Raw genomic sequence first — 72,089 nt, 5'->3', positions numbered from 1 at the left:
TTCTACTAAGTTCGAAAAATTCGATATATTAATAATTATAGGAAAGAGAATTATTTAACTCTACCTGTACTTTTAAGTTTGATACCAGTAATCATTTGTTCTCTTTGCAGTATTTAAACTGTTAAAAATAACCCTAAAACACCACATTCTGTTAAGTTGAAAAATGATAACGAGATGAGAAAAACAAGCGTTGAGGTTCCTCCTGGTTTTGTTAAGCGGTCGACCACACTTTTTGAATATATCTTCTCCATTGTTAAAGCAAAACCGGTCAAGGCTTTTCTTGCATATTGATCAAAAGCTTGGCAAAACGCCACCAGTAAAGAGGTACTGAGCATGCTGCAATCTTCATTTAGGAAGTATTTACATGCGAAGTCAACCCCCTCCCTCTATATATATACACTAAATTTATTTCATTTATTACACATTTCTCTTCTATACTCAATCTTCCATTTCCCCGAGCCTAATATACCTCCGTTGTCGGCATCTCTACGCGGCATCTTTCTAGCCATTGACAACAGTTTTTTGTTCGATCCAAGTTTTCTTTTTAATTATTCTTTTGCTTTATTTGCTGAGGAAGAAAAGGCTACAGAATCGGGTTCGGTTTCTTTATGAGCAAGGTAAAAATAAAGACTAGAGACTTTTATGCTCTGTTTTATTTTTTTCATATCAAATATGAATATAAGACATTGCTTTGAATTTATTTCGATCGATATTATAATCGTACAACATATATATTCGATTTAAGAGCGGAAAATATTATATATATATATATATATATAAACGCCTAAGTTGTGTTTATCTAGGGAACTGAGTTTTCACAAGTTTTAAAATTTTTCCTCTTTTTGTACTTGAATTTCTTCGGGATATCTTAAGTTTTAGTCTTAAAATTAATGAAAAGCATATGGGACTGCGTGGGGTGTGCCAAAAATGCAGGGGTAGCCCTTTTCTACGCCATTAAAACTGGCTTGTCTTAAGTACGACTATGAGACAAAGAGATGTAGTGAAAGTAACGCTTTACATTCAACAATATATTGTTAATCAACTTCATTAATCTGAACGTTTATCCCCATGTGACCTTTGCCGCATTTCTCACGGGGTACTTCAGCTTTCCTTTTTTTGTTTATATAACTTTCCATTGATATATATACAATGGCACATGATCCATTACTCTACCTCAACCACCTTCTTTAACACCCTCGCTTTCTCTCTTCCATTTTCATATCTTCAAACTTAAATTATTCAAAGCATTTGTGTTTACGACACCCGCATCGATGGATTATTGATATACGAGGATATCGATTTTGTTTTGGTGAGTTTCAAGCTTAATGCTAAGTTAATGTTTGAACATTGGTTTGACTGATATATATTTCCCTTTATTTATCCTGATTTTTGTAGGTATAATTTTCTTGATATCTGAATTTAGGAAATGAGATTTTTTCCGAAATCCAAATAGCAGAAGTGGGGATTTCTTGGAAGGAATGCTTGGTGATTATGTTGGAGGAAAGCCTAAGGTAAAGGCTACTAAAAATGGCTATACTTGGCTTGTGACAGCTCTCACTTGCCTACAACTCGCCTTTGCAGTTTATGCAACAATCCTTTTGTATTACATGAGTCCATCGGTAGATTTAGCAACCAAACTTGAGTTTACTTGGGCGACAAGAATCGCGAGGAACATGAAACAGTTGATAATCCCGCCACATGTTCATGGTCGCTTCCAAGAGGCTGCTTCTTTCATCACAGCTGAAACCATCCCTCCAATCACCCCATCACAAGTTTGTGAGTATGAGAACCACTTCAAGAGGAAAACACTTTGTTCCCAGCTTGATTCTTTGCTTCAACAGTCGCTTCCGTTCCATCAAGTTTGGGTGCTTTCATTCGGGAGTCCAAATGGGCACTCTCTAAAGAGAATCATAGAGAGCTACAATGACTCGAGGATCAACTTCATTAGCTCAAGCTATGATTTCAAGTACTGTGGCAGGTTTTTAAATGGCCTTACAAACAGAATCTGATCTTGTGTATATTGTTGATGATGACATGATTCCGGGAAAGAAAATGTTACAAATTTTATCTCATGTAGCAGGAACTAAGAAGTATAAGAACTCTGTTTTGGGCAGCATCGGAAGGATCTTGCCTTTCAGACAGAAGGACTTTACATTCCCGAGCTATAGGAAGTTCCGATCAAAGGAGGTGGGGCTTTACTTACCTGATCCTGCCTATGATATAACAGTCCAAAAAATCGTGCAGGTGGATTTCCTTTCTAGTTCATGGTTTGTATCTGCTGAGCTTGTCAAGGCACTTTTCATTGAGACACCATTCACATTCATGACCGGTAAAGATCTTCATCTTAGGTACGTTTACCATGACTGAAACTTTTACAAAATTTTCATGGCACCCAAAAATTATAAAAAAAAAATGAAGTTGGTGTAGTGATGATCCAATAGACTATTTTTTATCACTTACTTCGATTTGGTACAAAAATGGAATATATTTTCATGGTTTGGTCACCTGTTGAATAATATATGTCATTGCTAAGTATGATTTAATTATACAATTAGAAAACTATTTATACCCGAGTAATCTCTACATATTTGATGAACTGTGTTAGAATAAGAGGGCTCAATGTTGATTGTTGAAAGTTGACTCACCAAGCATTTAAAGAACTAATTTTATATTTAATTCTATGAAAGAATCTTCTTAACTCATGCTATAATTTATTGGTACTAAAATGTTCAACTTTTTTTTCTGAATATTACAATCTCTTTAGAGGAAAATGATGGATATTTTATACATTAGTTCATGTTAAGGGTGGATACTCTGTATCCTGTTTCCACTACTGATAATTCCTGCATTATTTATTTCTGTGGATTTATACTTTATATGCTTTTTAATCTTATGTAAAACACTGTTATAAGCATTTGATTGCCTTTTTTGTTCTAAAGTTGTAGTAGTTTCCAAGGTTATTAACTTTTTTTTACAAACTTGTACAACTATCAACTTCAGAAGTATAGAAATGCATGCTCATTTGTTCTTCCAGTTGACCCGACCGACAAAGAAACATGGGGTGATAGTGAACAGAGGCTTGCTTATGTCTCGGAGACCACTGTGATCTTTAAGGACAAAGTTCAAGTTAGAGATGAACAATGGTGGAGGGCACTAACTTATGGTTATGTGACTCAGTGGGCTACAATGTACCCTCAAAAGATCGATGCTATCTTCTATGCTCACAGTGTTGATGAGGTCAAGGCACTTGCACCGCTGCTCGAAAAGTTCAGATCTTCTGTCGGAAAGAAGCCTTATATTGTAGTGTCCGGAGGTAATTTCTGCCCTTGTAAAGATGCTGCAATAGCTCTAAACTGGCCAAAGTCGGTCTGCAAAGAGCGAAGATTTAAGATTTTTGATTTGCAAATAGGGCCACTTTCAGGAACATCAAACTCTGAGGTCCCAGTCCTGCAAGCAGTATACTATAGTTTTAAAGGATTGATCAAAATTCATAACCCCAGTGTGATTATCACAGTGACAGACATTGATCCCAATGTGCAAAAGGCTTTGAAGATGGCATCCGAGACGAATGCACATGGAACTGCACTCGTACTTTTACCGAGGCCTTCTGACTCCAAAGTTCTATGGATGGCTGATCTAAGATCAACATCATTGCAAAGTAAGAATGCTAAATATGTTCCTAGAAGATTCTTGATAATAAAAAACTATTTCATTTTCTTTTATGAAGAGCAATAATCTAAATGATCATTTTGTATTGCAGATTGGAACCAGATGCGGATCTCAATCAATATAATTACTCAAAACCGTGCACCTTCCTTAACGAGGCTTCTTAAATCTCTGAGTGATGCATACTACATTGGAGATGAGATACCTATCAGCTTCAATATGGACAGTAAAGTCGATGAGGCAACTATTAAACTTGTAGATTCATTTCAATGGCCTCATGGCCCTAAAACCCTTAGAAGGAGAATCATTCAAGGAGGGCTTATTCGAGCAGTTAGCGAGAGTTGGTATCCAACAACGAATGACGATTACGGTCTACTACTTGAGGACGATATCGAAGTCTCTCCTTACTACTTACTATGGATTAAATATGCTCTCTTAGCCTACCACTATGACCCTCAAGTATCCTTTCCTGAGCTCTCGTCGATCTCTCTTTACACTTCTCGATTAGTTGAAGTTGTGAAAGAGAGGCCGAGATGGAACGCAACCGAGTTCTTCAAGTAGATTCACCCGAATACACCTTACCTTCACCAGCTACCTTGTAGTTGGGGTGCAGTATTCTTCCCCAAGCATTGGAGAGAATTCTATGTCTACATGAACATGAGATTCACCGAAGATGCCAAAGCGAATTCGGTTCAAATCCCGAAGTCGATGACAAATGGATGGCAAGCTTCATGGAAGAAGTTCCTCATTGGCATGATGTACCTTAGAGGATACATTAGCCTCTATCCCAACTTTCCGAACCAAGCGAGCTTTTCAACCAACCATATGGAACCAGGGGCTCATATCAGTGCAAAGGACAACGTTGTTCGGCACGATAAAGCCGATTTCAAAGTCCCGTTGCTGGTGGGAGATTTCAGAACCATGTTGCCTAATACGAAGTTACCTCCGGCCTCCAAACTGCCATCACTTAACCTTTTCAACCAACCTGTATCGCTCAAAGGGCTCAAGGCAGCTGGTGCTAAGTTAGGTCAAGATGTATTGCGGTGCAACAACGCTACAAAGATTGTGACAGTTGACCATATAACGGGTCTGCCACTGCAATGCTCGAAATTCATATGATTAGAATGTTTGTTATTTGTTATTCTTTATTTCTTTATCTAAAAGGAAAACTTACCCAAATGTAATATTTTTGTTGATATGAAAATCAATAGAAACCATAAAAGGGAGAGAAACAAAGGTTTTACCATGGTTTCTATTAACCCAGAACTGGCTCTGCTGTAAATTTTAATTAATTGGCTTCAAAGAATTAAATCAAATCGGCATTTCTTTCTATAAAATGCATAACTAGAACAACCAACTATTGTAACTCATTTGAGGATTGCTTAAAAATCAAGATTTTGGGGATAGATGGTGTCAGTTAAGAGTAAACAATATTCATATTTATTTGTTTTTTAAGTACATCAAACGTTAGAGAATAAAATTAAAATAATTCGTATCATTCGAATTCTAAAAATTATAAATTAATTATTAATCTTTTAGAATTATTATAAAATATCACCATAACATTATAAAAATAACAAAATTTGATAAATCTCGTTACCATTTTGTAACAATTTAATATTTTTATTGATCGTCTTATAACATCACAATAATTATTTTATATAATTTAAAAATTTTGAACTTTTAAAATTTGAATGATTAAAAAATCATAATATAATTTAATATTTTATATATTTATGAAATTTGATTGATCAACTAAATCCCACGCAAATGCAAGCTTCCCTGATAAGGCCATCGAGGTTGGTGGCAAATCGAGCAAATTTCATGGCTTGAAGTAAACATTACATTAGTATTGGATAGCCCCTAAAGTTTGTAATATTTTTTTTAAAAAAAAGTTGGACTTTCTTAAAATACAAAGTATCAAAATTTAATCAAGCAGTAAATTTGGCTTTGTTACTATTAACCTAATCCACTATATAAGAATTGCTTACCTGATAAATATGTAGAAAATTTAGGAAAAAGAAAACAAAATACCCAACCAATGAACCAAAACGCGACGTTGAAGAAATGTCAGATGTTCTAAAAAAACCATTGCTTAAAGTGTTAACTGATTAAATTATAATTAAATATAACTACACAACAAAACAAATAAATTGGAACAAACAAAAGTCCAGGTTTCTCAAAATTTTCAATTATATAAAATATATTAGACGCTCAAGTAATGAAGTAATTATTTTGATTTTTTAATAATTTTTAAAATTTTAATAATAATAATAAAATATTTAATTATAATTTAATAACATTTTTAGATAAATTATGTATTTAATCATCTAATTTTCATTTTAGTTCTGTTTTAGCCACATAACTATTTTTTAGTTACAAAGTGACGTATATTTAGAATTTTCCTAATCAATTAATAATGAACGTGCACACACGCTACAGACATAACTGCTTAAACTTAAAACTTTTAGGAATAACAACGTTCTCTTTTATCTCATTACATTATCTCCTTTTAAGTACAACTTATGGACATAACTTTTAAGGCTTAATACAAAAATTGTCTAAATTCTATCTTAAGTTAATTTTAGGTGTCTAAAAGAACTTTTTGCCAAAAATAAGTGTCTAATGTTTTTTCTGTTACACTTTTAGGTGTATGGTTCGTCACAACCGTTGAATTTGATTGTTATCTGACACATATCAAACATATAAAATTTTTAAAAAATTATTTTAAAATTTAAAAAAATTAAATTATAATGTATTTAAAAAAAACTTAAATCTCTTTTAAAAAACTCAAAACCCTTAATTATAAACTCATTTTCAATCGTCGTCGGCCATCTCCGATCACCGTCTGTACTGTTGAAAGGCATCTAATTACCGATGCTCAATCATTGATCGATCATCATCCTTGTCATTACTCCAAATCTCAAAATACCTAAATCCCTAGATTTCTAACCTTAGATTTAATGAGTATTGGGGACGAAAGAGAATAAGGCAGTGGGGGAAGAAATTTGAATAAAAAAAAGGGAAATAAGAAGGAGGATGAGGGAGAGGAGATGTAACATCCTCAATACCGGGTTAGTGATTTAAGTGTAAGATTTTTAATTCAATGACCAAACTAAATAAATTGAAAAGTGAAGGAATTAATTGAAAGATGTTGGTGTAGGATTGATTAATAAGTGAAGAATAAGTAAGAGGGTAAAAGGGTCATTGAGCAAATAAAATAATAAAATAATAATTTGTGGGAATTATAATACCCATGTGAATGAATTGAAGAGATAAGTTCCAGATTACTCATCCCCCTTTTCTCTTCATCTTCTTCCTTTTCAACGTGAAACCCAAGCTCAAGGTAAGAATCCGAACCTTGGTCGTTTCTTTGATTTTTAGCTTGGAAATTGAAGTTTGGATGTTATATAAGCTAAAGGAAAGCTTATATGACATTAAAACAACAAGATAAATGTTTTAGAGATAGATTTGAAAAATGGGTTTATAGATGAAATTTTGATATGGATGAGTTTTTAAAGTTTGAATAAGATTTTTGACTTGTCAAAAGGTTAATTAAGGAATATAGAGTGTTAGAATTGATTAATAACATGTTTTGAATTTGGGTATGATTATTGATTTTAAGAATTTGAATGAAGTATTGGAAATAATAAAGTGTTGAAATGATAGAAGTTAGCTAAAATGGTTGTAGCTAAGTTTGGTAGTATGAAAGAAATTGTGTATGAGAAAATTGAGTAAGAATGGAGGATTTTCGGATTTGAACAGTAAATTTACAGATTATGCAGAGGGAACCGATACTTCCATGGGGGGGGGAATCGATTCCCCCTAAAGGAAAAGTTGAAATTTGGTTCATTAAATTTGTTTAAGCTGTTAGAGGTTAATTGCAAGGTTTAGGATTTTGATAATTGTCTCGAAAATTATGTTCATGTAGATATCGAGCCTAAACGAGTTCCGAAAACAAGGGACAAGTAAGATTGATCGAGGGAAAGGCAAAGAGATTTAGATGAGTGCATATGCATATCATGATTATAGAAATACATTCAGGTCTAGACTTGTGATAAGTCTAGATTTTATATCTTGATACATGAATAATAATATGACTTCTAAGTGTACATTACTATTATCATATGTTATGTGTGTTATATGCATTGTTTTACCTGATTTATGTATTATATGAAAATGTGAGAACAATTATGCAACATGGAGTTATATGATTACATGAAAAGATGATATGAGCTATGTGATAAAGGTAAGAAGTTACATGTCTACGCGATATAAACTACGTGAAATGTAAAAGCCCATGTTATGTAGATGAGAACTATAGGTATAGTTGGCATGCCAAGAGTAGAGGGTCTACGCGGTCTTTCGGGACAAAATTCTACGTGGTCTTTCGGGACGTATATATATTCTTTGGAGCATGTATGATGTCTTTTGAGACATTTACTTGATCCTTGGTATATGTATATGATTCTTAAGGAATTTCTATGTGGTCCTTAGGGACATATTATATGGCACTACGGTGCAATTCTACGTGGCACTTCGGTGCAAATTTATATGAGCTGTGGTGACAGCATAGTGCACAACCTCACAGTACTCACATACCTCGGGTTCTCAGTATTGTATCATGGGCTATTGAATCTATTGAACTTACGGAATTTATTATATGAATTTATGATGATTAAATTGAGAAGATTATTGGTAAGGTACATTGTTATGTAGCTTACATTGATTGCATAGATATTTTTGTTACGTTTCATTTTATTATAGCAACATTGTTATATTTCATTGTTATTATTATTATGCCTCACTAAGTCTATGACTTAGCGTGTAAGCGATTTACACTTACGTACGAAGAACCAAGATTAGCAGAAATAGAAGTGGCAAAAACAAAAACACTGTTAGAAGATCAAAATTAGAAGTAATTACTAAAGTATGTATTTTGATTGTGTATAATATGTTGGTATGTAAGAAATATAATAAGTTGTTAGTATTAACGCTCTGATCAACTTTTCTAATATTTTGAACATATTTATGTAAATGTAAATGTATAGTAATGAATGGTTAAATTTTTACTAGTTTTATGTACGTTTTACGGCAGTACTGTAGCAGTACTGTAGTAGGGGAATCGATTCCCTGTAGTAAGGTACCGATTCCCTATTTGCATTCAGGAAAATTTGTGTAATCGGTACTATAGCATGTTACTGTAGCAGTTACTGTTCACGGTACTGTAGCAGATTGTTGTTCATACGTATTTTAATGTACACAAATACGTGTTTGCCTAAAATTTTATAATAAACATAATTCAATAATTTATTATAGTATTTTCTTAAAATAAGTTCAAATGTTTTGTTATTTTGTAAGGAAAAATGTTTTAAAAAGGCAATGTGACATCTCGGACTCTTATTCGGATCGGGTACGGGTTGGGGGGTGTTACATTTAATGGCATCAGAGCTAAGGTTTAGTCGATTCTCGGCATAAACCGGAGTCTAGAGTGTCGTATAATATATACATGCCAACAAATAGTGAAAACTTCTGATATGATGGAATAGTAAGTATGTTGCTTTGCTAATTGAATTATATGGTTGTATTTTTATAGATGTCCGGACAAGGTAGTTCTAAGAATGAAGCGGGAGATGATAGACCCGCTGAAAGTAGTAATTCACCTGCCCTGACCAGGCATAGTGAAGAACAGGCACCTTCTAGAGTGCCTGTAGCTGATCAAGATGTGTTCTTTAGAACATTAGATGCAGTATTGACGCGTGTTAAAAACATTTTTGATATTTCGATATAACAAATTAATTTAAATGAATTTTAAGATTTTACAAATGATTTTACAAATTTATATTCGATTCAATTAACCGAATATCAAATTATTACTCCAAGTTTTTCAAGATCAATTTTAATCCTTACTAAATGTGTAAAATTGTGATTTGTACTTAAACTATTTTTGAAACAATTTTCACAAAGTATTTTGAACCAAAAACAAGCCTTAAATCAATTATTCAAAGGCATGCACCGATGCATCAGTCCATGCATCGATGAATTAATTGAACATCAAATGCATTCCATGCACCGATGCACTCTCCATGCATCGATGCACTCTGAATATTTTCAAAACATCGAATGCATTTGATGCATCGATGCACAAGCCATGCATCGATGCACCAGGCTATTTTTCAAACATCGAATGCATTTCATGCATCGATGCACACTTGGTGCACCGATGCATCAAGTGTTCCAACGGTCAAAATATTTGAATTTTACACGAATGCACCGATGCATCCTTGATCATGCATCGATGCATGAGATGCTCCACCTAGAAAAATTAATTGCTTTCACACTTAAATGGCTATATGATCTTCACTAATCATCCCCAACGTTCAGAAGTGATTCAAGGTGTATTTAAACAAGTTCTGAAGCCCTTGATCAACAAGAAATCATAGAGAAACAAGAGAGAAAGCATCAAACACCAAGTTTGTGCAAATCAAGCCAATTTTCCTTTCAATATTCATTTTGCTTTCAAGAACACCATTTGTGCTCATTTGTAATTATCTTTGAGTGTTCTTTTCTTGTTCTAGAATTGTGCAAACATCTTACCTTGTGAGGTTTTCCTTGTAAGTTTGCAAATTTGTAATCTTCTCTTTGGGAAAAGAGTGTTCTCAAGAATTGGGGTATATTCTTGAGGGTATTGTAAGGTTATCTCTTTGGCCTCAAAAGAAAGAACAAATTAGTGAATTTGTTGGAAAATCCTTAGTGTGGATACCTAAGGTAGTGGACGTAGACTTTGATTGAGAAAGTCGAACCACTCTAAATCGATGTGCAAATATTTTCAATTTTCTGCAAAAGCTTCCACCGAATTTTTAATTGCCAATTCACCCCCCTCTTGGCTAATTCCGCCGATCGATTAACTCAACAATTGGTATCAGAGCCTCACTCATTTGAAGGTTTAATCACCTCTTGAGTCGATTCGGGAAGAGTTACATCGATTACAAAGTCATCAATGGCCTCCACTTCAAATTACGACTCCGGTCTCGATTCGATGCCCGTCAACAAGCCTCCTTTCTTCAATGGGGATAATTATGCCTATTGGAATAATAGAATGATGTACTTCATTCAAGCAAGTGACATGAGAGCATGGAATGCCGTAGAAGAAGGATACATCAAGCCTCTCACTCATCCAAGGTTGTGGAGTAAAGGAGACACAAGAATATTCCAACTCAACTCCAAAGCCATCCATATTATTTTCTGTGCTCTTGGACCAGATGAATACGGAAGAGTTTCATCGTGTACAACCGCCAAATAAATATGGGATAAGCTTCAAGTCACACATGAAGGTACAGATGAGGTAAAGAAATCAAAAATTAGTATTCTAACGCATAGCTATGAGAATTTCAGGATGAAACCAAATGAAGACATCAAAGCTATGACGGATAGATTTTCAACGATTGTCAATGGTCTTAAATCGTATGGAGAGATCATCTTAAATGAAAAGCTTGTGAGGAAGTTAGTCTACTCCCTCCCAAAATCATGGCAATCAAAGAAGACGGCAATCATCGAGTCTAAGGACCTATCGTCCTTAACTCTTGAAGAACTTATCGGTTCACTCCTCACTCATGAGATGATGCTTGAAGATGAGGTGGACCTTGATAAAGTTGAAGAGACACCAAAGGAGAAGAAGAAGAAAAAAAAACATTGGAGTTGCTCTCAAATCCACAAAAGATGAGAGTGATTCTAATAATGATGATGATGACGAGGAAATGGCATTATTTGCCAAACGGTTCAGAAAAATGATGAGACCTTACCGAGGAAGAAAATTCAAACGAAACGAAGGCCTCAAAAATAAACCAAAAGAGAAGGACCCAATCATTTGCTATGAATGCAAAAAGCCGGGGCATGTCAAATATGATTGCCCACAATTGAAGAAAAATGGTCAATCAAATAATAAGCACAAGGATCATGTGGCTACATGGAGCGATGAAGAAAGTTCCGATGAAGAGGAACAAGAAGCAGCAAACTTGTGCTTGATGGCATTCGAGGAAGATTCTAAGGTAACCTCTAACTCATCCGATTTTGATGATTTATCTTATGATGAGTTATTTGAGGAATACAATGAGTTGGCTTCGGATTATGAGAAACTGTTTTTAAAATATAAAAATGATGTTTCAAAATTGAAAAATGAAAACAAACTCATATCCAAAACCAACAATGATCTTGAAAGTAAAATCAAAGATTTGCAAATCAAACTAGAAGAATTTGAAAAGAAAAATTTAGATTTGCAAAATTTACTTTCAAAGGTCAATGATGATCATCAAAAGAAAATTGATGATCTTAAAACTTCTTTTGATAAAGTTGGTACAAAGCATTTTGAAAAAGGAGAAAATTCAAAATCCAACTTTGTTAGAAAAAGTTTTAAAAACTACAATCATAGAGGTCCCCAAAGAACCTCAAATAGAAAAATCATTAGAAGCATGTGGGTTCTTAAAGAACTCATTACTACTAAAGATAAAGATATCCTACACAAATGGATACCTAAGGGGACTAGGATTTTGGAAACTAATGAATATGGACCCAAAAGAATTTGGGTACCAAAAATCAAAAATTAATCTATGTTTGTAGGGAAAGAAACATTGCTACAAGGAACGGGAAACAAATTCAAACTCATGGTACCTTGATAGTGGATGCTCGAGACACATGACCGGGGACAAAAGCCGGTTCATAGAGCTTAACGCCAAAAATGGAGGAGAAGTGACTTTTGGAGATAATTCAAAAGGTCATATTGAAGGTATTGGTACTATAGGTAATACCTCTTCCATACAAATTAAAAATGTTTTGTATGTGAATGGATTAAAGCATAATCTTTTGAGTATTAGTCAATTGTGTGATAAAGGATTCAATGTCTTATTTGAAATTAATGGTTGTAAAGTCATTGACATTGCATCTAATCAGATTATGCTTGTTGGTCATAGAATAGAAAACATTTACATGGTGCATTTAGATTCTATTGATATGACTAATTTATGCCTAGTTGCTAAGGATGAGCATGATAGTTGGTTATGGCATAGGAGACTAGGTCATGCTAGTATGAGTGTTTTGCAGCGGTTAATTCAAGGAGACTTAGTAAGAGGGTTGCCTAAGCTTAAATTTGATAATGATAAAATATGTGAGTGCTAAAGGAAAACAAAAACGAGTTTCTTTTAAATCTATTAATGATGTATCAACTAGTAGAGTATTACAATTGATCTATTTAGATCTTTTTGGGCCAACTAGAACTACTAGCTTAGGTGGAAAACAATATGCATTTGTCTTGGTAGATGGCTATTCTAGATACACTTGGGTTCTATTCTTAAGTACTAAAGATGAAGCATTAGAAAATATCATCACAATTTCAAAAATAATCCAAAATGAAAAAGGTTACTCTATCACTAGTGTTAGAAGTGATCATGGAACTGAATTTGAAAATCTTGGATTTATTGAGTTTTTTAATTCTAATGGTATTAGCCACAATTTTTCAGCACCTAGAACCCCTCAACAAAATGGAGTTGTTGAGAGGAAAAATCGAACTTTAGAAGAAATGGCTAGAACCATGCTTTGTGAAAATAATTTGCCAAAATATTTTTGGGCGGAAGCCACAAATACTGCTTGTTATATTATAAATCGAATAATGATTAGGCCAATTTTAAAGAAAACTCCATATGAAATTCTCAAAAAAAAAAGCCTAACATTAGCTATTTTCATCCTTTTGGATGTAAATGTTTTGTTTTAAACAATGGTAAAGAAAACCTTGGCAAATTTGATGCTAAAAGTGATGAAGGAATTTTTCTGGGTTATTCCTTAAATTCTAAAGCTTATCATGTATTTAATAAAAGAACTTTAGTTGTAGAAGAGTCTATACATGTTTTTTCGATGATAATCTCCTTCCGAGGAAGGATTCTTGTGTTAATGATGATGTAGGTATTGTACAAACAAATGACGTTAGACATGATGTTGGAGAATCATCATCAAAGGAAGAAACAAAGGATGAGGAAACTCATGATCCCCTCGAGAATCCAACCATTGAAGAAAGGGAAATATCTTTTCCAAGAGAGTACAACTATGTCAAGGATGGTGAAATTATAGGTGATCCATCAAAAGGGGTAACTACTCGATCTTCTCTTAGAAATATCTGTAATTATGTTGCATTTATTTCATGCATAGAGCTTAAGAACATCAAAGAAGCATTAAAAGATGAACATTGGATTATGACTATGCAAGAAGAATTAAATCAATTTGAGAGAAGTAAAGTATGGACATTAGTTGAAAGGCCTAGTAATAAATCTACTGTAGGTACTAAATGGGTTTTTGAAATAAACTTGATGAAAGTGTAATATAGTGAGGAACAAGGCTAGACTTGTTGCTCAAGGCTATACTCAAGAAGAAGGCATAAACTATGATGAAACATACGCTCCCGTAGCTAGGATGGAAGCAATTAGAATGTTATTAGCATTTGCATGTTTCAATGAATTTAAATTATATCAAATGGATGTTAAAAGTGCATTTTTAAATGGTTTTATAAAGGAAGAAGTGTACGTGGAACAACCTCCAGGTTTTGAAGATTCAAATTTTCCGAATCATGTTTTAAAATTGACAAAAGCTCTTTATGGTTTAAAACAAGCTCCTAGAGCTTGGTGTGAAAGATTGTCAAATTTTTTAATTGAAAAAGGTTTTTCAAAAGGAAAGGTTGACACTACATTGTTTTTAAAGAGAAAAGGTAAAGATTTATTAGTAGTTCAAATTTATGTTGATGATATAATATTTGGTTCTACTAATGATGTTCTTTGCCAAGAATTTTCTAAGCTAATGCAAAGTGAGTTCGAGATGAGCATGATGGGGGAGCTATCATATTTCTTGGGACTCCAAATCAAGCAAAGGAAAGATGGCATCTTCATTAATCAAGCTAAGTATGTCAAAGATATGCTCAAGAAATTTGGATTGGAAAATGGGAAGCCTTATGCCACTCCAATGAGCTCTTCTACAAAGCTTGACTTAGATGAAGGAGGTAAATGTGTGGATGTTAAATTATATAGATCCATGATTGCCTCATTGCTTTATCTAACCGCAAGTAGACCGGATATTATGTTTAGTGTTTGCTTGTGTGCTAGGTTTCAATCATGTCCTAAGGAATCACATTTACTAGCTGTTAAGAGAATCTTTAGATACCTTAAGGACACTCCTAGTTTAGGACTTTGGTATCCTAGAGACTCTAGCTTTAGCTTGCATGCCTTTTCTGATGAGGATTATGGAGGATGCAAATTAGATAGGAAAAGCACCTCCGGTACTTGCCAATTCCTTGGAAATATGTTGATTTCTTGGTTTTCAAAGAAACAAAATTGTGTTGCATTATCTACCACTGAAGCGGAATACATTTCAGCCGGTAGTTGTTATGCACAAGTTTTATGGATGAAACAACAACTTTTTGATTATGGAATTGAAGTAGGTACCATTCCTATCAAGTGTGACAATACTAGTGCTATTTGTCTCACTAAAAATCCCATCCAACACTCTAGAACTAAGCACATTGAAATAATACATCACTTCATTAGAGACCATGTCACTAAGGAAGATGTAGTTCTAGAATATGTTGATACTTTGCATCAATTAGCGGATATCTTTACAAAACCCTTAGACAATGAAAGGTTTTGGACACTTAGAAGAGAATTAGGTTTAACTGACCTATCTTCACTTAGTGTTTAAAATAATTTAGCACTTTTAATAAACACTGAAAAATGCTTATAATAATAATTTTTGATTGTATTCTTGCTATTAGTTAGGGGGAGTTTATGATTCTTAGTGAAAATTAATTTTATGTTCAAATAATGTTTAAAGATTAATTTAATTGATTGAACATAATTAATTTGTGATATATGAGTTGTCAATACCATTAGAGCCAAATTATTTAGCATTTTAAGTGTTTAAAACGGATTTTTGACATTTTTGTGCTTTATGCACTAATACATTTAACAATGCATCGATGCATCCCTTTGAATGTGTATCGATGCATGAGGCCATGCACCGATGCATCCGTCAGGTTTTAAGTCAAAAACCCTGGTTCTTCTTCATTTTCTCAAAACCTAAAACACTAAACACACGGCCGTTCGTCCCCCTCTCCCTCAAATCTCTATTTTTTGCTCAAAATCTTCGGGAAATCATCGGATTCTTCAAGATTTTTATCCTATAAACCTGCTACAATCATTAAATCGCTCAAAACATCTCCACATTCCCCTCAATCCGAATTTTTCAAGGTAATTTTTCAAAAACTCTATTTTATTAATTTTTGAACTTAGGACTCGTTTAGATTAGTTATAGTTTGAAATAATTATCGGGCATTGGTTATATGATGATTCTAAACTAGTTTCTACAACGAATTTCATCAAAAACACATAATTTTTCAAAATTAAAATTTCGAATTTAAAAAAAAATAAAAAAATTAAGTGATAGTTTTGATTTAATTGTGTTGTTTTCATGAAAACTATACATATTATGATATTATTTTAAAATAGTTTTCAAAACTTTGCCCATTAGGATTATGTTAGAGAACCTTGAATTATTGAGGACTCATTTGAGTTTTGGGATTAATTGTTGTGCATACACGTGTTTTAAAATTGCAGGTGATATTCCTTTTCCGATTTTCCTTACCATGACTAATCCTAAACGCCCTAGGACATCCTCTAGTCGGTCTCACCAAAACCGTCCTCCTGTTCCTCAACATCCTCCTCCCGATCCTCCGATGGAGTAGACTTACTTGCCATGCTTTCTTGTTCTTAAAAATTGATTTTGATTTTTGTGCTTTGTTTGGTACTTTGAACTTGATTAGTTGTTGGATGTTTGTTTGAGGATGCTTGAACTTATTATATATATTTGGTTTGACATTTTAACGCTTTCTGTTTATTAATTTTGCATCATTAGAAATTTATGACCAAATTATGCCATTTCACATTTTATTATGAATATTGTTTATGAAAACTAATGGCTAATCTCTCTTTTGATTGTGATCTTAGCAGCTTATTATTAATAAATCAATTGGTTAACGTTTTATAGAGTCTTTTTGATTTAACAAAAAGGGGGAGAAAATTTAAGATGTGCTATAGTAAGGGGGAGTAAGTTTTTCAAATCGATTTCAAAAATAATTTCTTAAACAAATCTTAAAATTACTCAAATGTTTTGTTATATCAAAAAGGGGGAGATTGTTAAAAACATTTTTGATATTTTGATATAACAAATTAAGTTAAATGAATTTTAATATTTTACAAATGATTTTACAAATTTATATTCGATTCAATTAACCGAATATCAAATTATTACTCCAAGTTTTTCAAGATCAATTTTAATCCTTACTAAATGTGTAAAATTGTAATTTGTACTTAAACTATTTTTGAAACAATTTTCACAAAGTATTTTGAACCAAAAACAAGCCTTAAATCAATTATTCAAAGGCATGCACCGATGCATCAGTCCATGCATCGATGCATCGATGAATTAATTGAACATCAAATGCATTCCATGCACCGATGCACTCTCCATGCATCGATGCACTCTAAATATTTTTAAAACATCGAATGCATTTGATGCATCGATGCACCAGGCTATTTTTCAAACATCGAATGCATTTCATGCATCGATGCACACTTGGTGCACCGATGCATCAAGTGTTCCAACGGTCAAAATATTTGAATTTTACACGAATGCACCGATGCATCCTTGATCATGCATCGATGCATGAGACGCTCCACCTAGAAAAATTAATTGCTTTCACACTTAAATGGCTATATGATCTTCACTAATCATCCCCAACGTTCAGAAGTGATTCAAGGTGTATTTAAATAAGTTCTGAAGCCCTTGATCAATAAGAAATCATAGAGAAACAAGAGAGAAAGCATCAAACACCAAGTTTGTGCAAATCAAGCCAATTTTCCTTTCAATATTCATTTTGCTTTCAAGAACACCATTTGTGCTCATTTGTAATTATCTTTGAGTGTTCTTTTCTTGTTCTAGAATTGTGCAAACATCTTACCTTGTGAGGTTTTCCTTGTAAGTTTGCAAATTTGTAATCTTCTCTTTGGGAAAAGAGTGTTCTCAAGAATTGGGGTATATTCTTGAGGGTATTGTAAGATTATCTCGTTGGCCTCAAAAGAAAGAACAAATTAGTGAATTTGTTGGAAAATCCTTAGTGTGGATAGCTAAGGTAGTGGACGTAGACTTTGATTGAGAAAGTCGAACCACTCTAAATCGCTGTGCATATCTTTTCAATTTTCTGCAAAAGCTTCCACCAAATTTTTAATTGCCAATTCACCCCCTCTTGGCTAATTCTGTCGATCGATTAACTCAACAACGCGTTTCTAACCTCCTGCTCCATCAACTCCCAGAGTAAATATAGCAAAGGAGTTGAGAGGATTAGGAGCTCCCGAATTTAAGGGAGAATCCGAGGAAGGTCCGGTTGCACGGATCTTTGGCTGAATGATTTGAAAATCATGTTAGATGGTCTTCACTGTTCTGAAGTAGAGAAGCTGGATGGAGTTGTGTCATTACTAAGGGGTCAAGCGAGGATATGGTGAATGAACGTCACCATGAGGATGTCAAGTGACCAGTTGACGTGGTCTCTGTTCTTGGAGGAATTTAAACACAAGTATATTGGAGATCAATTCATTAGACAAATGAAGTAGGAATTTATGAATTTGAAGCAGATGAATCGCTCTGTATACGAATATGAATGTGAATTTAATAAGCTGAGTCGGTTTGCTTCAGAGCTTGTGGCTACAGAAAAAGATGCTTGTGAATGGTTTGTAGAGGGCTTGCGCCCTAGATTGAAAGAGATGTTGATAGTACTGAACTTGTCCTCATTCCAAGAGGTGATTAATCATGCTAAAGCTCTTGAAAGAGCTCAAAATGAGAGATTTGGGGACTCAAAAGTTTAAACATCTAAGAGGATAGGTGCTTTTTCAAGCACATCACTACCAAAAAGAGGAAGAGATTCAAGATTCTGACCTCAAGCTAGATCAGAATCAATTGCATCTTCTGCTAGAGGAGCAAGTCAGATGAGAGCTCGACAGACACAATCAGTGGGATCTGGTATTGGGAGATCCACTCCAGGTCAAGCAAGACAGTGTCAGCATTGTGGGAAAAATCATTTTGGAACATGTCGAATGGCTTCTGGAGTCTGTTTTCGATGCGGTGAAGCCGGACATTTCATTCGGGATTGCCCATTAATGGTTGGTGAGTCTACACCACCTGAAAGAAATGTTTCTGCCTCACAAAAGGACGAGGAAGAGGTAGATGAAGGAATCAATCTGAATCCTCTACACAACCTGAAATTCGCTCCACTGCACGAGTATACAATTTAGAAACAAGTGACGACCGTGGTGATCCCGATATTATAGCAGGTACTTTTCTAGCTGTATGATAAATTAGTATTGGTGTTGATTGATCCGGGTTCTAATTATTCTTATATTACCAGTAAATTAGTAAAGAAATTGAGAATTCCATTAGAGGCTACGAGTAATGAGGTGATAGTAACTAACCCTTTAGGGCATAGTGCTTGGGTAAACAAGGTTTGTAAGGGGTGTCCTCTAAATATTCAGGGAATTAAATTTTCTGCTAATCTGATGGAACTACCTTTTGAGGAATTCGAAGTGATTCTGGGAATGGATTGGTTGTTTCGTTATTATGGGAATATTGATTGTAGATTGAAAAAGGTAAACCTGAAGAGTCCAGAAGGGATAGAAGTAAATGTGATTAGTGAAAGAACTAATCCTTTAACAAATTTAATATCAGTAATGGTAGCAAAGAAGTTGATGCTACAAGGATGTCAAGGTTTTCTTGCAAATGTAGTAGATACAAGAGTTAAAAAGAAAGGGTTAGATGAGGTTCTGATAGTCGAAGAATTTCCTGATGTGTTCCTTGCTGAGTTACCAGGATTACCTCCAGATAGAGAGGTAGAGTTTCAAATTGAAGTTATGCCGGGAACAACTCCTATTGCAATGGCACCTTATCGTATAGCTCCGAAAGAATTGCAAGAATTAAAGAAGCAATTGCAAGAGTTGCTAGAAAATATATTTATTAGACCAAGTGTCTCACCATGGGGAGCTTCGGTTTTGTTTGTCAAAAAGAAAGATGGTTCAATGCGTCTTTGCATTGATTATTGGCAACTCAATAAAGTGACCATCAAGAATAAGTATCCCCTTCCCCGAATTGATGATTTATTTGATCAGTTAAAGGGAGCTTCAGTGTTCTCGAAAATTGATTTACGTTCTGGTTATCATCAATTAAAGATTTAAGACGAGGATATTCCAAAGACGACATTTAGAACGAGATATGGTCACTATGAGTTTATCGTGATGCCATTTGGAGTTACGAATGCACCAGCTGCTTTCATGGACCTCATGAACAGGATTTTTCAGCCCTTTTGGATCAGTTTATTGTTGTCTTTATTGATGACATATTAGTGTACTCGAAATCACAAGAAGAGCATGACACACATCTGAGGATCGTTTTGCAAATTCTAAGAGAAAAGAAGCTTTATGCCAAACTCTCCAAATGTGAATTCTGGTTGAAGGAAGTGACTTTCCTTGGACATGTGATTTCTGCAGAAGGAATTCGAGTAGATCCCCAAAAGATTAAAGCTATTTTAGAATGGGAAGTTCTAAAGAATGTGTCAGAAGTCCGGAGTTTTCTGGGGTTAGTTGGTTATTATCGAAGATTCGTTAAAAACTTTTCGATAATAGCATTACCCCTAACCAAGTTATTGAGGAAAGAGGTAAAATTTGCTTGGACTCAAGAATGTCATAAAGGTTTTAAAAGACTAAAGAAGATTTTGACAGAAGCTTCTGCATTGGTTCAACCTGAATCCGGTAAGAATTTTGTGGTATATAGTAACGCATCCCATAATGGGTTGGGATGTGTATTGATGCAAGATGGCAAGGTGGTAGCATATGCATCGAGGTAATTAAAACCTCACGAAAAGAATTATCCAACGCACGATCTGGAGATGGTTGCAGTAGTGTTCGCTCTTAAAATTTGGCGTCACTACTTGTATGGTGAAAAATGTTATTTATATACAGATCACAAGAGTCTAAAGTACTTTATGACTCAGAAATAGTTAAATTTAAGACAGAGAAGATGGGTGGAATTTCTCAAGGATTATGATGTTGTGATTGATTTTCATCTGGGAAAAGCAAATGTGGTAGCGGATGTCTTAAGCCGAAAGAAGTTTGCAGCCTTAAGAGCTATGGATGCTAGACTATCATTAAGTGAAGATATGTTATCTGTCCCGAATTGACTCTCAAGCCATCATGGCTAGATCGAATTAAAGAATTGCAAGCTAGGGATGAAAAGTGTTCAAAGAAGCTACAACAAATAAGGAATGGAGAGTGTACAGATTATGAGATGAAAGCTTATGGGAACCTATATTATCAAGGGAGGCTAATAATTCCAAATGATGATGAGTTAAAGAATGATCTATTAATGGAAGCTCATTGTAGTCCATTAACGATGCACCCAGAAGGAAACAAAATGTATATGGACCTCAAGAGTCGATATTGGTGGTCTGGAATGAAGAAAGACATTACATAATTTGTATCTAAGTGTTTGAGTTGTCAACAAGTCAAAGCCGAGCATCAAGTTCCGTCAGGATTATTGCACCGCTTTCTATTCCACAATGGAAGTGGGAAAATGTGACAATGGATTTTATTTTGGGGTTACCCTTGACTCCGAACAAAAGAGATTTAATTTGGGTAATTGTCGATCGACTGACTAAATCAGTGCATTTCCTTCGGTTAGAACAGATTTCTCTATGGAAAAATATGCAAAATGCATATTAGAGAAATTATACGATTGCATGGTGTACATGTTTCTATAGTTTCTGACCGAGATCCTCGCTTTACCTCGAGATTCTGGAAATCCCTACATGAAGCATTGGGAACTCGCCTAAACTTTAGTACGGCTTTTCATCCTCAGATTGATGGACAATCTGAGCGAACGATCCAAATCCTAGAAGATATGTTGAGAGCTTGTGTAATTGAATTCAAGGGATCGTGGAAAGATATTTGCCACTTGTCGAATTTGTTTACAACAATAGTTACCAGTCCAGTATCAAGATGGCACCTTATGAGGCTTTATATGGAAGAAGATATCTTACGCCATTAAACTGGTATGAACTCAAAGATCGAAGTGTTCTTGGTCCGTATTTGATTCAAGATGTGGAAGAGAAAGTTCGAGAAATTCAACATAATCTCAAAGTGGCATTTGATCGATAAAAGTCCTATTCTGATCTCAAAAGAAAAGAAATTGAATTTGAAGTTGGAGAAAAGTTTTCTTAAAAGTTTCTCCTTGGAAGAAAGTATTACGATTCGGTCGGAAAGGAAAATTGAGTCCTAGATTTATTGGGCCTTATGAGATTGTAAAGAGAGTAGGACATGTGGCATATCAGCTAACTTTACCCCCTGAGATGGAAAAGATACATGATGTCTTTCACGTTTCAATGCTTCGAATATATAAATTGATCCCTCTCATATCGTGACACCAAAAGAGATTGAGGTTCGACCTGACTTGACTTATGAGGAAGAACATGTTCAATATTAGCTCACGAAGTGAAACAACTAAGGAATAAGATTATTCATTTGGTCAAAGTTCTATGGAGAAATCACAAAATAGAGGAAGCAACGTGGGAGCGTGAAGAAGATATGCGATATCAGTATCCTCATTTGTTCGTGTAATGAAAATTCGAGGACGAATTTTCTTAAGGGATGGAGATTTGTAACATCCTCAATACCGGGTTAGTGATTTAAGTGTAAGATTTTTAATTTAATGACCAAACTAAATAAATTGAAAAGTGAAGGAATTAATTGAAAGATATTGGTGTAGGATTGATTAATAAGTGAAGAAGAAGTAAGAGGGTAAAAGGGTCATTGAGCAAATAAAATAATAAAATAATAAATTATGGGTATTATAATACCCATGTTAATGAATTGAAGAGATAAGTTCCAGATTACTCATCCCCCTTTTCTCTTCATCTTCTTCATCTTCAACGTGAAACCCAAGCTCAAGGTAAGAATCCGAACCTTGGTCGTTTTTTTGATTTTTAGCTTAGAAATTGAAGTTTGGATGTTATATAAGCTAAAGGAAAGCTTATATGACATTAAAACAACAAGATAAATGTTTTAGAGATAGATTTGAAAAATGGGTTTTTAGATGAAATTTTGATATGGATGAGTTTTTGAAGTTTGAATAAGATTTTTGACTTGTCAAAAGGTTAATTAAGGAATATAGAGTGTTAAATTGATTAATAACATGTTTTGAATTTGGGTATGGTTATTGGTTTTAAGAATTTGAATGAAGTATTGGAAATAATAAAGTGTTGAAATGATAGAAGTTAGTTAAAATGGTTGTAGCTAAGTTTGGTAGTATGGAAGAAATTGTGTATGAGAAAATTTAGTAAGAATTGAGGATTTTCGGATTTGAACAGTAAATTTACAGATTATGCGGAGGGAACTGATACCCCATTGGGGGGGAATCGATTCTCTCTAAAGGAAAAGTTGAAATTTGGTTCATTAAATTTGTTTAAGCTGTTAGAGGTTAATTGCAAGGTTTAGATTTTGATAATTGTCTCGAAAATTATGTTCATGTAGATATCGAGCCTAAACGAGTTCCGGAACAAGGGACAAGTAAGATCGATCGAGGGAAAGGCAAAGAGATTTAGGTGAGTGCATATGCATATCATGATTATAGAAATACATTCAGGTCTAGACTTGTGATAAGTCTAGATTTTATATCTTGATACATGAATAATAATATGACTTCTAAGTGTATATTACTATGATCATATGTTATGTGTGTTATATGCATTGTTTTACCTGATTTATGTATTACATGAAAATGTGAGAACAATTATGCAACATGGAGTTATATGATTACATGAAAAGATGATATGAGATATGTGATAAAGGTAAGAAGTTACATGTCTACGCGATATAAACTACGTGAAATGTAAAAGCCCATGTTATGTAGATGAGAACTATAGGTATAGTTGGCATGCCAAGAGTAGAGGGTCTACGCGGTCTTTCGGGACAAAATTCTACGTGGTCCTTCGGGACGTAAATGTATTCTTTAGAGCATGTATGATGTCTTTTGAGACATTTACTTGATCCTTGGTATATGTATATGATTCTTAAGGAATTTCTATGTGGTCCTTAGGGACATATTATATGGCACTACGGTGCAATTCTACGTGGCACTTCGGTGCATCTCTACGCGGTCCTTTGGGACAAATTCTACGTGGTACTTCGGTGTAAATTTATATGAGCTGTGGTGACAACATAGTGCACAACCTCACAGTACTCACATACCTCGGGTTCTCAGTATTGTATCATGGGCTATTGAATCTATTGAACTTACGGAATTTATTATATGAATTTATGATGATTAAATTGAGAAGATTATTGGTAAGGTACATTGTTATGTAGCTTACATTGATTGCATAGATGTTTTCGTTACGTTTCATTTTATTATAGCAACATTGCTATATTTCATTGTTATAATTATTATGCCTCACTAAGTCTATGACTTAGCGTGTAAGCGATTTACACGTAGGTATGAAGAACCAAGATTAGCAGAAATAGAAGTGGCAAAAACAACAACACTGTTAGAAGATCAGATCAGAAATAATTACTAAAGTATGTATTTTGATTGTGTATAATATGTTGGTATGTAAGAAATATAATAAGTTGTTAGTACTAACGCTCTGATCGACTTTTCTAATGTTTTAAACATATTTATGTAAATGTAAATGTATAGTAATGAATGGTTAAATTTTTACGAGTTTTATGTACGTTTTACGGCAGTACTGTAGCAGGGGAATCGATTCCATGTAGCAAGGTACCGATTCCCTATTTGCATTCTGGAAAATTTGTGTAATCGGTACTGTAGCAGTTACTGTTCAGTACTATAGCAGATTGTTGTTCATACGTATTTTAATATACACAAATACGTTTTTGCCTAAAATTTTATAATAAATATAATTCAATAATTTATTATAGTATTTTCTTAAAATAAGTTCAAATGTTTTGTTATTTTGTAAGGAAAAATGTTTTAAAAAGGCAATGTGACATTCGGACTTGTATTCGGATCGGATACGGTTGGGGTGTTACAGGAGAAGCGGAGAGGGGAAAGCAGACGATTAATTTTTCTTAAATATGATAATAATTCGTGTTAGATAATAATCAAATTTAAAAGTTGTGACGAAGTAAACACTTAAAAATATAACGAAAAAAGATTGAACATTTACGTTTAGTAAATTTTTTTCTAAACACCTAAAATTAATTTAAAACATAATTTTTGACACTTATTTACTTTTAATGAAAAAGTAATAGTAACAATAATAGACTCCTCAACTCTTTTACTATAAATAATTAGTTTAATATCATGGATAAGCCCACCATAAAGATAACAAATACTCGGTCAAGTTGTAAATTTTATTTATTATTTATTTTAAATTTTATATAATAATTATTAAAGTTATTAAATTATTATAAAATAATTATTATAATATTACAGTAAATTATAAAATTCAATAAATTTAATAATATATTTATAATAATTTCAAAATTTTAAAAATTATTCTATAATTTTTAAGAATTTAATAATTAAAAGAAATATTTAAATATAATTTAGTAATCTTTAATATATTATTATAGATAAAAAAGTATCTTGTACCGCCCCGTTTCAAAGTACAACTTATAGCCGTAATTTTTAATGAAAAATAACTAGCAATAACATTAGAGCTCTTAGCTCTTTTACTATAATTAATTAATTAATTGGTTATTGAGGTAAGACAACCGCAAAGACAACAAATACCCGGTCAAATGGTAAAATCTGTCTACTGTTATCCTCTCTCCATCTCTGTTTGTCTTCAAACATAAGATTTTATTAGAAAAAACATGCTTCTGCTCTCTCTGTTATTGGTTGTGGTATAAGATCAAGATCAACTGATCCTCAATAAAAAAAAGGAACAAGGTATGTTTCTAAACCTAGGTTTATCTTCTCGAAATTTGAATTTTCTTTGTGGGCTGTTTTTTATTTCATTAAAATAATTACTTGAAGTGTAAAATGTTATGCATGTACTTTTTTCCCTTCTTCTCTGCTTTGATCTTGGAATCTAATATTGCCATTTACTTATAGAAAGGTATTTTTACCCTTTAATTGAAATCCTTTTCTCTGTTCAAACATCTGAGTTTTGTTGAGTGTGACCGGGAAAGTTTCTTTTTCAATATGCAGATCAGAAATTGAATGAAAAGGCTAAACTTTTTTTCCTCAGATGATAGTAATAATGATATCCTTTTAGTTGCAAATTTTAATTTTTGATTAATTGGGTATTCATGTTTACTTTGTAATTTGGCGTTTGTTTTATTACTTTAAATTAAAGTCATTAGCGGTTTGGGATTTAGGAAATTTTGGTTTGAACCCTAAAGTGGTAAAGTATAATGGAGTTACTCTGGAGAGTTAAAACATCATAAATAGAGGAATTTATGATAGCTTGTATTTAAGAAAGTTTTGCATACGTTTTTAGTTCAAGATTTCACGGTATTGTAGTGTAAAAGTATACTCAAACAAGTTGAACTATGTCTTGGGTTTTAAACCTTTGAAATGCTAATCCTTGGTTCAGGTAAAGCAACAACTAATATGGCGACTTGATTGATTAGTGTGTTAAATTTTTGGATTTGATTTTTATTGGCATTGTCTTATAAAATTTATGAAACTTGTAATTGGTGTTCTAGATTTATTTCCTACCTGTGACCTGTCTAAAATATTGCAAATTTGTTATATTAGTTTAATCTGCAGCACCCTTTTGAAAAATAAAGTGTTGGAGATCTTTGTTTGTTGTTTAACTGTTTTTTGTAAAATATACTGAAGCTCGGAACATTGCACTGATCAAAGATCAAGCTCAGTTGAAGCCTAGAGTAACTTTGTATTGGTGCTCTTGAAGATTCCCTCTTTTGCTCCCGAAGGTGCTTATGGGAGATAATTGTCTTTGTGGGCATCTAACCTTTTAAATCAAGCACAAGAGAGCATACAGACATGGGCACCATTCACCGCAGGTTAATTGTTACCTACGTTTCACCATTAGACACTTCAAAGATAAGACACAACTAGAGTGAAAAACATAATCTTTTCCAACCTATTCTTGGATTTGAATTCTTCTTCCTTTTTTTTTCCTTTTTCTTTTTGTAAATAATTTGTTTTGAACCTTATGCGATTCTTCTGCATCTTGATTCCTGAATTGCTACATTTTTTCTGGCTTATTGCTTTCGATGAAATATTCTTGAGGCTCCTTTTACTAAACTAATTGTCTTGGCAGTGGAGTTTTTAAGAAAACAAATGGTAGAGCCAGGCTTGTTATAGCAACAATTCTTGGAATTGTGTTAGGATTTTTTATTGGTGTTTCATTTCCATCAGTTTCAATTTACAAGGTATGTTCGCCTTCATTAATAATTAAGCTATTCTGCAGTCAATCTATCATCCATATGATTTGTTTTCACTCCCTACAGATTCGCTCATATTCAAGCCTTAGATCAACTTTTGAAGGATCCATATCTAATGACCAAGACTTTATAGTCAGGTCCCCTGAGAGAACCACAGATAATCTACCTAAGGTGCCTGTTTGGTTACTCTGTCCCCTTTGTCCTTTTAACCTTTGTTACTTGGAAGGAGAAGATGTTTTATTGACAGAAATGATATATTTTTTCTAATTATCAGTGAAACTTTTGTTCACCACTTTTTTTAAACCAATATGTTTTTTCCTCAGCTTGAGTCTAATATACCTGTTTTCTGGGTTCTTGTGTGGAGCTGAGCTCTTTGTTCAAAAATATTGCAGTGTTTGGTTTGATCCTTTTTGTTAATTGTTTTTTGCTTCTGTGTTTTCCAGATATATGTTCCTACAAATCCTCATGGTGCAGAAATGTTACCTCCTGGAATTGTTGTTCCAGAAACTGACCTTTACCTGCGCAGGCTATGGGGTGAACCTAGTGAGGTATGATCCACAAGTGATATTTACGTAGAAAGATCATAATCCTGGTGCTTAAGCGGTACCATCTAAGTAACTGGAACTGGCTGGAATTTTCCTTTTCTTTTATTATCTTTACCGACTAGGAACATACATGCCAGCTTATCGTGTTCTTTCCAAACTCCAAAGGAGAATTTCTGATGAGAGAGGACTATTTTGGCCATAAATCACTATCATTCCAGTTTTGGAACATACGTTTTTCTGGGTGCTAAACGTGGATGTTAATATTCATGATTAATAGGTTGTCTCTTATCATGATTTTCCTAAACTCTGCAGGATCTGAAGAAGAAATCAAAGTATTTAGTGACGTTTACTGTTGGTATTGATCAGAGGAATAATATAGATAAATGTGTTAAAAAGGTCAGACAATGGGACATTCCATTTTTCTTTCTAATTTTTCATTTCCAGGGTTTTTGATGCTTATGTATTCTTACATGTCGTAGTTTTCTGAGGATTTCCAAATCTTGCTTTTTCATTATGATGGGCGGACGACTGAATGGGACCAATTTGAATGGTCAAAGAATGCAATCCATGTTAGTGTAAAGAAGCAAACAAAATGGTAAGTTCTATAGCGGGCAGAATGGTTTGTGTTTCTGGGTCCTTTTAGTTGGAAGGAATTTTTAAGAAAGACCTATTCCTTGCTTCCTTGTTAGGCGGATGGTAATTTGCTGCTAGTTCTGATAGTCCTGCTATTGTATATATTTTATTAGGTGGTATGCAAAAAGGTTTTTGCATCCAGATGTTGTTTCCGCTTATGAATATATTTTCATCTGGGATGAAGACCTGGGAGTGGAACACTTCAATTCGGAGAGGTTTGTCCTCTAAGCCAGTTACATTTTTCACTTAGTTTCAACATGTACATGTTTCTTTCTTATTTCTTCTACACAAATTACCAGATACATACAACTGGTCAAGAAGCATGGTCTGGAGATCTCACAACCAGGTTTGGAGCCCAATAATGGATTGACATGGCAGATGACAAAGAGGAGAGGTGACAAAGAAGTTCACAAGTAGGGTCTCTATCACTTGGCCATATAAAGTTGCAGTTACTTTAGCAATCACAAAAGGAATTTTCTTTTGGGTGTCATCTGAAATTCTGCTTTTGAACTTGGTTCACAGGGTTACAGAGGAGAAACCAGGCTGGTGTAGCGATCCACATTTGCCCCCATGTGCTGCGTATGCTCCCTCTCTCTCTCTCTCTCACACACACACACACATAATGCATCTTGCAAATAATCAGCAAAACTGGTCATACTTGTGAATGAGCAGTATTTCTAATGCATGCCACTGTTGATTTTCCTTCAACCGGGCATCTTCTTTTTCTCTTGGTGCATTTAACATTGTTGCTTTCTTTCAGTTTTGTGGAAATTATGGCACCCGTATTTTCTCGGGAAGCTTGGAGATGTGTGTGGCATATGATTCAGGTAAAGTATAGTTAAGAATTCCGTGGAGCCCAAGTAAATAAATGAACTTAAATCAGATTTGAACTGGCTCAATTTCCAGCACATTTGGGATGAGTTCGCTAAGTTCTCAACTTCTCCCATGACGGGATTAAGAATGAAGACATGGACTAAGATCTTAGAATACTGTTTGCTAAAAATTTACTTAATAACTTGGTACAATTCCCTGAGCTCCTTCCTTATGATACGACCAAAAATCAGGTTTCTTGTGGAACGGTTTGGTTCGTGGATGCTTAATAACTTGGTGCAATTTCTTTTGTTCTTTCGTGTTGATACTAACAAGATGCTTAAAGAATCTTGTTCTTGTAGAATGATTTAGTGCATGGATGGGGACTGGATTTTGCTCTCAGAAGATGTGTTGAGGTTAGTGGTTTCTCTCTCTTTTTATCATTATTTTGCTATTCACTTCTCTACAGTGGAAGTCTTTAATAGATGGAGAAATCCAAGCCACGGTAAAATGCTTTATAATTACCAGCTCTTTTTGGTGACTCTTCCTCGGAGAATCAGCAACACTTGAATTTATGAAGGCATTTTTATGACAACTAATGCAGAATGTTCAAATTGGCTAGTTTGTGAAAGTTGTTAAAAGTCTTTAAATTTTCTACTGAGATTGTAATTGTTTCACTATCTAATAACATGCTTAGCTTGCTTCTCTTATATAGTTTCATGTTTATCTCGTCCTGGCCTCTTATTTTCTCTTGTAATAAATTGCCATTTTCTTCCTCACAGCCTGCACATGAAAAAATCGGTGTGGTAGATTCACAGTGGATTATTCATCAAGTAATCCCTTCTCTTGGGAATCAGGTGAGTTCTCATCAGCTTACCAGATAATTTTGGTTCCAATGCCAAATGATGTTTTAGCTTATTTCCTCTACTGATTATGTAAATTATTAATTATATGAATATGGCTTTTAATCCCATGTGTTTCATTGAACTTCAGGGAAAATTGGAGGATGGGAAAGCTTCTTGGGAAGGGGTAATGCATATTATGAATCTTGACATCATTTTATGTACATTTTGAAAGTTATTCTTAGATTTGAAACTTCTCTTTTGTGAAAGAAGGATTAAATCTCTAAACCAACTCGTTTCTTTCTTCCTTTTCTATTCACAGGTTAGAGCAAGGTGCAAAAACGAATGGGCGATGTTTCAGAAACGACTTGCGACTGCAGACAAGGAATACCTTGCTCAGCTTGGAAAGGGGGACTAATTATTAATTTTATTGATTTCTTTTTCTCCAAGTCCTTTCACCCCCATTTGTACATGTATATTACCTCATCTGATGTTTGTTAGGATTAAGCTTGAGTGATAATTTTTTTTGCTGAAAGAGGGTGGACTCATTTTCCTGAACCACATTCGTTTTGTATCTTAGATTCCTACAGCTATAAAAAGGGGAAATTTTTTCTTTTATATATATCTTCCTCGTGAGTTGCTCCTTTTTCTACTTCCATTTCTGACATGACCGTATTCCCTGGGCATGTCTCGGACGACGGTATATTCTTATATTCAGATATATGATATAGATGCAGGCCATAAAAGGACAATGCTTTTGCCATGTAATAAGGGTTAACATATAGAAATCCACCGCTGCATGGATGTTCGAACCTACCTCATTAGCAACTCCCTTTCATTTCATGTGACGCCCGTAAGCAAGTTGCAAAACCGGTTTCCCCGAGATCTAAGGTTGAAACTGCGCAAATTACTCGTGATTTGCATAGCAAAGCATTGCCCCCTCAACTCTCCTATCCATCATCCTCTCTTGTAATTATATCAAACAAATACAGCTCGAATCAAATTGATCAAAACTATAAAAAAGTAAAATAAAATCCGCTAACGAATCATTCTACGGGTATCTTTGAATGAAGTCTAGTCATGTCCTAGTATATCGATAATGAATATAAATTTTCAAAAGAGACGAAACAGTAAAATAACCATCAAATCATCTCATTATAAATGTTATTTTAAATGATAAAATACTATATATCTCTTATTTAAATATCTTATTGGCATAATTTCTTTATTTGGAAGCCAAGGGGAATTGAAGAATGTGAAAAAGGTTTTCCTGATTTGCCTGGTTGGTAACGGTGATTTTGATGGGTGAAGGAAGCCCCAAGGCCAGGCCTCACTGAAGAGTGAAAATGAAGGATTTTTGTTTCTGTGTCTCTCTCACCAAACTCCAATTGAGTTTGAGGATGGCAAGCCGGTTTGCTTGCATTAGCAGGCAGGTACCTCACTTACATATTACCTTCCTGCCTTGTGTGCTAAGTCTCAACAATATTAGATGTTTTGGAAGACCCCATTGGACTGCCACACAAAAATTGAAAAGCTTAAAACATCATTCATTTTGACCAACATCACCAAATATGCACCCTTTCTTAATCTGACCGTTTGCTTCCCTTCTGGAAGAACAAATAAACAATACAAGCAGTACTTAAAAAATTTAAAACAGCGTTAGGCACCAACCCATCTTCGCAATCTACATAAAATAAATAGCCTGCTTAAAAACCTACACTCTCATACAAGCCGAAACCAACCCCCTCTGTCAGCTTATTTGCAAGCCCCTCTCACCGTTGATTGTTCAAACTCTGAGTGCTTTTCTGGTGGTTTTTTCATGGAGTTGTAGTAGGTCACCTCTGTGAATAATCTTGTAAACAAAGGTCTCTCTCTTTGTTCATTCTCTTCAACTTTTTCTTCTTTTTGACGTGGGAATGTGTTTGATGAAACAAAGTTTTGCTTTCTTTCTTTGAATCCTTTTCAGGAGCTCCTAAAACTATATAGTTTTCCACTTCTTTGCAAGGTAACATTTGCTTTCTCTTTGCTTCATACATAACTTTTTTGCCCAAAGCAAACTTTTCTTTAGTTACTGTATTTTCCTTCTCTTAAGCATGCAGGCAAGGAAATCTTTCATCAATGAGCAGTCCAGACAATTTTATTAAATACAAAAGTACACATCCAGTTGCTGTCCGTCTGATAATTGTTTATTGTTTTTATTTTGTTTGTTTCATTAGAGATGGGAGAGATGTCAAGCTTCCAACTGGGTGTTATCGGTGCCCTGTTTCTTTCAGTTGCATCATCTGTCTCCATTGTCATATGCAACAAAGCCCTGATGAGCAATCTTGGTTTCCCCTTTGGTACTTTGTCTATTCTTAAACATCATCTTTCATTATTTACCACAATTACTGAGTTGAATTTTTTTTTCTTTAACCCCATTCCTCCTTCAGCTACAACACTCACTAGCTGGCATCTCATGGTGACATTTTGCACCCTTCTCGCGGCCCAACGCTTCAATCTTTTCGAAAACAAACCCATTGACATGAAGACCGTGATGCTCTTTGGCATCCTCAACGGTGTTTCCATTGGACTTCTCAACTTGAGCCTTGGGTTTAACTCCATAGGATTCTATCAGGTTAACTTCACTCTTACAATCCATTGTTGTAAATTGTGTGCTCATTCTTTGTGGTGCTTCTCTTGGCAGATGACAAAACTTGCAATCATACCATTCACTGTATTATTGGAAACCATCTTCCTTAAAAAGCAATTCAGGTTTTTTCTCCTTCTCTTTTTTACACTTGTTATAGTTGAACATTTTTGAGATTCAAAGCTTATCAGTAATTTGGTGTTCTACTATGTGCAGCCAAAATATAAAGTTGTCCCTTTTCCTTTTACTTGTTGGGGTTGGCATTGCTTCCATAACTGATCTGCAACTCAATCTCGTTGGGACAATCCTTTCTCTCCTCGCCATTGCGACCACCTGCGTTGGCCAAATTGTATCCTTTGATTGTCGTTAAACATTACATTTCAGAGCCATATTCCAAAGTTTATGCTTAACTTGATGAATATAGCTGACAAACACAATACAGAAGAGGCTGAATGTCTCTTCAACACAGCTGCTGTACCAGTCAGCCCCATTTCAAGCAGCAATTCTTTTTGTCTCGGGCCCTTTGGTGGACCAATTACTCACCAAACAAAATGTGTTTGCTTACAAATATTCTCCTATAGTCTTGGTATTGAACCAAAACCTCTTTTTTTCTTTCTTTTTTCCCTCATCAGCTTATCACTCGGATGAGAATTTTTCCTCTACATTTTGCAGGCATTTATCATCCTCTCGTGCATTATTTCAGTATCTGTTAATTTCAGTACATTTTTGGTTATTGGTAAAACATCCCCGGTCACCTATCAAGTTCTTGGTCACCTCAAGACTTGCCTGGTTCTTGCCTTTGGCTATACATTGCTGCATGACCCTTTCACAGATAGGAACATCATTGGAATCTTGATTGCCATTTTTGGGATGGGCTTGTATTCTTATTTTTGCACCCAAGAGAACAAAAAGAAACAAGCTGATTCTTTGGGATCACAGGTATTTATATATATGTATATTTCTCCGAGTTTTCATTTTTCTTTAAGTGCTCATCTCGGACATCCCATTACGATGTATCTCCGGACAGAGTATGGGATATACCGGTCCATGAACCGTCCAAAACATGGAAAAAAATAACATTTAATCTCTGATCATGTTGATGTCTCGTGTTTTCAGATGAAAGAAAAGGATGCAACACCATTTCTGGCTCTAGAGAAAGAAGGCCATGAGGTTAAAAATTCAAACAAAGATTCCCTTGTCTAAAACAAAACAGGACGTTGTGTATTAAGGAGTTGTTTCAAACATTTTGTACTTCAAGCGTAAATCAGTTTTTGATTCTTTAAATAAACCACTCATTTCCCACTTCATCTGAACTTCCTCTTCTCAGCTCTTTGTAAAATTCAAGAAATCATTAGCAAACTGTAATTTATCAACTTCATATTGCTACCATTTCTTTGCATTTGAAAATTGATATTACTCATCTTTCAGATAAAATCTAATATACTTCTATGAAATTAATTTCCCCAGTTTTTTCCTTGGCCTAAAAGATATTAGACTGATCTGCTTATAATGATAATATCATATAAATGCAGTGCACAATACTTGTCTTAGGCAAGTGTAATTGTATATATTTTGAGAGTAGTATTAGATGTGATTGGTGATTGTTTATTTCAATTTTTAATCATGTGACCAAAATTTGATTTTTTTTATTAACCTAAAGGTGATTACAAAATCACTTTGATTTTATTTCTAGATATAGATAATATTTTGTGATCCGCTGTTTATCTTAAAGCATATCTTGTTATCGATTGTGAATCACCTTGATTTTTTTATAGTAAATAGGAGATGTAATGTGGTGATTGTTTATTTCATTTTTTAATAACGGGATCGAAATTTGATCTCACTAACTCGCTAGTTACCTTAAAACATCGACTGTGAATTATATTGATTCTAATAAAAAAATGTAAACTATACTATTGATCACATCTAATTATTGTCCCTTTTCATTTTGAATATCATTTTTAAAATTTTGTCAATCAGATAATTCAACTATTTAAATGCATTCAATCAAGTCACTTGTTGTTAACATTTAAAATAGTCGGATAATTTGATTGACAAATTTTCAAAAATGATGATCAAAATGAAAATAGGCAATAGTTAAGTGATCAATGATATAGTTTATGGTTAAAAGTTTTCAGTTGACGCCTCTCATCTATCTAAATGGTAAATTCAATACTCATTAAGAGCAAAATACATCTCCCCCTCCTCTAACGTAGAAATTATTCAAGTTTGATTTCTTTAATTATTTATAATAATCATAAGGCTAAAATAATAATAAAAATCTATTGAATTTTATCATTTTCTGTTGGTAGGTTTTATGTTTGTATTGAAAAGCAATTTTTAATTTTTATTTATACGAGAGTACACAATTGAATGTACAAATTCGAAAAGAAAATTTATAAAAAACTTACTAAATAAGGCGAAACTCTTTAGAATTAGTTTAAAATGGTTTAACCTTACGATAATTACAAAGAAAAATCATAAATAAAACGTGAAGGAAAGAAACACGATAAAGCAAGAAAAGATTATAATCTTTCACGAAAGAAATGCGGTACCGACGATATGAATTTCAACGCTTTAAAATTAAAATGAAGGAGAAGAAACCCGAATCAGTTGGCTACCTGTACCAGTAACCAACCAAGCTGGTGACCACATCTGTACAGTATCTTAGAAGCCGTCCCTGAATGATGTCCGGCTAAAATTAGGAATTTTGATCCCTCGATTTCACAATACTTCACCCTCCGTTTTTTTAAGGCTTAATATAAGACATACTTTATCATTTATATACATTCTAATTTTAATTTTAAATAATTGTTTTTTTATACTTTATCAAAAGTAATACTAATAAAATAATATATACTGTATTTTTTTGAACGCCGATAATTTAAATAAAATAAGATGAAAATAATTATTAAATATTGAAACATGATAAAAATGAGAAAATAAATATAATTCAGAAGTCAAACCATTAATAAATTATTTGTGTACCCATTTTAGATGTTAGGTGGATTAAATCTTTGGTAAAAAATATGATTTAGAAAAGAAAAATAGAAAATAATAGTTTTGTTTCTTTATATATTTTAATTTGTAACTCGTTACTGTTTGTATTCATTTTTTTTATCTGAATAATGTCTAGTTAAAATAAAAAAAAATGATTAATCACTTTAGAAACATTTCACTAATGTCATTTTATTCTTTTTAAGGTTTAGTTCACGATTTAACTTGTTAACTTTATTCAACTTTTACTATAATACCCAAATTATCAAATTTTCCCATTTTATAAAAAAATATCGTAAAAATGTATGATAAGACCTTTAAACAAATAAATGCTTTTAAAAAATTATTCATGAACTTACCATGCTAGGGTGATGATTCTTGCACCAAGTGATCGGTATTGCCTCATCACGTGACTATTGTACTTCAAAGTATGTTGTGTTGATAAAAGAAAATATTTTCATGATTAGTAATAGACTACTTAGGGTGCGTTTGGTTCATGAAATGTAAGATTATCAGAGTGAATAAAAGATTATTAGGGAATAGGATTACTGAAAATGTTGTATTTTGTGTTTGGTTGGTTTAACATGAATATAAGATTACCGTGTTTAGTTAAAAGAATAAAATATTATTAGAATGTATATTTGACCAAATATTTCTTATTATATATTTGTTTTTAATAAATTGGAAAATATTTATATATTTTCTTTAAAAATTTAAATTCATAAAATTTATATAATTTTTTTACAAAATTGAAAATATAAAAAGGGTAAAATTTTATTTTAACCCCTGAACTTCATATAAAATTTTAATTATAGATTTTTTTGTAAATCTAAAATAGTTTAAGAATAAATTTGTAATTTAACATTCGTAGAATGTTTATTATTCAATGAAAAAAAAATATTTTCGAGATAATTTTTTTAAGGGCATTTTAGACCAAAACGCTGGTAATCCAACGTTATTTTAATAGTTAATTCAGTACATTTTGGCTGAATTTCTCAAATAATGCAGTTGAAAAAAAATTTGTTCGAATAGGGCACTCTAGAAATTATTTCGTGAAATAGAGTGAATGCTACAGTAAACCAGAAGACGCATTGGAGTCCAAGCGACTTATACATAAATTTGGGGGAGACGCATGGAGTGCAATGCGTCTCTCATATTTTTTTCGCCAATTTCATTCTTACGTAAATGTACAAAGGGTAAATTACACAATTAATCATTAACTTTATTCTCTCTCCAAATTAATTAAATACAACTGCATTGTTTTGGACAACAATTTCAATTAGAAATTATGTAAGCACGATGTTGGTTTCTTTAGTACACAAATTCAATGCTAGAGCTGATGGATCAAATTGTCTTCCATATAACAACTTGAACAATGGTCGATGAGTGATCAAAATAGGAGTAAAACAAAAGTTGAGTGATTAAATTAAAAAAATTAAAAGTATAGTGAATATGGAGCGAGAGTAAAATTAAATGATTAATTATGTAATTTAGCCTAAAAAATATGGGAGACGCATTGCACTCCATGCGTCTCCCATATTTTCAAATGATAAATTACACAATTAATCATTCAACTTTACTCTCTCTCCAAATTCACTCATTGTACTTTTAATTTTTTTTCAATTTAATCACTCAACTTGTGTACTAAAGGATAATTTTTCACTTTTTCATAAATGTACAAAGGGTAATTTTTTTTTGAGTCCAAGCATTGAACTTGTGTACTAAAGAAACCAACATCATGCTTACATAATTTCTAATTGAAATTGTTGTCCAAAATAGTATCATTATAATAATATCTCATGTATTTTAAATAAAAATAGTTTTATAATTAAATTAATGTCAAATATATTCGTAATACCAATTGAAATTGAATATTTAGTAGATATGCAGTTTATATATATATATATATACATGACTAACATAAAAATATGAATGATTAATTACGTAATTCACCCTTTGTACATTTACATAGTGAAAAACATGCGTCTCCCCCAAATTTATGTATAAGTCGCTTGGACTCCAATGCGTCTTCGGGTTTACTGGAGCATTCACTCTATTTCACAAAATAATTTTCAGAGTGCCCTATTCGAACAAATTTTTTTTCAACTGCATTATTTGAGAAACTCAGCCAAATGTACTGAATTAACTATAAAAATAATATACTTAATTAAGTATTATAATTATGAATAAAATTCCGTGGAGAAGGTTTAATTAATGAAGATTTACCTACTATTTATTCTTCTTTTTTATACCTTATTGGAATTGAATTATACTTTCATGACACAACGTATGAAATGACTATCCAGCTCAGTTGGTAGAGTACACGGTTATTAATTTTGAGGTTGTGGGATCGAGTCTCATTGAGGGCATTTCATAATTTGGAGGTCTCCTACGGAAGTTGCTCTCAACCCTTAGTGTTGGGGGGACAACCTACTATCTTACATGCCCCTTACCATTATATATGAGAACAAAGGACAACCATTTTTTTCATGACACAAACGTATCAGATTTCGAAATGACAAAAATATAATAAACTTGTTAGTTGTACTGAAAAAGACATTTTCCTAAAATAATGACACTTTCGTTGAATATTATATATTTAAGAAAAAAATTATATGTATTAGTACAAATTGAATTACTTTGTTAACACATATTCTCTCCATAGAGCTCTGCCTCTAACTATGTTAATTTGCATCAGTTTAGTTCTTGCCACTAGGCAGTTGACATTAAACTAAGTTTTTTTTTAAGAAAAATAAAAATTCAAGTTAAATTTTAAGATAGTTACGTGGTACAGCTTAATAATTTAAGATTAAAAAACAATGAAAATAAAAATTATAAAAAATGTTATAAAAAATTATTACATTTTAAATTGAGCAACATTTAAGATAAACCAAAAATATTATGAAAAATATAATATTTTAGATTATGTTTAACCCAAAATTTTATTTTTTTCTGATTACATTTTCAATCGCCTATTTCTATTATTTCTTTAATCTTAAATTATATCGTCTATTTTTAGACTTTCGCTAAATTTTAGTAAAAACAAGAGGGAAAGTCATGATTGGCTACATAAGTTAGCCTACTTTTTCAACTTCAAATTAAAGGGGGAAAAGGGTAATAATGTAATTTGAGGATTACAATATTGGCACGGCAATCCTCGTCTCGTGTATCATTTATCATGATTGATATACGATTCGATCTTTCAGTTTTCACAAAGACAACGTTAAAAATGAAAAAACACCGATGAGAGATAGACCGAAAGCGCGAGAGTTTCTTTTATTAACCTTAATTATTATTTTTTCCGTTTACTAAAATTATTATTATTTTTTATTAAAATTTTAATTTTTTATTATTTAAAATATATTATCAATAAAAACAGAAACTATATTTTAATTTTTAAATATAAAATTTAATTTTTTAAAATAATTATAATAAAAAATTAATGGACAACTTTAATAGAGGAGTATTAGTTGTTTACTTTTGGCATTTAAACTCCACAGAAGAAAAGTGTTTCACTAATTTCACCGCCAAAAATCCAAAATCATATCGATTCTCTTGTTTGCTTTATGTTTTCCGAAGAATACTTCTCTTCTCTCTCTCTCTTTTTAAAAACTTTTTCTTAAAGTAAAGGAAAAAATGGCTGGTTCACAGATCGGAGAAATAAAAATGGAAGGATGGTTACATATAATTCGTTCGAATCGGATTGGATTACAGTACTCCAGGAAGCGTTACTTTGCTCTTGAAGATCATCTTCTTAAGAGCTTCAAATCCATGCCCGTTTCCAATCTCCAGGTCTTTTCGTTTTTCTTTTCTTTTTTGTTTGTTAAGAATCTTATCTTGCAAATTCCGTTACTTATTTAACAAATGTTGTAAAGAATTAATGGTATTAAATTTTTATAATCATTTTTTCGAATTAAGTTCTCGTTAATCGATAACTGCTGTAGTAAGTGAATAATTAGTTTTTTCAAATATAACTTCTAAAAAAATGTTCGTTTATTATTGATTTTCTTATACTATTTTATCTGTATATCTAATAATGATTTTCGTTGCTTAATAATGTATTAGTTGATTATGCCTTTAATATATCATATCAAACGCGTTTTCATCGAGTACTTTGATAATTTACCCTTTCTTTCTATGTAGCTGACTTCTTTGCTCTTTTCATGAATTGGTTCCTTTGAGCAGCCTTTCAGAGTTTTTTTAATATATTTTTTTGGGTTTGGGGGGGGGGGGAAGGGTTTTACCTTTTATAGGTACATTTGGGGAAAATGTACTGTCAACTTTATGTCAGGAATATTCTACTTTAGCATTCATATGTCACACAGTTTTTGTACTGTTAAATTTTAGATTTTAATGAAAGTTAAGTTGATTCGATGATAATCATAAGCCAGGCAAGTTGTTAGCTACACTTTAAGCATAATTATACAGTGTGACGCGGCACATCATCACGTTAGAGGGAACTTGGAAGAATTTCCAATGATCAAACTTAGTGCCTCTGTTTCTTGTTGTTGCAGTTCATTGTTAGCTTTGTGAAAGTGTTGCGTATATTTTGATTAATGAATAAATAAAGATGCTAAGACGATCTTTAAGTGCACATTCAATTTTTAGTTAATTTTCTTTTGTTTATATTTCTTAGTTGTAGACTGTTCTTTCGATGTTTGACGATTTTAATAAACTCAAGAGCTGGACCTTGATTTACCTTTCAGAAGCCTGGTAGAAGTGCTATTATTGATTCCTGCATTCGAGCAGATAATGGGAGGGAGAGCATTCACAGAAACGTATGTGAAATGTGTGTTTTTTTTCTAGGACTGTGGTAAAATTTTTGGTTTATGTTTTCTGATGGTTCATGCCAATGGAGATTTTCTAAGGACAGTTCTTTGTTTGACCTGTAGGTATTCTTCATTTTCACCCTTTATAATAGTTCTAATCCCAATGATCAACTTAAGGTGAGGCACATGTTTCACAAAATGATTGTTAGTTGATATGTATGATACTTTCACCTTCATGTATGAGATGTGGAATCAATTTTACAGCTAGGAGCTAGTAGTCCTGAAGAAGCAGCAAGATGGATTCAATCCTTCCAGGAAGCAGCTTCAAAGGTCTGAAACAATCTGCTTCCTCTTGTTAATGCACGTCATAAATTTTTGGCATGATATGAGATTTTATTCTATTAATGCAGGGCGGTACATACCCTGGAACAGATGTTGCTTGTTTAACGAGCAGATGGCAGTCCTTCAGGTATAGCAATGAGCAGCCATCCAGCATTACTCTTTAATATATATTAAATTTCTGGCTTTTTGCTATCTGCTCACCCATGCTTGGTCATGATTTTAGGTCTGCGCTAATTGCTTGAGTAACTTAAGTTGGATTTGTTAAGAATATTTACTAGTGATGAGTGTGAGAGGGCTTAATGCTTGTTTTGTTAACTGGTATTCTCTCATATTTATACCCTATTATTAAATCAGTTTCTTAGAATGACTCTTTGTATGCAGTTCGAGTTGTTCCGGTAATGCAAATCATAACAATTCTATTGACTGGACAATTTGTTCGTCCACAAAGATGGACAGAGTGACATCTGATGTTGTAGCACCGTCGCCTTGGACAATCTTTGGCTGTCAGAATGGTAAATTAAAAACAAATATTTGAGAATTTTGAGATAGCTGTAACTGCTTGACTAAAACAATGATGCGATGCGGGTCTTAGATTGTTTAAAGAAGCTAAAGATAGGGATTCTCATGGAAAGGTTGGTAGCTTTTGATTCACCAGTTGATGATTTTCATGCAATTGCATTTTGAGATTTCTCCCCTCTCATTGGCAGTGGGATGACCATCCTGCAATCATGGATGTGGGTGCTGTAGATGGAACTTCAGAAGCCATTTTCCAGATACTTATGTCTCTTGGACCCTCAAGATCAGAGTAAGCTGCCCAGTATTCTGTATTTTCCTTAAATTAAGCTCTTTTATTCTTTTGCAAGACCATGGCTTGATTTCAGTCGTAGACCTAACATTGCAATTCATTAGAACAGACCTCATCGTGATTGCCATTTCACATTGGATAATTTTTCATGCGCGGTTGGAGCTTTTTCTCACTTTGTAATGGAGAATAAATGCCAACTTAAGTTTTGATGCATGACAGAAATAGGAACAATGTAATATTTGCTTTTGTTAATACGAACTCCAGTTTGTCTAGAAACTCTTATAAACTTGTTTAATAGCTCGAAAAAGCTATACCAAGAAATCCGCTCTTTGAAAATGATACCATGTATAGATTTGATATATTTACTTGGTGCATTTTAATGCATCTATTTTACCTATTATTTCTCCTTTTGATGCTCTCCGGTGTGTTTTAAAGATTTGTAAGTTAGAATTCTATTCACCTTGCAATGTATTTGACTTTTTCTGAAATGTTTTCCTTTCCAAAATCAATGAAATTTACAAATTGCCTTGCAGATGGGACTTCTGTTTCTACAAGGAGAGTGTGGTCGAACATCTTGATGGTCATACTGACATTGTTCACAAGCAGCTGTATAGTGATTGGTTACCTTTGTTAGCTCCAAACTCCTGATTTTTTTCACTATGTTTTGCAAGTTAGATGTTTCTGGTTATATATATTCACTAACTAATCATAATTTCAGGGGAATGAAAAGGAGAGATCTCTTGCTGCGACGATATTGGAGAAGGGAAGATGACGGAACATATGGTAGTAACTAGTAATTGCTTTGAGGATATTCTTAGAAGTTATATTCAGAAGTCACGACTTATCTAGTTAAAATTGCAAACTGATTTCCTTGATTTGATTTTATCACAGTTATTCTGTACCACTCGGTGTTTCACAAGAAGTTCCCCCCACAGAAAAGCTATGTCCGTGCCTGTCTTAAAAGTAATGTATGCTTGAAATATATAACTAAAAGAGAACTTCCTGCATCTTTTGGAGTTCTCTATGTCCTCCTATTATACATAAATAAATACATTATAGGTGCCATGAACTGTTTTAGCCTTGCAGGTTGAAATTTAGCAAACTCCTAGCCTTGTTTCCTATGCATCTCACGCGCATGAAAGAAATGCATTTATTCAGGGATTTTTTTGTGTATTTTTATGTTGAAGCATTGTTTGGCTTCAGTTTGAATACTGCTAATAAGTGCCTATTCCATCTCTTCCTTTTGATGTTTTGTCCCTTGTATACCACACAGAAATTTATAGGCTGTGGCATATGATGTGCTTTTGAATATCTATTAAAGGAAAGAGGAAAATGTTTATTAAAAACAGAAAAATCTAAAGTTGATCATTGAGGGTACGTTTTGAACTTACTTGCAGGTGGTGGATATGTCATATCTCCTCTGAATGAAGGAAATCACTCGGTTGTAAAACACATGCTTGCAATTGATTGGAAATTCTGAAAATCTTAACTTCAAGCTTCTGCAGCCCGATCTATTACCATTCATATGCTTGAGAGAGTTGCTGGTAATCACATATTCTGTCATAATTTTGCATGATATATATATATATTGTGTGTGTTGAGTATTTTATGACTTTTTGTGATCATTTGAAGCGTTAATTTGCTAGGAATTTATGTCATGTACTTGCAGCATTAAGAGAGTTATTCAAAGCAAAACAAGGAAAATATCCTTGCACTGATAATTCATCTGGAGAGTGGGTACGGAATGCTAGGTTGCAACAGAGTGAAGAGGAGAGTGTAGTTGATATGTGCTCACAGATACAGGCTGGGAAGTCAAAGGAAAATATGACCGAAGGAATAGAAAGGCATCTTCAGAGCACTCGAGTCTGGTAGGTTTTAGTGATGCTGCCGATGAATTCTTCGATGTTCCAGAGCCAACAGATTATGATCAATCAATAGATAGGTGGGATTCCGACTTTGGTCCTGAAGTATATGCTCAGGTAGAGTCAAAGTAGTTACCATTGATTCCTACATAAAAATGATTTGCAGTTATTGGTGCTTCATATCTCATAGAGGATATGACCAACTATCGAGTTTTTTCATTTTTCTTATTCCTTTTCTTGTGGCCATATTACTAGAGTTTTTCTCCGCTAAAGGTTTTGTTTGTGTATGTTTTGCTTCAATTCTCACATGACTAATATGTGCCTGAGATATGCAGGATACGCGCCAACCGAAGTTATCAACTGCTGCTGTTTTTGTGAAAAAATTACATGATCTGGCAGGTGGTTACTGTTTAGATGACCATTATGTACTCCTATATTTTAGAAAGATAAAGTGCTGATGGCTTCCACTTCGTCGTATGTTGCAGTCCAGAAGAGGGGTTACATGGACTTGCAAGACATGACAAGAGTAGATGGCATATGTTGCTCCTATGGTAACACTCTTCCCAAGGATCCAACTTTACATTACCTTGCAGTTGGACAGAAGCAGAACCCTCCACATTTTTAATTGTGGGGAGAATTACCTAGAAGATCGTCAGAAGGTATGTAGAAAAATGTTCCAATGACACAGTGCTGAAGTGTACTACAAAAGTTCAGCTGCTGTGTTCTATGATGGTTTATTGTATGCCATCTTGCATGAATTGACATTTTATCTTTGATGATCTCTAAATGATAAACATAACTTCCATGTTTTCCTAGCATTTTTATGACAAGATTAATCGCAGATATCATATGTTGATCAATTTCTAGGCGTCCTGGATATCTCTATTGAATCCACTCTGGCTTTCCTTTTGCGTTGCTCAAATTTTAGATTTCCTTAAATTGAAACTCCAAGTTAAAATTATATCCTTGCTCTCTTTTCTTTCAGTTTAAAGCAAAGGGAACGTCAATGCAAATGGTCGCTGCAGATTGGCTAAGATCTGACAAACGAGAAGATGATTTAGGAGGGCATCGTTCAGGTTTCCCTTATTTATGTCATTACATTTTTTGTTAATTGCATTTACTATATGTTGCTGGTAAATTGGAAAAAAATTACGGAAGTGTTTATCTGCAGAAATATGCTGCTCAGGGAGGGCCAGAGTTTTTCTTCATTGTAAACATACAGGTACTTTGCTTTACTAGTCTTTTGCTTACATTTAATTCTGTCAAGCTGTAATTTTTATCTACATTCTTTTTGGTTCTGAAGCATTTAAAGTACCTTAATATTTACTGCGATACAGGTGCCAGGTTCAACTACATATACCCTAGCACTATATAAGATGAATACTCCAGTGGAAGATTCACCCTTGCTGTATAACTTCATCAACGGTGATGACACATATAGAAATTCAAGGTTTAAGCTCATTCCATACATATCAAAGGTTGGTACATGCAAGCATTATGCAGTTGAGATTGAGAATCTTTGGTTATATATTAATTGAAGCAGACTAAGCAGACTCGTAAAGCAAGGTCCTGACGTAGAGTTTGTTTTTTTAAGGGGTCGTGGATTGTCAAGCAGAGTGTTGGAAAAAAAGCTTGTCTCATTGGCCGAGCTTTGGAAATTAATTATATTTCCGTGGGAAGAACTACTTGGAGGTAAAAGATTTATGAACTGCGTTTATATGTATGTTTCGGCGGAGCCAAGCACAGTTAATCTGGATAATGAATTCGAAAAATCTTATAAAATTGCTTTATTCTCACTTTCAGTTCTCTTAGCAAGCCTCTCCGCATCTGCAAATAGGAGAGTACAAAAGCAAGAGAATTTTTTATGTATGACATTTGAAATAACTGAAATTTTGGAATCCATCACTTCAGCTTGGGATCGAAATTGGGTCATCGACGGTGGCAAGAGGCTTGGTCAGTCTCGTGCTTGGTTACCTCCACAATCTGGTTATTGAAATGGCATTTTTTATACAGGTAAATTTCAAAAAAGGGTTTGACGCCCCGAAGAAGAAAAAAAGCGTAATTTAAATTGATAAAACGTTCTTAAGATTTATATATATACACAGGCAAATACGGAAGAAGAACTACCGGAATATCTTCTTGGGACGTGTCGATCGAACCATTTGGACGCAACAAAATCTGTTAGTGTAGAAGCTTGAATTGTGATTTTTCTCAACCTGATGTTTAATTACTAAGGTAGGTTGATTAAGAAGCCTGGTGATGCTTAATGAAGAACAGTAAATGATCATATTATTATTGTGTTATGGCATGGCTGCTGCTGCTTCTTCACAGAGTTACTTGCATTCTCTATTTATTTACTTTTTAATTATTTAATCAACTGGCCATTTTCCAACTATGTGGTATGTAGATTCCATTGTATCATTGAAATGGAAAACAAGTTGTATAGAAATATGCTACCCTATGTTAGTGTGTATTGAAAAATCGAGTTTAATTCTTCTCCGGATAGGAATTGTTTATAAAAAAATTCAGTTTATTTTTTTTATTGATTTGTTGCCTTATTTTCTTTTCTAAAATTTAGGAAATATTGTCCAAAATAAAACTCGACTGGATTTGGGTCAGTTTGACGGGTCGCCCATCCAAAAGTATAGAGTAGCACCGACGCACATAATTTTTCTGCGTCTATGATCTGTCCCTACCATAAACAGAGTACAGAGAATAAGAGTTAGAACACATAATATGGAAATAAAATATAATTTAATAAACAGACAAAATATTAATATATTTAATTGATTTTACATTTATACTTACACCATTAATACGAAAATACATTGCAGATCTAATAATCCATAATGTAATATAATATTTATTTGAAACGATAATACAATACAATATGAGGGAAAAGTCCAAGTCCCAACTCTGTGTGGACCATACAGCATGTGGGCAGAAGGTAGAACTAAATAATTGGGAATGCAACCCCCAAAAATTGCAATGCCAAATTAAATCAATCCTCCAGGTGATCTCGCGTATTTTAAACTCAATTAGATCTACTTGTCACCCCCAAATCAATTTTATTTTTAAAAAATAAATATATAATAGGTTATTAAATTATATTAAATTAGTTTATAAAATTTAAATATCATAAAGTAATTATTACATTTTTTTAAATAATTATTAAATTTATCAAAACTATTATTATTTATAATTTTATAAAATGCTTTTGTAATGAATTTAAAAATAATTATTATTCTACAATATTTAAAAATTAGTGGTCATAAAAATTATTTTAACATAATTAAATAAATTCTAATGCATTTTACTCTTATTTAAATTGATTTAAACTCCATTATTCCCCCTCCCCGCTTCAAATTTACAATTCAAAATATCGTTTACAACCCTCCCTTGTCCCTACCGTTGGTTTTTGTTTTTGGAAAGTGTTTGGTATTTATTCAATAACAAGAGGGAAAATGGATTTTTCTCCCCCAGAGAATTAAACATCTGATGAGATTGAGAGATGAAAACCGGAGGCGCACAGCCATCTTCCCATGTGCGGCTTCTCACATGAACTTTTACTCTCTTTCACTAAATCCCTAAAAGTACATCCTATTCAAAGGAATCCTATCCATCCCTTCTTATTTCTCTCTCATTTTCCCTCTGATCCAAACACAAAAACAGTGACCTCTCTTTCAATCTTCTCGTTCAAACCAGGTCCGTCCGTCCCCTCTCTCTCTCTCTCTCTCTCTCTCCTTGCCTTTCTTCTGCTCTTTTTTGGTTTTTTTTTAAATGTTTGAATTTGTTTGCGTTTCTCTCTTTCTCTTCTGCATTTCGTTTTTTAAAAGGAATTATTAGAACTCTTTTATATTATTTTGAGTCGTTATTGTTTTTTAATGAAATTTGAGCTGTTATTACTTGTGTTTTCTTTTCTTTTTTGTTAATTGTCATGCTAAAATGAAGACTTAACTGATTCTCCAAACCTAGAAAATAACTTCACCTAAACATGGAACTTTAATAATAATATTAATTATTTTATTATTGCCTGAATTACTTTAATGTCCTTAACCGCTTCGATTTTGTTAAAAACTTTGCACGATAAAAATGTTGCCGCTGAATATATTGCTCCTTTGTGCATAAAATATTGGTAAAAAGCCGTGACTGTAGGTAGATAAGCTAATTTCCACCAAATAATTTTTTCCTGACAGTAATCAGCTTTTTCCCTTCTATTTTGAACAGAAAATTAGAGAAAAAGCGGGAAAAAAAATTCTGAAAATGAATAATTCTTGGTCTGCCAAAGGCTTTAATGCGGTTGGGGTCAATGATGGTTTCTTTGATGACATAATAGAGTATTTGGATTTACCATTTGAAGAAGTTGAAGGAGATGACTGTAATGGTAGTACAGAAGATGTAAAAGAAACTCATTTGCCTGCGGAAGAAAACAATGAAGGTGATGAAGAGTGGGATTGTAACTTCGACAACTTAGAGCCTCCACCCACCAATGTTTTGGCCGGCTTGTCTTCTGGATTTTATGATGATTTTTTCAGTGACAGTTTGGAGAAAAGCCTTACAATTTCAGTGAGTTCCACATGTTTTCCATAATTCCATTCCATACTTTTCATGTGTGCGGTTTTAAGTTTTGCATTGGCCGGAATGCAAATAATAGCGCACTGTTTTTTTTTCTTTTTTGACACATCCGGTGTACTTGCTCATTATGTGTCTCTGTCTATGAATTAATATTGAATTAATGTCCATTCTAGTGGTGGTTGGAGCTTGTTTACTAGGAGACACAAAATATCATTCATGGAATGGAGTAAATTGTGTCTTGTTAGTTTTTCTAGAGTACATACAATCTACATTGTGCATGTTGCCATACCAACGACTTGGTTGATTACATGTGCACTTTGTACCTCCTGAAGCAACCACTATAAATATGGTGATATTTCATTCATACTTCATTTAAAAGCAATGTCGTGTGGAAGCAACTTTGTTTTTAAGACATGCTGAGAGTAGTTGCATATTATGTGAAGTATGCTCTTCCGGAGTTATTTAGCGTGGCAATTGGAAATGGCTCAAGTGATTAAAACAATAATTAGATGTTGTACTTTGCAAAAGTTTTGTGCTGCATATGCAATAAGAACATGTCGCCATATCATGTGCAGTGGTGCATCACATGCTATTACACTGTAATACAGCTGTATGGTCTAAGCAAGCAGGCAGGCCCAATCAGTGTCTGTTTTGCCTTGGCAATAAATGGATGGGACCACCTGATAATGCTGTTTGTTGTGATATGATTGATGTTCAATACCAAAGTGGCACTTTTTTCTGATAAATTTTGTTAAGCGATTTATGCAATTGTTGCAACTGATAATTATTCTGAAATGGATCGCGGCCTTTTTGTTTTCACTTTCTATTGAATCCTCGTATAACTGCAATAAAGATGAATAACTAATATTTGATAGTCTGTTTCTTTCTTTTCCATCTTTTTTTTTAATTGTATAGGCGATGGGCTAAATGTTCCTTAACCTCATATCTGACTCTTCCTCTTTGTAGTGTGATGGATCTTCTGAGCTAAACCAACAGTCGAGCAATACCAAAGCAGCCTCCAGCACCAGAAGAAGCATTACCTTGCACAGCGAGTCTACTGATGTGAAAGGTTCAACCTGGTTCCAGACTTCCAGTACAGTATCCGAGATTGAAAGCAGCAGCTCTTGCTCAGGTGCAAATCCTGCACCTATTAACCTGAACTAAGTTTCCTGGTAAAGCGAGGTCGAAGCAAAAACAAGCGCAGACGAGCATCTACCTTTAACCTTCAGTTGACATTGCCTTCCATATCATCCGCATCCTTTGCCTCCAGGGGGTCTGATTATCTGGTTGGTTTTGAATCAGAATCAGAAAGCCATCTTGCAGAAAAACGAGCCAAAAGAGACAGAAGAAGAAAAGAACCTGACATTGCTTTCAAGTTCCAGTGAGATCAAGAAATCCTGCCCCCAACAGCCTACTGTTGTTATGAAATGTATGCACTGTGAAATTACAGAAACACCACAATGGAGAGAAGGGCCAATGGGACCAAAGACCCTTTGCAATGCATGTGGGGTTCGCTACAGGTCAGGACGCCTCTTTCCGGAATATCGCCCGGCTGCAAGTCCTACATTCATTCCGTCATTGCATTCCAACTGTCATAAGAAGGTGGTAGAGATGAGAAAAAAAATCCAAGCTGCCGTTGTCAAACCCCCCCAAAATGTCGTTCTGGTTGCAGTAGAAAACTTCTCAGATTGAGCATTTCCATTATTGAGCAGTAAAAAAGTATTATTATTTTTTGCATTTATATTTAGATGACGACACTAAATTAAATTTATATCTCTAAATAATTTTAAAAAATTAATTTTTATATTTTTTTAATTCTTTAAAATTATAATTTAGAAATATCAAAATAAATTTTAATTAGAGTTGAGGGTCAAAATAAAATATTATTTATTAATCTGAAAATAAATTATTAAAATTGCCACTTTCGTATCATTTGATCACTAATATTAAAAAAATATTATTTTTTAATTTAATCTCTGAACTTTAAAAAATTAATTTAACCTTAAATTTTAAGTAAAATATCAAATTAACTCTTAAATTTTAAGTAAAATATTAATTACCACAGCTTATCATTATCGTTTATCATCAGTCATCATTACTAACGATAGTTGAATTCTAAATTTCTAATTCATTATCTTTTTGTCTCCTAAATGCAAATCGATATATATTTCATTGAAATTGTCTTAAACTTCACAGTTTTTTTTATTAAGTAAAGATATTATATTTTAAGGAAACTATCAGGATTTGAACTCCCACGAGATAGAATAATATGAACATCATTAATCACTCTATCAATTAATGAATCTAGAAGAAAAAAACTCCACAAATCTAACCTATAATACTTTTTAAATTAAACCATGGACTTTCTGCTGAGTATATGGCACATTGTTGGCACGGTCACCGTGAACTAGAACATGTCTCTCTTCGCTACCCTCAAAAATTTTTCAGTTCATGCATTTGCAGTTTTCAGAGCAGAGGATACTGTCCAACATTTTATAAATAACTGCTTTTAGGCTTTAGCTACCCATATACAGTGCTTAGAGTTCAGAGCAAAATCCTTGAAACAAAGGAAGGCAATTGGTTTATTATAATTAGGAATCAACCTAAGATTTTATCTTATAGAATGAATTTAAAAAATTTAGGGATACGAATTTATAAAATTCTAAAAGATACAAAATTAAATTATTGATAAAAAAATATTAAAAAAAGAAACTTAAACTATATGGAGATTTAAAATTGAAGTAGTTGATGGATGATGTTATATGCAATGCTGTATACTCATTGCAGGATGCGTGTAACTGCCTTGCTTCACTATAGTCGGGCTTAATTCCTCTTCTAAAACTTACCAATAACTGCAAAACGGAAATGTGGTGAAGTTTTTTGGTGAAGTTGAGCATATACACAAACGGCTAAGAAGCAATCTGGTGATGATGTTGAAGGACTCAAGAAGATTCTCATCGGCTATTCTCCATTAACTATACTTTTCCGCTGCAGATAGTAATAGTAATCAAAGATGTATCTGCTGGGCCTGGGTTGCAGTGAGGAGGAGGAAGGGATTCAAGGAAAAGTTGAGGAGAAAAAGCCTCATCATCCCGATGAAGATAATTCTCAAATTGCATTATATATGATGGAGTTGATCAATTTAATCCATTGGATGTTGAGTATTTGGTGATTGCATGCTTGAATTCACCAGGATATTTTGAACTTTAAGCCAGAACAAGTCCTCGTGTCCCGCAATCGTACTAATTTGGTTATGAACAAGGTTACCCAAAAAAGAGTTTTTAGACTGTATTTCTAGAATTTTAGATTTTTTCCAATAAAAAGTATTATATAAATAATTAAATTAAAAATCTTGAAATTTAACAATTATCGGAGACGTTGACAGTGATTAAAGTGATGAGAAATTTTGCTCCGATATAAGGATTAAATTATTATCTTATCCAAATTTTAAGAATCAAATTGATATTTTATCTAAATTTTAAAGATTAAATCAATATTTTATTTAAAAATTAAAAATTAAATTAAAAATGAACCATTTTATTAATAAATTATGTCATCACATTAACGATATTTAATATATCAATGACTAAAATGTTATAAATCAATAATGTAAAAATCATAATATTATATATTTTTTAATCATTAATAAAAGTATACAAAAATAAAATAAAAAATTTATTTTAGTAGTTTATCTTTAATTTAATATATGAAGTCATTCTATTAATAATAATAATAATTGAAAAATTAATATTCAATATTTATTTTATAACTTAAAAGTTCAATAATAAAAAATTTAAAAAGTTGACCTTATAGCACAAAGCAACAAAAACAAATAAAAAAGAGAAGCTGAAGCGTAAAGCCTCTCCCATTATCTTTTTTACACACTCTTTTAGTTCTTATTATTTCCTTTGTTGTCGCCTACTTTCTTCTCTTACTTTTAAAAAACAAAAAACAAAACAAAACAAAACAAAACTGAAGAGATCACAAAAAACAATCACTTTCTTAATCCCAGATTTATCGCCTAATTCTTAGGGATTAATTGCCAAAATTTTCAGGTAAATTTATCCAAGATATTCTCATCAAAATTACGTTATTTTCACTTGCTGAATCTCTGCTTTTATTAGGAAACTCTAAAACTTTTTATCATTTATTTTTCATCGATCCGTTGTTAGCAAATAATAGTTTAATTGAAACTTGTTCTTGTTAGTGGATTAAATTCTCCTTTTTTGATAAGTTAAATGAACCGATTTTTCAATTATTGACAATTTTGTGATAACTAATTCTACTATTAAATTGCGATAGTTTAGCTTTTGTACTTATTTCAAAAATAATTAATTCTGTTGAGTTCCGTTTGATTATAGTGAACACTGGAAGAAAAGAAAAAGAATATCGGTTATTTGATAAGTACTGGGAGCTCTGTGCATGAATTGAAGGAGATTTAGTGGTAGAGATGAATGTTAGCCATACCTCGGTCCATCCAGTGGAAGATCTACCAACCACGGACGGAGGAGTAGGCAGCGACGGCCCCAACAACAACGAGGTGGAGCACATTCAGGGAATGCCTGGAACGGCAGGAGGGCTAGCGTTGCGGATTTGTCAGTTTGTTTCTGCAGTTTTGGGAATTTTTATTATGGCTACCATAAGTGATTTTCCATCCGTTACCGCCTTTTGGTAATTCTTTCAATTAGTGTGATTTTTTTCTGCTTAGTATTAGTTTGGATTCGCTAGTCATGACGAGGACCAGATATCGATTTTTGTGGTATGAATTATTGATTTGCAAACTCTAATACTTGTTTGGAAATAATTATGTAATATTAGTGTTAAAACCTTATTTGTGTTATCAGTTTTAAGAGTTTAAAATTTAAGAAGTGAATATAGGAATCTGCTTTAATTGGTCGTTTCATGCGTAACATCATCCGTTTTTCTTTTGTTGCATCTGCAGTAATTGTCAATTTGCAACCAGTTCATACCTGTTTAAGACGATTGATATCTTGGTTATTTGTTAATTTGCATTATAATTAGTTAGTATATCTAATGAAGGGAAGATTATTTTACTGGAATAGCGCTAAAAGTCTAGTTTGAAAATTGCATAGAAGTTGTATAATTTAGTGCCTGTTATGTAGGTAAACTTTTGGATAAGAGAAAGAAACCTAGTTTTCATTTGTTTCAGATATGAAAATTAGCATCTTTCCCTTCACTTGGGCTTTTTGCTTTTGGTTGGTTTCAGCCGAATCCACTGGCTGCTAATACTTGTTAGTTCGCTAATTTTACATGTCGTTTCACATGCTAAGTGGTGTATTAGATTAAACAATCTATGAAATGTCTAACAAATAGAGCATGAGTTCTTAGAAAATGGCAAGTGGCAATAGTAAGATGTCTTATGTCACACTCTATAGGTGCTCTATTGTCTGCATTTTGATAATAGCTAGGGTTGTGTAAGAAATAGGTTCTCATGCTCATAACTCTTCAAGGAGGAGAACCTAATTTGGTTTAGACCTCTTTTTTGCTTTGAAATGAGATTGTAAGATCTGGACTCTCACAGTTTGATTTTTCTTACTATATTCTTTACAAGAATGTTTATTCTGTAGCTACTATATGCATTACTGCTTGAACTTTTTCTGTCTTTTGGAATTCAGATATGATTCACAAATGAAGCAACTAGTATGCATCCGATGTTAATATGTTATATTGACAAGCAACTTTTGTTATTTGATACATCAGCTACCTTGTTGCTGCCACCAGCTTGCAGAGTTTGTGGAGCTTATCGCAGGCTATAATTGATGTTTATGCCCTTCTAGTGATGCGCTCTTTGCAAAACTACCGTGTTGTTAGTTTGTTTGTTATTGGTGATGGGGTAAGATGGTTTAATTTTTTCTGTTACAAATTAACCTAATATCTATTTGTCTGCATGTCTGGCTTTCTTAGAAACTACCCTATATCCACCTTCATCCCTGCTAGATTCGGTGCATATGCTGTGGCCTTAACAACTTGCTATTACTATGCGTTCAGAAGCACTTGGTTTAGTTAAGAGCTTGGTTTTTTTTCCCCACTGCTTGTTTTGTATCTCCCCAGTCTTACAGTTTGCTTGTTACAAGCTTCTGACATTTCAGAATCTTTTCCGTCTGCGCTTTGTTATGCAGTTTTTGTTGTCTTGATCATATGTTCTCTCCTTGCAGATCACATCCACTCTGACATTTGCTGCAGCATGTGCCTCTGCGGGCATCACCGTTCTTATAGACAACAGACCTTAATAGCTGTGCTCATAACCATTGCATACAGTTTAAGACTGCTACTGCCATGGCCTTCATTAGTTGGCTTACTGCATTACCATCATTTCGTCTGAACTTTTGGTCACCGGCATCCAGATAAACAGGTAGCAGAAAAATGAAATAGAAAGGAGTAATCAGATCAGAAGCATTTTTTAAATGTCAATAATATCTCCTCGTAGCCTTCTTGAATGCTTTGAAATTGAAATTTTGGTTGTGATTTTATAGTTGTATAGTTTGTATCATAAATCGGTCCGTGAGACAAACATCTGGACGAGGACATTATGGGTATCGGTTGCGTCAATATATGCATCTTTTGGAGATTGATCGATCTGACCGCATTAATGTAAAACATTTATATTTTTTGATAGTAGATGGCGTGTGTGGTTCAAATTAATTACCATTGAGCTTCTCCTTGTTCATTAGTTGAAATGCAAATCATAATACAAATATACAAACATATCAAAATTTCATACACTACGAATTTTCGTTATTTCCTTACAACACATGCATACTATATATATCAGCATCAACGCTGTCGTCAACCAGTAGTAATTAATATAATTTGATGAAACAATCACTCATGATACATATAAGAACCATCAACGCCAGAATATATTGGTGGGTTAAGCCAAATATTGGTGCATTAAAAAAATTAATTAAATTAATAAGATGCAAGCCTGAACTGGATGCCTTTCATATTACAAAACTTTTTTCCCTGTTCATTTCGTTATGACTTCTCTTTCTGAGCTGTTATCGTTTCCATTTTCCACGGCCAGCTACTTGTAAAGTTTGATTTTTCAGACAAATATATTACAGCTGTTTTCTCACACAAAAGACCAGTTAACAAACGAGAAGGCGAGGCAATGGACAGTGGTCTCATCAGCTTCATGGACTTTCCAGGCAAAAGCTTGGTCATATGAAGCATGACGTCCCATTGTTGACACGCAGATTCCGGCAGGCAAGCAAGCAAATCCCTGTTATTAAAGTTGACATCTTTAATTATGTATTTACTAGACAAATTACAGCAGCCCTTTAATTATGTATGTACTAGACAAGCTTTATGGACTCACCTGCTGCATTAACTTGGAAAAATCGGAGCACAATGCCTTACGTCCAGATTCATCAAACAATTTATCCAATGTGATGTCTTGTAGAGCCACTAGAGTTGTCTCCAGCATGTCAAGCCCAGCTTGATTTGCAAATATGAAAACCGGTTGTGACTGCAAAACCGACGCAGATTAAGATTGCATCTGCAGGACCTGATATTCAAGGTTCGAAGATAAGCTTCTATAATTCTAGATATTTTAATCGAGTTGTGGTCATACCTTCAACGAACAACACAGTATTGCATCTTGATGCTGCCAGAGATTCTTCAATGTAGAGTCATCGCCAAATGCTTCAGAACTCAACAACTCCGTTCCTAAATAGTAACTGGGTAAAAAAACAAAAATAACACCTCAGCCATTCGGTTATCCAAAAAGCACATGCAGTTTCTAGTGTGGCATGTTAGCAAAAACTACAATGTATACAAACAATAAAGCAACTCACTTGTGGCTCCGGCAAATCCAGTGAGCCAGTGTAAGAGCTTCCGGAGAGCCTAGAGATAACTTTGATCCAACAGCTGGGTTCAATCCAGATGGAGATATGGCCAAGGCAACCCTCTGGACAGAAGAAATAACACTACGGACATACTGACGTGCCATGGTTGCAACATTATCCTGAAGGTTGCTTTCAAAGGGAAACTGGAAGGCAATTGTCAACAATGATCGTGTGTTCAGACAGGATGAAGCGTTTCCTGCAGCATGATTTGTTGTTGGCCCTACTTCGAGACTAGAAGTCAGATCCAAAGTCCGATTTGTAGTCAATGAATCCTGCGTATCAGACTGAATAGTAACACCATCAGACCAACAAAAAGCTGAACAACAATGTTCATGATGGAAAAGACTGGGAAAAGTTCAGTTGAAAGGCAGTGGAACTTAACTGGTTTTGAATCCAATGGGATAACACGGAATCCAGAAGGTAGCAGGGGAGCATCATCTGGAAACATCTCATCAATTGGGGCAAAGACAAGCTCCGAACAGGCTCCCACAGCATTCTCATCAACTCCACTACACATCTGCAAAATATGGTAATATGGTTAATGTAAATATATTTGCAAACATTTTGGACACATTTGGGACATCGAATAAAGCTGGAAATATGAAGGCAATTCAAATAAACAGAAATCATGATTTAACCATAAGCTGGAAGAACAGAAATCTAGCTTTACAAATCTAAATCTCCCAGATAAAGTTGATATGTTAAATGTCACAATTACAATAGCAATGACAATTAATCATTATAACTAATCAGTACGTAAATTATAGTAAACACATCAAAGATGTTAAAAGAGGGATCATGAGGCTAATTTTTTGTTCTTTTTACGGAAAATTCAGTTTCAGATGGTTTCAAGCAATAAAAACATATTGGTTCCAGTAAAATGGCAGCGAGTGTCGGGTTTTATATTTCCGATTTAACATGTAAAAGGACACAAACATTCAACAAGGCATCAACAGAAAAGCACCTGCAATAGATGAATGTCCCTTGATACAAAGGCATCTTCTTGCACAAAAGACTGGCCTTCAAGTCTTATTACTTCAAGTAGCTGATATATTATAAATGCAGCATTAGCAAAGCTTCTCGGAGAGAATGAGGAACAATGAGCTTTTAGTTGAAAAGAAGAGAATAGAACCGAGCTGAGTACCACCACATAGAAGATATACCTCTTCATATTCAATGGTGTGGCCGAGTGGCATGAAGGTCTGACACCCCGTAATACTTGTAGGTCTCATTCCAGGATAAGCATTTGTTCCAGCCTTCAACAATGCAGCACAATAAGCATCGACATTGAAATCAGCCCACTCTGAGCGATGCTCCCTCAGGAAACGTACAAGCATAGCAGGAGCAACATTCTGACAAAATGATAATAGTAACGATAAGGTAGACAGTCCCATTGTTTTCAAAGTGAAAGACATGGTATCGAGGAGGCTTAAACTTTAGTGTGGGAAAACAAAGTTCATCTTTCCAACTAAAACTTAATTGTCACTTGCAATAAGAAAAGAAATGCTATAGGTAATATCGAATATGGAAACTTCTTATAGAATAAGAAAACAATTTCTCAATTTTATGGGATTTCTAGAACTTACTTGAAGCAACATGGATGCCTTTGCAAATAACACCCCCAAGGAACGAAAAAGCATTGGCAGGATTCGAAGTGCTGCTAAAGCTCTTGCTTGAATTAATTGCAATGATCACATCCTCAGTCCCATCACAATTTATTATTGACCATCCATCATCATTGAATCCATTTATTGCATCATTGAAGCCTCTACAAGTAAATGATACACATATATCTCAATGAAATACAGAGCACAACACAAATACGTTTGCCGCGCAATTCATTTGCACATTCAAACTCATAACCCAAATTGAAACAAAGATTTAAAATAGTCCTTTTAGCTACCTGCTCAATCTCTGGCTAAAAGTTCTCAGCACGGATGGTTGCCTGCCAAGACTGTAAACCACCTCACCACTTGTCTCTTGAGCAATCTGCCTGATGTAGCACAGCGCCTTTGCAGAGATCAAATAGTCAGTACCTTTAGAAATGCCTTTTGAGTCCACACAAAAGAAAATCAAAAGAAACTATGAATTTTTTGTAATTTCTGTGTTAAGAGCACGACTAAACTGAATAGGATTCATGATCAGCAGTGTTAGACCAAATTGTAGTGCACATCACTAGCAAAAAATTTATCACCTTACTAAAGAATCTACTCACCGCAATTGTCATTTTCTGAGAAATTAATTTAGATGATTCATAAAGTGGGTGCAGCACCTCCGACACACTCCATGCCTGCAATAAGGCGTTTACAGATTAAATCTGCCACGATAAAGGCATCTAAAGTTGTCGTGAAAGTACATACTCATCAGAAGTTGTACCTCGAGATTAAGGTGGTAAACAATATGGATAATTGACCCTCCACCCTCACAAGGCCTAATTAAATAGCCACTGGGAAGCACTTCAGCTCTCACAAATTGAGCTGCAGCAGCTGCACTTGGGCCAGCACCCAAACCAGAAAGAGACCTCTCACAAACCTTGGAAAATAGAGGGAAAAAATAATGAAAGGCAAAACTCCTCAAAGCAAACAATCATAGGGACAGTAGTCAAATAAGCAACGGAGATGCTCAGCAAGTACCACACAATGTTATACTTCAACCTTGACTTTCTTAATTATACTGCTTTACATTAATTAAATAAAAAACATGTGCAAGATATGCATACCACGAGACTTCCGTTCTCTAAAGTTGTAGTGTATCTTAGAGTCCAAAAGTCCCTTGCAGGAGCCAGCGTAGTCGGAGCAAACATCTAAAACAGTCCTCATTTTAGTAATTCATCATAAAAAGAGAGTAAACATTCACTTCTATATATATATATATAACCATTCTTCTTCACCTGAGTGTATACAAGTTCAATTGTTCCGCCATTGCCAGCTGGAAATATAGTAAAAACTTCAAGGTTCCGGCAGTCCCGAGACCAAGATGGAAGATCTTTAAGAATCTCCGCAATCTATTAACGAAAGTTTAATAGTATTGTTCAGATCAAATAAGTCTCATATTTTAACAAAATGTCTAGAGTCTTCAAATGACATCGAAATCCATACCTTTATAGGTTCTAAACTTACAAGACCACAGGCTCGAGCTGCCACTCCGCTACAACTTTGGGAAATGGAAAATATCCCAACCGAATCTGGACCAGGCTGGCAACAGATTTAAACAAATAGGGTCAGAGACACTTCTGATTCTTTTAATAAAAGACAATAACGGTACTCATATAAAAAACCTCGATGACCAAATAATGGAAAATATCATTGGTACAAGGCACTGACAAACCTTCATCCCAGGCATCTGGACCCAATCGACAGCAGTTCCCGTAGCCTTGGAAAGGAACTCTGCCAAGGTCTCCTCGGCAATGGAGAGGAGTCTGCCAAGACCATAACAAAATTCACAGCATTTATTAGAAATATATAGAGAGAGAGACACACACACGCTAATAGAGATAGAGAGCTAGTTCATTGAAATTAAAACTAAACATACCCAGCAGAGTTATTGGCATCTCGCAGTGAATGCTGAGGTGTGGCAACCAAGGAATTACCGCTTGCATCAGCTGCTGATGCCTGTAAACAATCTAATAATGTCAAAACACATACAAAAGGACCACAGAAAATGCATAATATTAGTTTATACAAAACTGGCCAAAACAGTTCTATAACTCAAAGTTAGCAGGAAATGGTATAATTATAAAAGGAATGTGACAAGGATGTATTGAACAAATAAAGAATCAAGAACCCATATATGTGTGTATACATATGGACAAATAGAGGCAAACATCACATGGGGAGCATAAGACACAGTAATCGCATACAATTAGTATGCCACAAAGATCTATATAATATTAATGCCTAACACCAAAAGAAGGCATCAGACAAACTCAATTTCTATATCCACTAAAAAAAACTTAAAATACAAATTAAAGGCATGTGGATACAGTCTGTAATAGGAATTGAAGAGAAACAAAGAAAGAGCCAGAGACCAAAAGAAGATACATTTACAGTATGCAGTTGTTGCTTCATATACCCATTCTCGCAGACCAGCTGAGACACCTGGTTTTGCAACCTATCATTCTCCTCCATCAACAGCTTGTTCATTGCTGTTAATTTTCTATTCACAGTCTGCAGCTTTGAAGACTCCTTTTTTTGCTTCTCTCGGCACCTGCACACCTCAGAGACAACCCCAAAACTATAACTTTCTAACTCCCAAAAGGGGGAAACAAGGCACCCCTTTTTTTTATATAAAAAAGGTTATAACAACGAGAATGAAAAACAAAAGGCAATATCAAGTTTGCATACCTGCGGTTCTGAAACCAAACTTTGACCTGTTTAGGTTCAATGTTGGAAAGAATGGGGCATTCCCTTATCAACTGTTGCCTGCGCAAGGAACTGGGCTTGGGGCACTCGGCATAGACTCGTTCCAAAGCTTCAACTTGCTCAGCTGTGTATCTAACATACTTGCCAGCATCAAGATGTTTGTCGATGTTACTTCCACTGCTGCTCTCCCTATGTTGGGCAACCGCCATAGCCATTTCTAGCTAAAACCAAGATCTAAAGAAACAATCTTTGTTTATGTATATGTCAAAACTTATAAGATAGAGACACTCGGTGAGAGTAAGTGATAGAAAGCTATGAGAGCTAGTTCTGGAGGATTTGGCTTCGGAACTGAGATTACTTTGTTTCTTAGTAAAGTCCGTCCTTTTCTATGTTATAATATGAAATTGAAGAGAGAAAGAGAAAAATAAGCTAAAACAAGGAGTTTTGATTGAGGGAGCCTCAAATGAAAAGCCAGTTGGATGGTTTTCTTAAGCCGGTGGTGGACAAAATAGTGAAATGAGTGGGAAAAAGAAAAAGCCTAAAATCTGCCCCAAAGATCTAACTTTCAAAAGGATTTTTGAAAGCACAAACCCAATGAATATTGATATACCAATACAAAAGAAACACTGCTAAGGAGCAGGCTGGATATCACTGTTGAAAGGCTCTCTAGAGAAGAACCCGGAAACAGTAGCATCAGCAACGAGCTGGGCTTTGCTTTTTTCAAGAACCAACCACATAAACGTGAAGAACGACTAAAATGTTAACCAGAATAAGATTATGAAACGTTGTATTTTATTTTTGGTTGGTTTAATAGGAACGTAAGATTACCTTGTTTAGTTAAAGGAATAAAAGATTATTAGAATGTATATTTGATCAAATTATCTTTATTATATATTTATTTTTTAATAAGTTGAAAAATATTTATATTTTCTTTTAAAAGAATTTAAATTCATAAAATTTATATAATTTTTTTTATAAAATTGAAAATATAAAATTATTTAATGAAAAGATAAAATTTTATTTTAACTCCTGAACTTTATATAAAATTTTAATAATAGATTTTTTTTTTGTAAATCTAAAATAATTTAAGAATAAATTTATAATTTAACCTTCGTAGAAATTTTATTATTCAATGACATAATAAGGATATTTTTGAATGAAAGAAAAATAAGAGCATTTTAGTCCAAAACGTCAGTAATCTAATAATACATAAGGAAATAGAGGTAATGACATTCCCGATAATATATCCTAAAAAATCTACTATTGGTAATGTAAGATTACCGGGAATGACATTCCCGGACAACTAAACGAGAAAATGTGAATTTCATTCCATGTGAATCTCATATTTCCCAACCAAACACACTCCAAAAGACATTACAAATAAAGGTAATAAACTATATAAAAAAACAAATACAAAAATTATGTCAAAAGAGGATTGAAGAGAGAGATATGGAAGGGGAAGGAAAAAGTTGTGACAGTGAGTGATCTGAGTCTGAGATGAAGGAGTAGGGTAAATCAAATGGAATAAATGAGTTTCATTTGCTCACAAACCGACAAATTTACCAGCGGTATCTTTTAATATTAATATTTCAACAGTCGCTCTCCACATCCGCCTTTACTATCCCTATTGCCTGATTAAAATACAAAAATTACATTAAAATTAAATTAAATTTTAGGGTAAAGTATAGTAATGGTCACTGAAATTTTCTAAATCTTTCATTTAGCTCCCCCAACTTTTAAAACTTGCAATACAGTCCCTCCAACATTTAGTCCGTTTGTAATATGGTCCCCCAACATTTAGTCCGTTGCAATATGGTCCCTGACGTAACTGTTGGAGGACCATATTGCAAACGGACTAAATGTTGAGGGACTATATTGCAAGTTTTAAAAGTTAAGATACCTAAATGAAAACTTTAGAAAATTCAGTGATCATTACTATACTTTACCCTAACATATATATTCCACTTTAATATATAGTACATTCTTGTTCATATCCAAATCTCAGAACAAGAAGAATCTGCAGATTTTCCTGAGGGGGGGAAAAGACCTTTAAGAAGATTGCCTTGATCATTTGACCTTAATGACTTTGGCAAGGCAGTTGTCCATAGGCCTTGGAAGAGGTAAACACACAACGGGGCCTCCAGGATTGATTTGTTCAAGCCTAACAAACGGAAGGGGAAAAAAAAAGATGCCAATATTTTTCGTATTGATTAGTACTTAAAACAAAGTTTTGGGATTGAATTTACTAATTGTGACTCACTTGCAGTTTAGTAGAAAATAATGAAGGAAAATGGAGATCTCAAGCTTGGCCAGATCTGCACCATGGCATATTCTGCTTCCTGCTCCAAAGGGAAGGAATGATCCAGCTTTCGTTTTATAGTTCTGCATGTAATCAATAACTTCTTATATGCAATTCCCATTGAGGATCATGAAAACAACCAAATCCAGGGAGAATTTGTACAGGTCCCAATTATGGTTTAAGTCCCTCTATTATGCTGAAATTTGATATTTAATCCTTCTTCTTTAATTTGACATAATCTGGTCCCTCCATCCTTATAACTCTAATTAGTAGGTCCGAATTGATAACGCTGATAGTTTCTGCTATTAACTTGATGAAGTATAATTTGTTTCTAGCCTTAAGTATTTGACTGATTGAATTATAATGAATTCGATATGTAAAGTTATTATTGGTTGAACAATATTGACTAGATTTCTATGTAAACTTAACTGTGTGATCGGCTAATAATAATAAATATATGTCGTCCTTTTAATTGTAACAGCAAACCATGTTACAAATTTGAAGCTACTAATAACTATGTAAAAGTAAAGGGATTAAACTATGTAAAAAGAATAGTACTTAAATTTCAATTTTCAGCAAAGGATTATGGTTATGTTTTAGGATATGCAAATGTTATATGTTTAAACTCAGGCTTAATTGACAAATTAGCGACTAAACCATATCTTTCCCTTAAGTGGGTATCTAATTTTATTGGGTAAACTACCTATTCGGTAACTCATATATTACTTAGTTTATGTTTTGGTCACCCGAGTATTCTTTTTTCAAAATCATACTTAACGTTATGTTTTAGTTTTATTTTGGTCATTCGTTGTTAAATGATTAATGATGACGCTGACATGACATTACCTTATGATCACACATCAACATCACTATTAATTTTTTAGTGGCAGATGATCAAAACATAACCAGAGCATATCATTATGTATGATTTTGAAAAATAGTTGCATGACAAAAACAAAAATTAAGTAATAGATAGGTGATGAAATATGTAACTTACCCGGTTTTCTTTGATTAGAAGTGGTACTTAATATTTTGGGGGTAAAGTATAGTAATGGTCACTGAACTTTTCTAAAGCTTTCATTTAGGTCCCCCAACTTTTAAAACTTGCAATACAATCCCCAACATTTAGTCCATTTGCAATATGGTCCCCCAACAGTTACGTCGGGGACCATATTGCAAATAGACTAAATGTTGGGGGACCATTTTGCAAATGGACTGAATGTTGGGGGACTGTATTGCAAGTTTTAAAAGTTGGGGGACCTAAATGAAAGCTTTAGAAAAGTTTAGTGACCATTACTATACTTTACCCTAATTTTTATTATTGAAAATAGCAATGTGATCAATATTGAACCAATGTTTTGTCTTTAGTAACAAAACCAAATTCAATTTAACATTATGACTTCGTCTGTTTTTGTCTTTGTAGGGTTAGGTGTTTGATTATCAGTATTATCAAACTGATTACAAACATTGTTAATTTAGTTGAAATCTTTGTGTTTTTCTTGCTTAATTATCCCGTTAAACTCCTATCATTAACATATTTCTTAACTTTAATTATTGATGTTCATGCACCTTTCTCGTAAACGATTTGAGTGGGAGTAGAGGGGTGTTCAAAAATCTTTTTTTAACCGAATTAACTGACCGAACTAAATTAATTCGGTCGATCACCGAATTAGTTCGGTCGAAGAACGATTAATAAATTTTTAGATATTCGATTAACGATTAATTCGGTTCTAAATCGATTAATTAACTGAATTAACCTTTAAATATAATTATATAACTCAGTCATCCCAATGCCCCAATCCATTTAAAATTAAAAACTCATTTAAAACCCAAAATGGCCAAATCAATTTTAATTAATTAAAATAATCTAAAAACTAAATGTAAACATTTCAATCTCATCTCACCACTACCAGTGACCCGAGCTTTCATCAAACCCTCGTTCTCTCTCTCTCTATCTCACTCTAATCTCAGTTCTCTCTCGATTCAGGTTAGCTTCCTAACTTCAAAATTCTATATATTTTTTGATTAGTTTACTTCCCCTAAAAATTTTAATTACTTGTTTGATTTAGGGCTTGTGATTTGATATCGTTTATGTGTTTGTGATTTTTTCTCTTTTCTTTCATTTGTTTAATGTTTTTGGAATTTGCATGATTTTAATATAATGTTTGAATCAAAATAATTAGATATTGTAAACTGTTTTTTTAATTAAAAAATATTAAATTCAAAAATTATAAAAAAAATTGGTTAATTCAAAAATTAACCGAATTAACTAAAACTTATTCGGTTCGGTTAATATTTTCATAAAAAAGTTCGGTTCGATTAACGGTTAAAGAAAAAAAAATCGGTTAATTCGGTTAAGGGTATTTCAGTTCGGTCAGCCACCGTTTTAACCGAATGAACACTCCTAGGGAGTAGGGGTATTAAGAGAAAAAAAAATCGATTTATGATATTTGATTACTAACTTATCATCAACCCAACAAGAAAAAAAACTCAATTGTTTTTTATTGTTTATAACTATGAAGTATTGAATATTTTATTTTATGAATGCTATGATATCATCTCTCTTTATATTAATATCATTTAAATTTTTATATTTTATATCTGGGTTTTAAAATTTTATGGTTGAAACATAGAATTTTTTTCACTAAAATTATGTAAACTTAACTTTTAAAAAATAAAATTTGAAGATGAAAAAAGTGAATGATAAATTGTGATAATGAGAAAGTAAAACTCCTAAACATCAAATATTATTGAAAGTTTTTTCATTTGGCTAATATGCTAATATTATTGAAAGTTTTTCATAATTTATATAGATATTTTATTTATGTAAATTAAGATACACATCACTTTTAAATTACATGACAATTTGAATATTTGTATTTTTAAATATTTGAAAATATGATTAAAATATAAATATTTGATTATAAACATTTAATATTTTGTGAATATTTTAGAGTGATTACAAGTCAATATATGTTCAAAATATTTTCTATATACTAACAAAGCACACATAGCTCCGCATACATATATGTTCAAACTTAGCAACACTCATTTTTATCGTTAAGATCACTTTCTGGATTCATAAATATTTAACATTTTATATGTTTTGTATGGTAATAGTGTAAATGTAATGTTTTTTTATATATGAAAAATAGAAGCACAAAACTAACCATTAAATACTAAAAAGTAAGATCATATTTAAAAATTCAATCAAATAATTCAAATAAAACAAATATATGAACAAATATCATTGCCAATAATAAAATAAATAAATATTGTCAACACTGACATAAAAATCAACTGGATTCTTAAAATTATGCATCGACAAATCACTCAAAACCAATACTGTTTTATAAAAAGAATTTAAAAAAATATTGAATCATAGCTATTATAAAAAAAAATTGGACTATAGATGTAGTAATTATTATAATAATTATTATAATCATTGTTTCTTAATGGGAAACTATAATCAATATTACTTAATTGTTAATACCTCGAAGTTCTCAAAAATTGAGATTTAAGGTTAAGTCTTAGTTATTTGATGTTTGCAATAATTCAAACTATTAATATAAATTAAAGGCTATGTTTAATAATTAATGGAATATTTTCTCAAATAAATTTATTCTATTTATTTTGCCACTAAATTATTTTAATATTAAATTTTAATTAATGTATCAAACATATTAATTAAGACATATTTTTCACATTAATCATTACATTTTTAATTAATCATTTATATTCGATCTATTGACCGATTAATTCATATAAGATTTTGTAAAAGTCCATTATAGGACAACTCTCTCAGCCCAATTTATTATATTTATAAACGTCAAAATTCGAACCTCTGTCATTTTTTATAAATCTATTGTCTCATTCTACTAAATCGACTGAACCAACTAATTGTTGAGTAATCGTTATAATTAAGACATATGCATTACGTTAATGGAAAAAAAGGGGAAACATATGCTTCACGAATCATACCAATCATCGTATCTTCTCCTTGGTCAAAAGCCTTTCCACTGTCGGCTATTAACATGCATATATCCGATCTTTGGTATGAATGTTAAATGTACAAGGTTTCCTTTACATGTTATTGCTAGTCAAAGGTTGGATCAACCTCGTCCTACGAATCCCCAAAGTTTTATATTTATACTTGAAAAAGCCCACCAAATATTTTAAAACTTCATATTGTATATTTACATCCTCATTAAATCGAGAGAAAACTCATAAACTTTAAGTAAAGATTAAGATAAAACCATGTTTTAAAACAATCAAATTTAGATTATTATTTTTAAGAAGTAAAAAAAACGAATACACTTGCCATTGTATTATATATACAAGAGGCTAAAAAGTAATATATACAAGAGGCCAAAGTCCCTACCTACCTTCGGCTTTTTACCCCACTGACACCGTTTATTTTTATTTTTACTTTTCTAACACCGTTCGACCAATATTTCCAAAACTAGCACCATTTCTGCTGAGTTGGCAAAGGCGCGTCCCCGGGGGCGCGCTTTACCCGTGTTTTCGCTGAGTTGGATGCCACGTGTGAAAGGCGCGTCCCGGGGACGCGTCTTTGCCATATCAGCAGACACGTGTGGAAGGCGCATCCCCGGGGACGCGCCTTCCATTAAATGTCATTAATGCCCCCCCTCCTCCTCCCCTATATAAACCCCTCAACCCTCACTCATTCTTCACACCAAAATCATCTTCTCCTCTCTTATATAACTCAAATTCTCCAACTATTTGAGTTTTAAATTTGTTATTAGTGGTAAGAAATTTATTTTTATGTTAGTATTTTTTTAAATAGTTATTATTTTTATATTAATATTTATGTAAATATTATTTTATTATTAAAATAATATTATATAATTATTATTTATTTAGAATTATTAATTTTTTTGCTAATTATATTGTTTTGTCTACAGTTATAATGGAAAACGAAATGCTGTTGCGATTGGATAATGATCATATCTCCAGACATTTTAGCGATATGGTAATATTTTTTATAATTAATGTTAATATTTAAATTTATTTTTATTTTAAAGTTATTATGAATTTATATTAATTTTTACTTTTTATAATATATATTATTTAGGATGCTGATCGTATTTTAGAAACTTTTATTAAAAATCCACGTATACCGACACCGGAACGTATTTGCCATATTTGGCTTCTGCTGGGTTCGGGTATATTGCAACAATTATAGGCGGTTGCAAACTCGAACCTGTCCTAATTTCTGCACTGATTGAGAGGTGGAGGCCGAGACACACACTTTTCACCTTCCATGTGGAGAGGCAACAATTACGTTGGAGGATGTCTCTATGCATCTGGGGCTTCCCGTCGACGGAAATATGATGTGTGGTATGGCGGATGGTGATTGGCAATCAATGTGCATTGATTATCTTGGAGCTGCTCCGCCAGAGTTTAATGGAGGTAGAATAGCTTTATCTTGGTTGAAAGCTAATTTTGAGGTTTTAAATGAAAATACTTCAGAGGATCAAGCAAAGGCATGTGCTCGGGCATATATTCTACGAATAATTGGAGGAATATTGATGCCCGACAAATCTCGCAACCAGGTGCATTGTATGTGGTTGCGGCATCTGATCGATTTTGATGAAGCTGGAAGATATAGTTGGGGTGCTGCAGTTTGGCATTTCTCTTTAGAGAAATGTGTCGGGACGAATTATAAGAAAACTGCTATCGGTGGATGTCTTCTGCTTCTACAATCATGGGCGTGGTTCCGCATGCCTTTCTTATGCCCGATCGTGAATGAACCATACGTATTCCCCTTATTGTTGAGGTAATTTTCGAACTAAATTTTGATTTAAATATTTTCAATTAAATAGGGTGATATTTAGTTTATATTATATTTCATAGGTGGTCGATGAAAAGAAAGGACCATAAAAGTATACCTACTGTTTTAGAGGAAATTCGTTTACTTATTGATACGAAAGCTGGGTCTGAGGTATGTTTTAAATTTGTTTAATTATTAATATTTAATTTAAAATGTTAGATATAATTAGAAATTTTATTTATTTGAATTGTATATTTATATTTCAGTTTCAGTGGATACCTTATGCGAGCGATGAAGTGAAAGCTTGCATCCCACCCCACCTTAGAGGGTCATTAGAGGTATGGATATCGGTTATACCTCTTATATGTTATGCTATTATTGAGTGGCATCCAGTTGATCGCGTGCTCCGTCAGTATGGTTGTACGCAATATATTCCTGGAGCTCCTAGAAATTTAGACGACGTGCATAACATAGATAGACGGGGAAAGAAAGATGTTAACTGGGTGGTGAGACACAGAGATTGGATTGCGCTTTGGGAGAACCGATACACTGTTGGCCCCTCGACAATATTACGCTGAAACTGGTCATATGGTTACGGATAACTATATGGACTGGTTTAATGAAAATGGGAAGCCGTTTCTACTTTCGGCGGAAGCACGAGGGGTTAACATTCCTAGGCGCCGAGAAAGACGTCAACCGTCTCAATATCATCGTCCCCCGACGCGTGGACGGAGAGAAGGCGCTACCGGTTCTGCATCAGTCCCACCACAACATCCTTATTCGTCGATGCCGCAGGGGTACATGCCCAGCCCTCCACTTCATATGCCAAGCCCACCAGTTTATATGCCATCTCCGCAGGGTTACATTCCGAGCCCGCAGGGTTACATTCCTAGCCCGCCAGGTTACATGCCTAGCCCGCCAGGTTACATGCCTAGCCCGCAGGGTTTTATACCATATGGAGGTGCATATACGACTATGTTTAATGATCCAGCATATGCTTCATATGCATCTTATTTGGCTGGTGGTGCTTCTCCGCAGACACCTCAATCTTCATCTGGATCACATACATCGATGCCAATGTTTCCACAGTTTCCACAGTTCCCGGGGAGCGGTGGGATTGTTACTAGCACTCCTCCAGGGTCGTTATTTTATACAGGCCCTTCAGCCCCTTCAGCGTCATCTGCACCAAATGAAGAAAATGCTGCTGATGATGATAGTGAAGATGAGGAGACTGAAGAACAAGTTCCACGAAGAAATCCTCCAGAAATATGCAACCACCGCCATGTGGAACTCATTCGAGACGACGACATCGGTGATCAGTATATTTAATGTTATTTAAATAATTAAATTCAGAATTTTATGTAATTTGGTTATGTTATTTAAATGTTTCATGGTTGTTACATACATATTTTTTTTATGTTATTTTTTATTCACATTAACATTAAATGTTTGATAAATGTTTTTAAAATACAAATTATATTATTCGAAATTTAAAATAAAAATAAAAATAATATTATTCAAATTTAAATTTAAAATATAAATTATAGTATTCGAAATTTAACATTAAATTTCAACTTAATATTCCAATTGTATTCGAAATTAAAAGTTATATTCCAATTATAGTTCACAATACTTAAATTGAAATTAAAGGACTCCATACATATGATTTTATCATTAACATATATATTAAAACGTATACATTAAAATCAACTTATGTTGAGTTCATCGATCGACGTAATCAACCAAGAGGGGGTGAATTGGCAATTTATTCAATGTCACATTTCAATGCTCATTCCATACAATTTCAATGTCACAATCAACTTATCACTTCACATTTATTCAATTTATCAATAACATTTTATCTAATTTATTCAAACTTCACATAACGTTTTAATTTAAGTTATTCTTAACTTGTTGAACATTCAAAAGAAGTTAAATTTAAGTTATTCCCCGAGGGACATGAGTGACATAATAGGGCAATGATAATATTCTCTGACGAAATAATGGAAGGGCGTCCCCGGGAACGCGCCTTCACGTGAATAGTGAAATAATAGGTACTGATATATCTAGTGACCCCGAGGGACATGAATGACATAATAGGGCAATGATAATATTCTCTGACGAAATAATGGAAGGCGCGACCCCGGGAACGCGCCTTCACGTGAATAGTGAAATAGTAGGTACTGATATCTAGTGTCCCCGAGGGACATGAATGACATAATAGGGCAATGATATATTCTCTGACGAAATAATGGAAGGCGCGCCCCGGGAACGCGCCTTCACGTGAATAGTGAAATAATAGGTACTGATATATCTAGTGTCCCCGAGGGACATGAATGACATAATAGGGCAATGATAATATTCTCTGACGAAATAATGGAAGGCGCGCCCCCGGGAACGCGCCTTCACGTGAATAGTGAACCGATTATAGAAACTATTATATGCAACGTATAAACTTTCAAAACAAAACTTCAGTTCACAATCTTTCAAATTCTCAAATTCCCAAACTCTAAATTCTCAAATTCTCTGAAAATGAGTCGTCTTTCTGCTGTTGTTTTGTATGATGGAGAAATTAAGGAAGCTGAAGAGGGGGTTGTTTTGAGTCAGATCATTTATCCCCTTAACCTTGAAGAGAAACATCACAATTGAGGAGTTAATCACAAAAATTTCGTTAAAGATTCGTGTAGCAGGCCAGAGAAGACTATCTTCACTTCAATACAGATTTCCTACTGAACTTTTTCCGCACGTATACATCATTTCAGCTTTCAAACGATGATGATGTTTCTATGATGGTTGATGCTCATATGGGGAGTTCACAATCTCTTATTGAAATGTATGCCACTTTTATTGAGGTTCGTGTAACTCGTGGTCTCTCATATTCCTCTCACTTTGGCATTGCATATCAAACTGATCAAGTTGATAGACCGACACAACTTATCTGTAATGATTTCATCATTAATGGCGGATCCAACGCCATATACCATGCCATCAAGTTCAATAGGAAGGCATTCATCTGCAACTGCTTATGATCTCAACCCACGTGGCTTCACCAAATCCATATGGCAACATCTCTTCTACTTCAAGGGGCAGACATTCATCTGCCAATGTTTTCGACTTACATATGGAAATGCCAACGAGACGACAGTCTATTCACATCCCACATGATACAATGGCCTCAAGTTCAAGGGGAGGACACGCAAGCGGGAACTTATTTGACCTCAACATTGGATTATCGGAGGAACCCTCATCTCCACCAGAAGAACCTCTTCGGGAGCCAGGTGCAGATGGTGCTGAAACGGGATTATTCGTTGAACCTGACTCACCACAGTTTAACGTACATTCTGATGATGACGAGGATGACGTTCCGATAAATACAACACCAGCCGAACTTCCTGCACATATGTATGAGGCTGATTATGATGCAATGTATGAGCCTGAATTTCCAGATCTTCCTGATGTTGGAAACTATGGACTTCAATCATCAGTCAATGACGGTAATTTACATATTGGAATGGAGTTCGCATCGAAGGAGGAAGCAATGATGGCAATAAAGAGTTACAATATTCGTAACTCAGTTCAGTCCCGAGTTGATCGATCTAACACGGAGAAATATGTCTGCTACTGCGTCCAACGTCACAACGATGTCAATGGATGGGTGTATCAAAGAGGAAGAGGAAGAACAACTTATGGGAACTAACCAGATACAACGGTCCTCATACATGTTGTGCAACAGGTATAAACCAGGATCATCCCAACTTGGACTCCAACATTATTTGTCAAGCAATCATGCC

At 33.7% G+C, this 72,089-nt stretch overlaps 2 protein-coding genes, 1 long non-coding RNA gene and 5 pseudogenes across 4 annotated transcripts; 6 read left to right on the top strand and 2 right to left on the bottom strand.

Moving 5' to 3' along the window:
• The first annotated feature begins 1,444 nt into the window (after window positions 1–1,444).
• Window positions 1,445–4,856, top strand: LOC120196213 (annotated as a pseudogene).
• Window positions 4,857–25,577: 20,721 nt separating this feature from the next.
• LOC120196226 lies at window positions 25,578–30,618 on the top strand. The gene is made up of 15 exons (XM_039198074.1): window positions 25,578–25,704; window positions 26,602–26,786; window positions 27,047–27,158; window positions 27,237–27,341; window positions 27,614–27,718; window positions 28,028–28,111; window positions 28,195–28,310; window positions 28,462–28,563; window positions 28,648–28,761; window positions 28,871–28,927; window positions 29,109–29,175; window positions 29,521–29,574; window positions 29,941–30,015; window positions 30,152–30,187; window positions 30,323–30,618. The coding sequence occupies exons 2-15, from the start codon at window positions 26,767–26,769 to the stop codon at window positions 30,416–30,418; spliced, it is 1,143 nt and encodes a 380-aa protein (XP_039054005.1). The 5' UTR covers window positions 25,578–25,704; window positions 26,602–26,766; the 3' UTR covers window positions 30,419–30,618.
• LOC120196229 lies at window positions 30,302–42,412 on the bottom strand. The gene is made up of 3 exons (XR_005523143.1): window positions 42,403–42,412; window positions 31,743–31,745; window positions 30,302–30,437 (listed from the first exon to the last, which is right to left on the bottom strand). It is a non-coding gene; the product is annotated as an uncharacterized LOC120196229 (long non-coding RNA).
• LOC120196227 (UDP-xylose transporter 1-like) lies at window positions 31,770–34,004 on the top strand. 2 transcript variants are annotated; one of them, XM_039198075.1, is made up of 9 exons: window positions 31,770–31,865; window positions 31,967–32,005; window positions 32,217–32,339; window positions 32,430–32,614; window positions 32,684–32,751; window positions 32,843–32,975; window positions 33,051–33,212; window positions 33,299–33,565; window positions 33,743–34,004. In XM_039198075.1, the coding sequence occupies exons 3-9, from the start codon at window positions 32,219–32,221 to the stop codon at window positions 33,827–33,829; spliced, it is 1,023 nt and encodes a 340-aa protein (XP_039054006.1). In that variant the 5' UTR covers window positions 31,770–31,865; window positions 31,967–32,005; window positions 32,217–32,218; the 3' UTR covers window positions 33,830–34,004. The 2 variants fall into 2 exon arrangements, with proteins under 2 accessions (XP_039054006.1, XP_039054007.1); XM_039198076.1 differs by lacking the exon at window positions 31,770–31,865 and having other exon boundaries at window positions 32,219–32,339.
• Window positions 38,856–45,623, top strand: LOC120196228 (annotated as a pseudogene).
• Window positions 45,624–47,003: 1,380 nt separating this feature from the next.
• LOC120196211 lies at window positions 47,004–49,717 on the top strand (annotated as a pseudogene).
• A 2,178-nt stretch (window positions 49,718–51,895) lies between these two features.
• Window positions 51,896–54,607, top strand: LOC120196208 (annotated as a pseudogene).
• A 294-nt stretch (window positions 54,608–54,901) lies between these two features.
• On the bottom strand, window positions 54,902–60,558 carry LOC120196230 (annotated as a pseudogene).
• Between the last annotated feature and the right edge of the window lie 11,531 nt (window positions 60,559–72,089).

Source organism: Hibiscus syriacus, unplaced genomic scaffold (assembly GCF_006381635.1).
Source record: "Hibiscus syriacus cultivar Baekdansim isolate YM2019G1 unplaced genomic scaffold, ASM638163v2 tig00117028_pilon, whole genome shotgun sequence".
Classification (NCBI taxonomy): domain Eukaryota; kingdom Viridiplantae; phylum Streptophyta; class Magnoliopsida; order Malvales; family Malvaceae; genus Hibiscus; species Hibiscus syriacus.
This window is presented reverse-complemented; position numbering and strand designations above follow the sequence as displayed.

What these genes read in the sequence shown, in the direction of transcription:
- LOC120196226 (XM_039198074.1), top strand. Translation starts at nt 26,767, where the DNA reads ATGGGCACCATTCACCGCAG. An exon ending in GGTGACAAAGAAGTTCACAA is followed by an intron (nt 28,762 to 28,870) that starts GTAGGGTCTCTA and finishes CTTGGTTCACAG; the next exon opens with GGTTACAGAGGAGAAACCAG. An exon ending in TCCCTTCTCTTGGGAATCAG is followed by an intron (nt 30,016 to 30,151) that starts GTGAGTTCTCAT and finishes ATTGAACTTCAG; the next exon opens with GGAAAATTGGAGGATGGGAA.
- LOC120196227 (XM_039198075.1), top strand. Translation starts at nt 32,219, where the DNA reads ATGGGAGAGATGTCAAGCTTCCAACTGGGTGTTATCGGTGCCCTGTTT. An exon ending in ACTCCATAGGATTCTATCAG is followed by an intron (nt 32,615 to 32,683) that starts GTTAACTTCACT and finishes TTCTCTTGGCAG; the next exon opens with ATGACAAAACTTGCAATCAT. An exon ending in CTGATTCTTTGGGATCACAG is followed by an intron (nt 33,566 to 33,742) that starts GTATTTATATAT and finishes TCGTGTTTTCAG; the next exon opens with ATGAAAGAAAAGGATGCAAC.